The sequence below is a fragment of the Muntiacus reevesi genome, chromosome 11 (assembly GCF_963930625.1).
Source record: "Muntiacus reevesi chromosome 11, mMunRee1.1, whole genome shotgun sequence".
Lineage (NCBI taxonomy): Eukaryota > Metazoa > Chordata > Mammalia > Artiodactyla > Cervidae > Muntiacus > Muntiacus reevesi.
In genome coordinates this window covers 28,250,042-28,316,172 of record NC_089259.1, presented here as the reverse complement: position 1 = coordinate 28,316,172, position 66,131 = coordinate 28,250,042, and the positions used below count along the sequence as shown (strand labels likewise).

General features: G+C 47.3%; 1 protein-coding gene across 1 annotated transcript; it reads left to right on the top strand.

Moving 5' to 3' along the window:
* The first annotated feature begins 24,099 nt into the window (after window positions 1-24,099).
* On the top strand, window positions 24,100-45,922 carry ALOX5AP (arachidonate 5-lipoxygenase activating protein). Its single transcript, XM_065902220.1, has 5 exons — window positions 24,100-24,223; window positions 30,631-30,730; window positions 37,253-37,323; window positions 40,293-40,374; window positions 45,476-45,922. Exons 1-5 carry the CDS (start codon window positions 24,154-24,156, stop codon window positions 45,636-45,638), a joined length of 486 nt encoding a protein of 161 aa, XP_065758292.1. The 5' UTR covers window positions 24,100-24,153; the 3' UTR covers window positions 45,639-45,922.
* Window positions 45,923-66,131: the final 20,209 nt, after the last annotated feature.

The window sequence follows — 66,131 nt, the reverse complement described above, 5'->3', positions numbered from 1 at the left end:
TGTTTTCAATAGTGTTAAGCATATTTGCCTTATTGTGTGCACAGCTCCAAAACTTGTTCATCTTGAAAAACAAACTCTAAACCCATTAAACAATACCTCTTCATTCCCCAGTCCTCCCAATCCCTGGCAACTACCATATTACTTTCTGTTTATATGAATTTTCTTCTGACTCTTCATATGAGTGGAATCATAACAATATTTGTCCTTCTGTGACTGGCTTATTTCACTTAGCATAATGTGCTCAAGATTCATCCATGTTGTAGCATATGTCAGAGTTTCCTTCTTTTTTTAAGGCCGCATTATATGTGTATATGTATGTATATCTATATAGACCACATTTTCTCTATCCATTCATCTGTCAGTAGATATTTAGTTTGCTTCCACTTCTTGGCTATTGTGAATAGTGCTGCAATGAATAATGTGCAATGGATGTGCAGATATCTCTTTGAGATCCTGCTTTGAATTCTGTTGGATAGATACCCAGGAGTGGGGTTGCTGGGTCATGTGGTAGTTTTATTTTTAATTTTTTGTGGAAGTTCCCTACTGTTTTCCATAATGGCTGCACCATTTTATGTACCTGTCAACAGTGCACGAAGGTTCCAATTTCTCTCCATCCTTTCAGACACTTGGTATCTTTTGTTCTTTTTATAGTGACCATCCTGAGTGTGAGCTAATACCTCATTGTGATTTTGATTTGCATTTCTCTGATAATTAATGATGTTGAGTATCTTTTCGCATGCTTCTTTGGGCAATTTGTATATCTCATTGGGAGAACTGTCTACTGAAATCTTTTGCTCCCCCCCTTTGAAATTTTCATTTAGTTATTTTGGGTTTTTTGGTTGCACTGGGGTGTTCGTTGCCGCATGCAGGTTTTCTCTAGTTATGGCGAGTGGGGGCTCCTCTCTAGATGTGGTGCACGGGCTTCTCATTGTGGTTGCTTCTCTTGTTGCAGAGCACAGGCTCTAGGTGTTCAGGCTTCAGTAGTTGCAGCTCACGGGCTTTAGAACTTGGGCTCAGTAGTAGTGGCCCATGGGCTTAGTTGCTCCACTGCATGTGGAATCTTCCCGGACTAGGGATCAAGCCCATGACCCCTGCACTGGCCAGGTGGATTCTTACCCACTTCACAATCAGGGAAGTCCCTGCCCCCTTTTTAATTGCATTCAGTTCAGTTCAGTTCAGTTCAGTTGCTCAGTCGTGTCCGACTCTTTGCGACCCCATGAAACACCAGGCCTCCCTGTCCATCACCAACTCCCAGAGTTCACCCAAACTCATGTCCATTGAGTTGGTTTTGTCATCTAACCATCTCATCCTCTGTTGTTGTCCCCTTCTCCTCCTGCTTTCAATCTTTCCCAACATCAGGGTCTTTTCAAGTGAGTCAGCTCTTTGCATCAGATGGCCAAAATATTGGAGTTTCAGCTTCAACATCAGTCCTTCCAATGAACACCCAGGACTAATTTCCTTTAGGATGGACTGGTTGGGTCTCCTTGCAGTCCAAGTGACTCTCAAGAGTCTTCTCCAACACCATAGTTCAAAAGGATCAATTCTGCTGCACTCAGCTTTCTTTATAGTCCAACTCTCACATCCATACATGACCACTGGAAAAACCATAGCCTTGACTAGACGGACCTTTGTTGACAAAGTAATGTCAGTGCTTTATTGTTTTTGTAGAGTTGTATGAGTTCCCTTTAAAAATTCTGGATATTAGCCCTTTATCAGATATATGATTTCCTAATATCTTCTCCCATTCTGTAGGTTATTATTATTTTAACTGATCTTTGTGTTTAAAATATTTCATAACAATATTTAATATTTATATGTATTTATTTATTTGACTGCACTGAGTCTTAATTGTGGAACACAGGATCCTCAGGATCTTTAGTTGTAGCATGCAAACTCTTAGTTGTGGCATGTGGGAGCTAGTTACCTGACCAGGGATCGAACTTGCACCCCCTGCATTGGGAGCATAGAGTCTTAACCACTGAACCACCAGGGAGGTCCCCCATCTTAACCAGTTTTAAATGTACAGGTTAGTAAAGTTGTATGAGACACACACATCTAACACCTATATATACAGAAGAAATCCTGAAACTCCATACTGAGATGATAACAGAGGTAATAACAGAGGTAATCAAGGGGTGTGATAGGTGTTTGTTGGTTTGTTTATTTATTGATTGTATCTACTTTCCAATTTTACTGTAATGAACATGCACAATTTCATTATCAGAAAAGTAAATTGCAAACATCAGTTTTAATTTAACAAACTGAGTCCAAGTCTCTCCTCCCAAGGCCACACCCTTCCTGCCGTCCAGGGGTGCCCTCCCTGGCACCACATCACTATGTAGGAATGTGTAGTCTACACTGCAGCTGCCAGCCCCTCGGCCTGTGAGGACTCTCTGGGCAGCCTGCGACCCTCTACTCTGGGGTTTTGCTGCACATGCTCACTCCCAAGAGGACCAGACAGCCACCTTGCCTTGGACACGGGTGGTGATTCCTGGAGTGTGGCTGGTTTCACAAGGCATGTAGGATCTTAGTTCTCCAACTAGGGATCAAACCCATGCCCCCTGCATTCAGAGCATGGAGTCTTAACCACTAGAGCTGGCCTTGTGGTAAAGAATCCCCCTGACATTGTAGGAGATGCGGGTTCGATCCCTGGGTCAGGAAGATCCTCTGGAGAAGGAAATGGCAACCCACCCCAGTATTCTTGCCTGGAGAATTCCATGGACAAAGGAACCTGGCAGGCTACAGTCTGTGGGGTCGCAAGGATTCAGACGTGACTTAGCAACTAAACAACAGCCATGCAATACACATATAAGAATATCTTCTCTTTGCGTTTCTTGAATTGCTGTGGAGCCTGCGAATTGTGTACTGTGGTGATTTACTCTGCCAATAAATATGCAACCCTACCGTGAGCATGTTTTATTTGTGTAATAGATCAAAATAAAAAATAAACACAGAATCCGCTGACTATGAATTAGACATACTGATAGGTACCAGGGTGAGAGAAGTGGATGAGATGCAGTCCCAGGCTTGAGCAGCTTGCAGTTTGGCTAGGAGACTGGACGTGCACTTTAGAAGGATTAAAGTAATAAACGTGTTTATGAAATACTAAGTAAGTGCCCCAAAGCACAAAGGCTGAAGGTGCTTCCTGCAGGGAGAACTCAAGACTATCATAGGTGAGAGGAATGTCATTATTGTTCAGTCCCTCAGTCGTGTCTGACTCTTTGTGACCCTGTGACTATAGTCCCCCAGGCTTCCCTGTTCTTCATTATCTCCCGGAGTTTACTCAAACTCACGTCCATTGAGTTGATGATGCCATCCACGCATCTCATCCTCTGTCGTCCCCTTCTCCTCCTGCCCTCAATCTTTCCCAGCATCAGGGTCTTTTCCAATGAGTCAGCTCTTCTCATCAAGTGTTGGAAGTATTGGAGCTTCAGCTTCAGCATTAGTCCTTCTAGTGATTATTCAGGGTTGATTTCCTTTAGGATTGACTGGTTTGATCTCCTTGCTATCCAATGGACTCTCAAGAGTCTTCTCCACTACCACAATTCAAAATCATCAATTCTTTGGTACTCAGCCTTCTTTAGGATCCAATTCTCATGTCTGTACATGACTACTGGAAAAACCATAGCTTGTATGGATCTTGGGTGGCAAAGTTATGTCTCCGCTTTTTAATACTCTGCCTAGGTTTGTCAAGGTTGTGGTTTAGTAGCTAAGTTGTGTCCAACTCTTGCAATCCCATGAATTCCTTTTGCCAGGCTCCTTTGTCCATAGGATTTCCCAGGCAAGAATATTGGAGCCGGTAGCCGTTTCTTTCTCCAGGGGATCTTCCCAACCCAGGGATCAAACCCTCATCTCCTGCATTGCAGGCGGTTTCTTTACCACTGAGCTAGGTGGCACTAGTGGTAAAGAATCTGCCTGCTAAAGCGGGTTTGTCATAGCTATCATCTATTCAGTGATATGAATAGATAAATTTATTGCATGCATTTAACATCCACTCCTGTGTGGTGGGGTATATCTCTGGGGATGGGAGATGGGGGCTCTGAGGGGCAGCGGCTCCTCAAACTGGTTTCCAGGGAGGCTGAAGAAGAGGGGGTGGTCACGGGGAGGAGGGCAGTGGGAGTGAAGGGGAATGTGGTCACCTCGGGCCACCTCCTGTCTCGTGTGAGCCCTTCCAACGTGAGGCTTCATTCTGCTTTCTTGCAGGATCCACTCCAGGACAAAGACGGCAGGAAGAAAGCTCCGATCACAAAGATCCAAAGGGAGATGTACTTTACATGCATAGCATTGTTTCCGCTGTCTACCCAGATGGAGTGTCTCCTAAAAAAGCCCATTTCTCTGACAACGGTTCTAAAAGGGAGCAAGCGGGCTCTGCAGCAGACGGCTGCAACTCTCACTCTGCATCCGCTGATCAGACCCTATTCCAGGTGCCTCCTGGCTTCCGTCTCACAACAAGCATGGCTCATGTCTCTGCCAGGAGTGGTTTTTGTTTTTTTAAAGAAAGGAGGCTCTTTCCTCCACCCAGGTCTGCCGGCCTTTCAGGGATTCTAAATTCACTTTTGCAAGTCAGGCTGAGGTTAATGGCTCTTGCTTGCCGCCACTGAGAAATCCGAAGGCTGTCTGGCAAGTGCTGAGCAGACAGTTTGAAAGGCCCACTTCCTGTCTCGTGTGTGTGTGTGTGTGTGTGTCTGTGTGTGTGTGTGTCTGTGTGCATGTGCATGTGTGTGTGTGTGTGTGTCTGTGTGCGTGTGTGTGTGTGCGTGTCTGTGTGCGTGTGTGTGTGTGTGCGTGCGCGAGTCTGCCAGAGAGGAAGGAGGGAAACCTCAGAAAAGCCGGCCCCAAAGTAGCAACTGTGTGCACCGTCGTGGCTACTTCCCCAGTGAAGCCAAAACAGGGGAAGAAAAGCCAGTGTTTCAAGACAGACTGAGCAAAGGAGGGGGCATTTAAAAGATCAGAGACCCCAGGAAGGGAGCGAAAGGGAAGGGAAGGTGGGAGAGGAGGGGGCATGGGAGGAGGAGTGGAGAGGAGGACAGCAGATGGAGAGAAGGGCTCCAGAGACTGGGAGACAGCCCGTCTTATCGGAAGAGAAGGACACCCTGGAGGAGAGAGGGCAGGAAACAGAACTCAGCCTGTCACATGGGAGCCGGCAAGGGCCACCTTTCTCATTTTACCGATGAGGAAACTGAGGCCCGGGGAGGGGAAGTGGTTTGTGCTAGGGCAGGTCCTGGAAAGACTCATCTCCCTTCTCTCTCTCTCTCTCTGCACTTCCTCACCTCCCCTTCTGTCCTGAGTCAGTTCTGATGGACAGGCTGGTTGGAAGCCCTACACCAATGGGCCTGGGGTGGCCGTATAGCCCAGGAGGGTTCCCAGGTGAGGTTTGAGTCTCGATTCCAGGTCAGGGAAGGGAGATCTTTAAGATCTCCCTCTGAGCTGTAGGGGGATGTCTGGGCTGGCTGCTGTACCTCCAGACGAAGATCCTGGAGAACGTGAAGCTGAGCGTGAGCTGGGGTGTGTGCAGAGCTTGGGGCCCCCGCAATTGTGCAAGTGGGTGCTGAAACCCTCCATCAACCCTCTGTGAAGATCCGCACATCTGCTCTCTAACTTTTCTGTTTAGCATCCTCACAGGGAACCTCAGAGGTAGGAAACGCAAGCCCCTGCCATTTTGCTCGGTTTCTGTCTTCCCCAGGAGTTTCAGTTTAGTTGCTCAGTCATGTCCAACTCTCTGTGACCCCATGGACTGCAGCATGCCAGGCCTGCTCCAGGACCACCCTGTCTATTTGCAGAGATCATCTCGGCGCCTCACTGCACCTGCACACCAGTATTTTTATCTCTACCTTTCTAGTACCTTAGAGGGCTCAGCCTGGATTTCTGTTATGCGGACCTCTGTCTACTTCCTCCTCTGGCTTGGCCATTCTCCATGGCTGGGAGGTCCCCATCTCCTTCACACCCATATGTCGCCCTCCTATGTCAGGGCACAGATATTGGATGCTTGGGAATTTGAAAACAGCTGTCAACACAGAAGCGTTTGCCATGAACTCTTCAAGAGTCCCGAAGGGTGGAAAGAAGAGGGACTTGGGTGTTGGCAATGGAAGGTTATTCTAAGAATGGGTGTGGCAGGAATGACAAATATAGCCGGTGGACAGTGAGTGGGAGGAGAGAAAGGGGAAGGAAACCGAGACACAAGACCACAGGGCAGCGGCCTCCACACTCACTCCTCCCCCCTGCCCCCCCACCCCACCCCGAGCTCGCCTACTGCGGACGTGAAACCTTAGCCTCTGACCATCCTGCCTTTGGTCTGTCATTCTAACACTGGGTCCTTGAAGAAGATCTTTTGCTTGAGTTACACTGATACTCTGACTTCTGTTATTTGGTAGTAAGAGGTCATGGCCCTTGCATGGCCCTAAGATGACAATAACTGCATCAATGGGAACAATTTTTCTTTCTTGAAAGTTCTTTCGTAGAATTAAAATTTCCATGATTGTTCTGACCTTAACATCATCTTTGACTCTTAGGGATAAGGTTTGCCATTTGATGCAAAATAACCATGACATAGGGCTTCCCGGGTAGCACAGTGGTAAGGAATTGGCCTGCCAATGCAGGAGACCCAGGAGACATGGGTTTGATCCCTGGGTTGGGAAGATCCCTTGGAGAAGGACATGGAACCCACCCCAGTGGACCGAGGAGACTGGCAGGCTTCAGTCCATGGGGCCTCAAAGAGTCAGACATGCCTGAGCGACTGAGCATGCCACTGTGATGCACATGAGTTGTGTACCTGTCTCGTTACCCAGCCACGCACGTGGGTATTGAATTTTGACATCTTCTCCTGCCCCGTTGTTTCTGCTTTCACATCCTTTACATTTGCTGGTGTTTGGCAACCACAGCCCGGATCTGGTTTCCCAGGAGTTTTCTGGGAGAAGTGAACTGGCTCTTGGCTCTGGGATGGGGCCCTGGGCCAGCTCAGGGGAAAGCTGCTGTTGTAACCTCTGGACCAGCCCTGCCTGGGGCAGGAATCGCCTCCACCTGCTCTTCCCTTGGTTTGAGCCCCCTCTAGAAACATGAGGATTTTCTGGGATGTTTCCTAAATACCGATCCTCATTTGTCGAAATGTGCCCCCAAGGAAACTTTTCTGAAAGTGGAAACAGTCCAAAAGCTCTTCTGTCACCCTCTCCTCCACCATCAGATGTGCAGGTGTTTCGAGTTCTCCTAAAGATGGCCCAGGACCCTAGACACACAGTTCTCTGCGACCCCCTGGATCTTGGACGGAAGGCTCTCAGCCACCCCATCCCCATCTATTTCTCATCGTCCCTTCCTCTTTTCCTGACTGGCCAGCCATTCCTCTTCTCCAGCGCCCTGCTGCAGAGGAGGGCTTCCCTCTTGTGCTGGGCTCATCGTCCCTGCAGACAGACAGCGGCTTCTGCGTATCCAGAGAGTCCTGCAACAGAAGAATGCAGCTCCACTGACACTCAGTCTGGTCCCACCTCCTGGTGACAGGGAGGGCACCGCTTTCCTGTACAAGGCTTCCCGCTGGGCCCTGGGTTCTCAAGACATTGCACCTTTCCCTTCAAATCCTTGTCGTGAAGACTGGACAGGGCTCAATGGTGAGATCCCTTCCCAGTTCCCTGCCTCAGGCCGCCCCAGTGACCCTGGTGGGGTATGAGACCCAAGTCACGAATCTCTGCTCTCACAACCCATCACCACGCCGTAGAGTGGGTGGACATTAATTCCAAGGATGCTGTTAACCATTCCAGGGACTCAAACTTGACTTTTTCCATGAAGATGATTTCTGCAAGGGGGAACAGAGAGGACCAAGTTCCCCCAAATTAACCTTTATGCTCAATTATTGGAAATCCATCCATCCTGCGTCACTTCAGTCATGACTCTTGGTAACCCTATGGACCCATAGTCCTCCAGTCTCCTTTGTCCATGGGATTTTCCAGGCAGGAATGCTGGAGTGTTTTGCCATTTCCTTCTCCAGGGGATCTTCTCAATGCAGGGGTCGGACCTGCATCTCTTAGGTCTCCTGCACTGGCAGGCAGGTTCTTTACCACTACCCTCACAGGATGCCACCCAATTACTGGAAGGGAATGTGGTAAAGAAAAGACATTGGCATGGATGTTTTACTGAACTATTGTATGTTGGCGCCAATATACAGAGGTGAATGGGCCACGTTGCCAAAAATTCATTTCCCTTCAACTCACCCTATGACTCTTGGAAAGCCCCTTGTTCACACGTCTTGGGGAAGGACAGCGTGATGCTCTTGTCTGTGCAAAGAGGAGGGTGTTGGGGGCATTTCTTGGGGCAGAAGTCAGAAAGGTCTGGGGATGATTTTGATGGTTTTTCATGCTAGTAGATACTGATCTTACCTTTTCATGGGAATCAGGACATGGTCTAAATAATTCTGGCATCTATGATGGGACCATGAAAAGAAAGAGAGAAGGAGATTCAACCTGTGTTTAACCACTGGCGTGCCCATTCGTCTCCAGATCCCTCTCTCTGTCGGCTGCAGAGCCTGAAATGAGGATTTCCTCCTGCCCCTCCTCCACACTGCTCTCCACCTGACTGATGAGGCCGTTGTCAGGACCCATCTGATAATATATGTTAAGTGCTTAGAGCAGCGCCTGGCACATGATAAGGGCTCAGAAATATTAACTCTTCTTATTACTAATAATCTGACATATATTTCTTCAGCAGGGTAGTGGGTCCATGGTGTTCATTTTATTAAGCTTCAAACTGTGCATATATCTTACAGATCCTTTTTATGTGTATCATATATTTTGCATACATTAAAACACACGCATTAAAAATAAATGAGCATTTATGAGGTTTGCTTTAGCAATCATGCATCCCAGGGTTCCAGGGCAGCTATGAAGGAAAATATTCCACCTGATTATTAACCCATGTGCCAAACAGCAGGACTGCCCAGGTGTTCTTATTCAGGGATCAAAAGAAATATGATAACAATAAGATTAGTCCTGATTCCCTGGGAATAAATTTGAGCACGTTTTTGTTTTTTCCTTTTTTTTTTTGCTCAGAAGATCGGTAGGTTCTAGATTCCTTAGAGCCCCTAGCATTGAATCACTGGTGTGCCCGTCCTCTCCAGGCCAGCCATCATGGTCCAGAGCGGGGACAGCCAGCCGTGGGCCGTCCAAGGGGAGGACTGGCCTGCTTGCTTTCCCAGAGAGAGCACATTGATTGACTTTTTACCCAGAGAGCTTCAGTGCATCTTTGATCCTATTTCATTTCTTGGCTCTCAATTCCCTGCATAGAAAGAGGCAGAGATTGGCACGGATATTTAGTTCTGTGGATCACGGAATGATCCAGATCTTGCTGGATGAAAAAGACACAGCCTTTCTCTCTGATGGAGTTTGTGGAGGTTACTGTGCTCTCAGCAGCTCCTATAGCCGAAGCCAGAGCCCTGCCTTGCACACGCTGGCAGAAGACCGTCTCTTGACTCATTGTTGAAATTTGCTCTTGTGGTGCTCCTGGCTGTGTCGTGGTTATCTCTGCACACTCTTGTCTCCTCCACTGGATTACAACGGTCTTAACAGGAGAAACTCCCTTGTTTATCTTTGAATCCCCAAAGTTTATCTTTGAAAGTGACTTTCTCAGCGCTTTTTGAGTGCATAAATGGGTGAGTAGGTGAAGGGATGAGTGAATGAATAAATAGGAAGCATCACCCCAAAAAAGAAAAAGCCTGAGAATAAAGTGGAAGGACTGGGGCATAAAATCTTTATAAAATCTTATTCTAAAATACTTTCAGTGATATTCTAAGGCACTGAATGGACAGAATAGAGATTTTCCAATGTGGGGCCACCTGTCTGGTCATTTGTGAGAATTTATCAATGTTCCACTCGACTGGAAACTCCGAGGAAACAAGAACCATGTCTGTCCCCAAGAGCTGGTACCTCGTAGGCACATAGTACAGAGTCAAATGAAATAGTCTCTTCCTACTGTAACCCTGGCAGGAAGAAAGAGACATTCAGTTCAGTGCCATGCAGTTTTGTATGGTGCATCTTCTTCAGATGTTTTGCCAAGGATAGGTGAAAATGTGAATGTCATGGATTCTCTCTGCAGGAGTTTTCAATCTTTTGGTGGTAGATACTCTTGTACCCAACTATAATACAAGGTGAAGCTTCCTGGGCAGCACTAGTGGTAAAGAAAATCTGCCTGCCGATGCAGGAGTTGTAAGAGATGTGGGTTTGATCCCCGGGTTGGGGAGATCCTCTGGAGGAGGGCATGGCAACCCACTCCAGTGTTCTTGCCTGGAGAATCCCATGGACAGAGGAGCCTGGAGGGCTACAGTCCATGGGATCGCAAAGAGTTGGACACGACTGAAGCAACTGAACATCCAAGCACATGTGATACAAGGCAGAGAATGATAAGCCCTGTAACAGAAGGAACAGTGCCACGTGAACCAGGAGTTTATCAAAGCTGGTGAGCTCTGGGTGCCTTTATGGAACAGTGAGTTCTGGCAGGACCGGAATGATTTTGGCGGCCAGGAGTGGAGGAGGGTTATTTGGAGTGGCTATCATGCAGGGTGCATAGGACGGAGGCTGAGGGTCAAGATGGGAGATCATGGTAGTCGGCCTCCGACGGTTCCCAGTGATCCTTGCTTACAGTCATTCATGCTCTTAAATAGTCCCCCCAATACTGTGTGAAGGTTGGTCTGTGTGACCAGTTAAATATAACGGAAGCGATAGTATGTGGCCTCTCGAACTAGGTAGGTCATAGAAGATGTTGCCACTTCCCATACCGGAAGATCCCCTGGAGAAGGGACAGGCAACCCACTCCTATATTCTTGCCTGGAGAATCCCGTGGACAGAGGAGCCTGGGGAGCTACAGGCAGTGCGATGGCAAAAGAGTTGGACATGACCGAGCGAGTAACACACTCTAGCCAAGTGACCGGGTTCTCTGAGCTTAATTTCCTCCTCTGTAAAAAGGGCGATAACAATAGGGTTTTGTCCGTGTTAAATGAGGCATTGGATGCAAAGCACTTGGTGAGGCATCTGGTGCATTTGCGTATGTTAGCTGTTATTATGAGGAATGTTCTATGACCACATAGCTGCCCACGTGGCACTGGCCAGAGTGAAGGTGGTAAAGGCCCCCTTGTGCACTAGGGGCAGGGAACATCTCCTGAGCCTAAGGCCTCCCTATCAGCACACACAGAGGAAAAGGCAGCAGAACCCCCAGGGCCTGTCAGCAGAACAGGGAGACAGGGTCATGCTGATGGGGTGAGAAGTGGTCCAGGTGCCCCGCCCTGGGGTCCCCTTCTGGTGTGAGCCCCCGTGGAAGCTACCCTCATGAGGAGAAGGGCCAATCCATCAGGATGTGTTTAGAACCCAGAACATTTGAAAAGCTCCCCATCGAGCTTCCTTGATTCAATCCCACTGATGTGGGGAACTCCTCAAAAGAAGACAGAGGCTACACTAAAACAGGCCTTAACTCAGGCACCTGCCTTGAGGTTGCCAGACCCAGAAAAGGCATTCCAACTTTATGTCCATGAAAGAGAGGGAATAGCCTTGGGAGTATTAACTCAAAGGTTGGGATCTGAGCCCCAGCCTGTAGCTTACTTATCCAAGAGGCTCGATCCAACCGCCCAAGGCTAGCCCCACTGTCTTTGAAATCTTGTAGCTATTGCAATCATGATAGAAGCTGCTTTAAAACTCTCCTTTGGGGGCAAACTAACTATTTTTACCAGCCACCAAGTAAAACAACTCCTAAATGGGAGAGGCCATTTATGGATGTCTGATCAAAGAATCCTCAGATATCAAGTAATGCTGATGGAAAATCCAGGCCTCACTATATCCCCTTGTGAGGTTCTTAACCCAGCCACCCTCCTGCTTACCCTCGAGGGCTCTCTCCCCTTTCAATCTTGTCTAGAAACTTTGGACCACTGGACAAAAACCCGAGTGGGATTGTCAGAAGATCCTCTGACAAATCCTGAGGAAATCTGGTACACTGATGGAAGCAGCTTTGTCTTGGATGGAAAAAGAAGAACCGGATATGCAGTAGTCTCCAATTTTGAGATCATAGAGGCTAAACCTCTGCCACCAGGTACTTCAGCCCAATTAGCTGAGCTCATAGTCCTGACTCGAGCTTTAGAACTGGAAAAGGGAAAAAGAATAGCCATTTATGCTGACTCCAAGTATGCCTTTTTGGTGCTACATGCACATGCTGCTGTTTGGAAAGAAAGGGGCCACTTGACCACCCGAGGGTCCCCAATCAAATATGGTGATCAAATCCTTAGACTTTTGGAGGCAGTCCATCTGCCCACTGAGGTTTCAGTCTCCCACTGTAAAGGACACCAAAAAGGGATCACAGAAGTGGCACGAGGGCAGCAAGCAGCTGATTAGGCAGCAAAGAGCAGCGTTACAAAACCATGACATAATAGCGGTTGCCACCCTAGTTCCACAGACTAATTTGCCAGAAACACCTTCATATACTGAAAGTGAGACTCTTAAAGCTAGAGTGAGGACTTTCAAGAAGATCATATGGGGTGGTTCCAAAAGGAGGGACTCTTTTTTCTGCCTGGGAACCTCCAATGGAAGTTGGCTAACTCCTGACATGCCACCACTCATTTAGGGGAGAAGGCCCTCCAAAGATTACTAGAAAGGTCCTTCAGAGAAACAGGCTTCCAAACAACTATAAGACAAGTGGTCTCCTCTTGTCCCACTTGCCAATTAAACAACCCCCAAGGAGCTCGAAGACCCCAGCTGGCTCAGATCATCCAAAGACGTGGTGCCTATCCAGGAGAGGACTGGCAGATGGACTTCACCCAGATGCCAGTTTCTCAAGGGTATAAATACCTATTAGTCATGATAGATACATTCACAGGATGGATTGAAGGCTTTCCCACCCAGACTGAGAAGGCTGAGGAGGTGGTAAAAAAAAAAAAATCTGCTTCATGAAATCATTCCAAGATTTGGTCTGTCCAGGTCATTACAAAGTGACAATGGGACATCATTTACTTCTAAGGCCACCCAAGGGGTCTCTAAAGCATTGGGCATTACTTATTATCTCCATTGTGCCTGGAGGCCTCAGTCTTCAGAAAAAGTAGAAAGAGCAAACCAATTCTTAAAATCACTGTTAAAAAAGATAACCCAGGAGACTGCCCTGGGATGGAAGGAGGCTTTACCAATAGCTCTCCTCCACACCCGTATTGCCCCTAAGGAACAAGCTGGTCTTAGTCCTTATGAGGTGCTATATGGGAGACCTTTTGTTTATGTCAATGACGTCTTTCTAGATCCAGAGGTTCAGACCCTCCAGTCTTATACCATGGCCATTGGGCAATTCCAATAGGATATACGCTTGTGGGGTATGAACCAGGACCCAAAAGATTCTAAGGAGTCACCACTATATGCTCCAGGGACTCAAGTCCTAATTAAAGTCTGGAAAGATGAATCCACAAAGACTCAATTCCAGCCCACATGAAAGGACCCCTATCCTGTAATACTTTCTACCCCCACAACAGTCAAGGTACCAGGACATGACTCCTGAATTCACTACTCATGAGTCAAGCCATGGAAGAAAACAAAAGAGGACTCACACTCAATACACCTGTGAGCCCCTGGGAGACCTCAGATACCTATTCAGAACTACAAATGAGTGCCATTCTAATGAACAACCCCAAAATCTGGTTTCTGGGGATAAGTTTTCTCAGGATAGCTCTAAAGAGCCAACACAGCTTGGCAGGGATAGTACTCCAAGACAGACAGGAGATAGATCTTCTGATCCCTAAACAAGGAGGGACTTGAGCCATCCTGGCGATGTAAATTTGAAATTGACTAATGCCCCTACTAGTCTTTGTTATGCCATATTGATGCTGCTTATGATTGTTCTACGTATTGTCATTGTCTAACCTGTTTTGTCTCTGCCCAGGTCAACAAGCTACAACATGCAGTGCCAGTTCAACAAAGATATAAAACTCCAGCCGACCACAAAAAATATCACTCATCCTTAGATGACACCGCTATAAGGACTCTGAGGTTTGAGATTAGCAAGAGGGGAACGCCCAATGCCCCTCACCGTCCCAGCTCAGCAGAAAGTAGCCAGAAAGACCTCGACGCCCCCATTCCCAAAGAATTGGGCCTCCTATCTCTTGAGGGGGAATGTTAGGTAGTTAGAATAGGGAAAAGGAGTCCAGAATGGTGGTGGCTGAAAGATAAGGAAGAGAAAATAGAACAAAGGAAGGTCTGAGGGCCAGAGTGAGGACCTCAGGTAAAACAAACAGCTCTCCAGGCTGGGCCAATTTACATAGGGCAGGCCCGGGGAGAGGGGAGGGGGGAACATATAAAAAGAGGAGCCAAAGCACACACACACTGTCTCTCTCTCTCTCTCTCTCTCTCTCCAGCATGCTGGGGCACTCTTCTCTTCACATCTTTGGGTCGACATACCCTCACGCTTCAAGAATGGATTTACTTGTTATTATCTAAATAAAATAGAGCTGTAACCCAGAACTGTAATATTCATTTGTCTAAGAGCTATAACATGGTCCGTTCGAGACCTGAGAGCAATAACATGGTCTATCCAAGGCCCGAGAGCTGTGACCCGCCAAGGGGGCTTTAATGTCCGTCACTCCAAATCTTTGTTGTGATGAGACAGAAACCAAGGAGCATACACTTACCTGACAATGGGAAGGGCCCATCTATCAGGATGTGTTTAGAGCCCAGAACATTTGAAAAGCTCCCCATCGAGCTTCCTTTTGTCAGATGTTAGCATTCCTTTCTGTTCTTGGGCTTCTTTTCAGGCAAGTGGCCCTTTGATTTCTAGGGTGATCCCCTCCTGACCATCAAATCCAGCGTTCTTATCCAGTGATAAGAAAAAAAAACAAAACAACTTTGGTCACAGTCAAACAGGAATGTCTGCATCGAAGGGCCTGAGCATCACTGTGAGGCTGAGTTGGGAGCAACTTCTACCAACTCACGACATCGAGCCCTCTCCCCCCAAACACCCTGCCCCATCAGAGCTGAGGTGCTTCCAGGGGTCGGAGTCACTGGGTGTGTGGCATTGGGGTGATGGGAGCTACCAGCCTGGGGCAAGCAATTGGCAGGGGTCAGGGGAGCCCCAGATGGAGACACACTCCTTGGTCAGTTTCACAAGACCTGGCCTCATTTTCATGTTTCCCAATCATATGTAGACCTGTGGGGCTACAGTGGCGACTGAAGGTCATACCAGGAGGTGGGGGAGTCAGGGTGACCCTGGCTTCCCAGTGCAGCTTCCAGACCTCCTGTGAAATCCCTGCGTTTTGAGGTCATGACAGTCCCCTCCTCCGATGTTCCTGGCTGCCCCCGACCTCCCAACTCTTCCTCACCCAAGTTCACTGCTCATGCGGCCACGGGCTTCACAGCCTTGTCTTCCCCCAAGCTCCTGTCCTCTTCCTGAGTGGACAGCAGCATTTTTTGGAAGCCCTCAGCCTGGGTAGCTTTATTTCTGTGTTCTGGTTGCTTCTTGATTTTTTTTTTTCTTTATTCTCCCTTGCCATCAGGTTGCCCCTCCTTACTGTTGCCATGGTAACTGCTTCCAGTCCCTCCTCCAGGTCAGTGCAGGAACCCAATGGGCTTGGAGTCACGTTGTCCTGGATCTGAGGCCCATCTCTGCTCTTGACTGTTTGCGTGATGGCAGGAAAGTGATTGAAACTTTGCAAGCCTCCGTTCCCTCCTCTGCGACACGGTTACAGTAAAGAAGGGTCCCTTAAAGTTCTCTTGTAAGAATTAAGGGTTATAATGGATATAAAGTGCTTGGGACTGTATCTGGCACCCATAGAAAACATCCAATAAATGTTAGCAATGACAGTTATTACTGTCATGATTCTCTAGGCTCTAGGAAACCTAAGGCTAGGATTTCAGCTTTAGTATGTGCTTGTGTGACCTCTCTCACCCTTAGTGTTCTCAGCTCTAAAATGGGACAATAATGCCTCTTCACAGGGTTCTTGTCAAGATTAAACAATGTGCTGCCATCGTTTCACTTAGCCGCTTTTGTTCCCAAAGCCTCACACTCCTTCCTGGCTATTCACTCCCTGTAGGTGTGGATTTGAGAGAAAGAAGTGTGTTACCATCCTGCATTACAATGACCAGGCTCTTTAGGGCATTTCAAAGAGTCAAATGGCATTTAGTGAGTATTCTCTGTTAAACCTGCTCAAATGGCTCAGGGTTGTTCATTGTGGGGTTAAAGGGCAAGTTCCAGGCTAGTGAGGAGTGACTGGGATGTTTTGTTTATGAACACCTGTCAGTTCTAACTTGAGAATGTGATTCAAGCAGTCAGAGAACAATAGCGCTGTGGTTCAGATGCTTTGGTTTTTCTCAAGGATGCTTTTTAAAATTTGTGCTTGCACTTGCAAAATGTGATTGGCATTTTTTTCTAACTTTATATTACAGATTTTTTTTCTAACTTTATAATACGACAGAAAATCAGATGCTAAGGATTATTGAAGCCTTGGCCACCTAAGAAGATTTCTAAGTGGTTCTCAATCTACCCCTCATCTACAATGTAAATTGTAATATCTCTCAGGATATGTGAGAACATCTGTTTTTCTTCTAATGCAGTAAACATATAAGGGTCCCTTGGGATATCTTTTAAATAGACTTAATGCAACATTCAGGAATGATAAGCAAAATATAATCACAGTCGTAGGGGAATGTGAACATTTTATATCAATAATGTTGGAACCTTATGTTTAATGCAGTGTTAAAAGTTGACAATTAAACATGTAGGAGTCAGGAAATTCAATTAAAATGATCACAGTAATATGAATTTAGCCACATCCTGTATTAGTTATGAAATCCATTTAACACCACAAACAGTAATGTTTTCAGCTTGTTTATGCGAAAGAAAAACAGGAACAAAAACACTTTAATGCTATATCTACTCTGTTAATGTGGTCAGGCTAATTTTGCCAGAAGAAGAATCTTAACTTTTGAATCTTTGAATACCCAGTCATTTATTTTGAGTTCTATACACTTGTGTGTTGCATAATTCTGTCAATAAAGAGAGAATGACAAACAAAGGAGGTTTTCTCTCTTCTGTCTGCTGCTCCCTAATAGAAAGGGGTGTCTGCATCCTGAGGGCCCCCTCCGGAGAGCAGAAACGTCTTCTGATTTCTCTCCCCACTTCTCTGCTGGCACAGATGCTGTTTGGTTATGGGGGGTGTATTTTGGTGTGGATGCTGTACCTCTAATCTAGAACTAGGAATGCCCTGTGGCTGTGTATCTGGGGGGAAATGAAGCTTGTAATTCAGTTCTCCAGCCATCACACTAGGCTCCTGGACTCTGTTGAGTCTACTCCATACGCCTTCCTTCTGCTAGCTGGGCACAGCTCCCCCCACTCCTCCTTTTATCAGGACACCATAGGAGATGAGCATCCATTTTTAGTACATGTACATCTGCATCAAGTCTAATTTTTGCTATATCTCAATAATACTGTCAGGTGGATCATTTGGGAGCTGTGATGCTTATCAAAATTCACTCAAAAATAGCCAAAGTTAGCCAAGCACTGGGGCCTTCAGCTATGCACCCAAATGACCCCTGACGAGGTACCGTAAGAATGATGATAGTGAAAATGACTCGAGAGGAACTTCTCAAGGAGTCGAGTCAACCACTCGTCCAGATCCAGAGTGTTGTCAGAAATCTGAGAATCACACTTGTCCTCTCTTCCCTCCCCCCACATCCCTCACTAAACCTAATAGATACTGTTTAATAGCAGTTAGCAGTGTTAGTTGCTCAGTCATGTCTGACTCTTTGCGACCCCATGAATTATAGCCCATCAGACTCCTCTATCCATGGGATTCTCCGGGCAAGAATACTGGAGTGGATTGTCATTCCTTTCTCCAGAGGATCTTCCTGACTCAGAGATTGAACCCAGGCCTCCTGCAATGCGGGCAAATCCTTTACCATCTGATAATTAGCCCTCAAATCCAGCAACTTATGTCCGATTCCATTGCCACCACAGGAGTCTGGTCGTCATCTCTTCTCCATAGATGTCTGGAATGGACCCCAGCTGCTTTCCCGTGTCAATGTTGGTTCCTCCAACTTGTTCTCTACATTGTGGCCAGTGTGATCATTCGAACTGCAAATCCAGCCCTGATATAGTCTTTTTAACATCCCCCAGTGGCTTCTCTTTGCCTCCAGGATCATTTCAAACCTTGTTGAGGGCACCGACATGGTCCTTTTCCTTGTGGTCCCCCAGGCACCGTCCACCCCACCTCTCCTGCTGGCTATGGTGTTGAGCACCTCTTTGGCACTTACTATTTGTCTGTCTTCCTCTGTGGAATATCTGTTCAAGTCATTTACTCTTTTTAAAAACCAGTTGTTTATATTCTTATCTCTGACTGAAATAAGTTCCTTATATATTCTGAATACTCTGAATATATATTCTGATCCTTCATCAGATTTATATATTACACACATTTTCTCCCTGTCTCTGTGTGGCTTGCCTTTTTATTTTCTTCAATGGTCTTTTAAAGTGCTGAAGTTTTCAATCTTGATGACATCTAATTTACTGATTATTTCCCCCCTTATCTAGTTCACCATTTTTCTGTTTTATCTAAAAATTCTTTGCCTTCCTCAGTCACAAAGACTTTCTCCTATGTTTTCTTTTAGAAGTTTTATAATTTTAGTTTTTACATTTAGGTTAAAGACTCATTTCTAGTTATATTTTGTGTGATTTGGGGATGGGATCAGGGTTCATTTTTCCCCACATATGAATATCCAGTTGTTCTAGTACCCTTTGTTGAAAAGACTTTTCTTTCCTCATTGAATTACTGTGTCAAAAATCAGCTGAGCATATGTGAGCATCACAATTTTCAGTGCTGTTAGAACTGAATATTTCCAAGTCGGATCATACTGTTTCTGGTCTCCTTTACCTGGAGAGTTTATAAGGCAGATTAAGCTGATGCTTGGGTGACAGAACCTATGTCTAACATCTGTTTTTGTGCACAGAACACAGCATATCTTCTGCTCTCATGGGTAGTTGTTGTTCAGTAGCTCAGTCGTGTCCGACTCTTTGCGACCCCATGGACTGCAGCATGCCAGGCTTCCCTGTCTTTCACCATCTCCTGGAACTTGCTCAAACTCATGTCCATTGAGTCAGTGATGCCATCCATCCATCTCAGCCTCTATTGCCCCTTCTCCTCCTGCTTTCAATCTTTCCCAGCATTAGGGTCTTTTTCAATGAGTCACCTTTTTGCATTAGGTGGCTGAAGTATCAGAGCCTCAGCTTCAATATCAGTCCTTCCAATGAATATTCAGGGTTGATTTCCTTTAGGATTGACTGGTTTGATCTCCTTGCTGCCCAAGGGACTGTCAAGAGTCTTCTCCAGCACCACAGCTTGAAAGCATCAATTATTTGGTGCTCAGCCTTCTTTATGGTCCAATTTTCACATCTGTACATGACTACTGGGAAAACCATAGCTTTGACTATACAGACCTTTGTTGGAAAAGTGATATCTCTGCTTTTTAATATGCTGTCTAGGTTTGTCATAGCTTTTCTTCCAAGGAGCAAGCGTCTTTAATTTCATGGCTGCAGTCATGAGTTACTTGCTTAATTTTAACTTTTAGCTTCTGCTTCTACTTGTTTCCTTGCACTGATATTATCATCCTGTACCTTGAGCTTCTAGAGAACTGAGATCATATCTGTCCATGTGATTTTGATTTGTGAGCCATGTCGCCCAGTTGCCCTGAGAATGTGTGGACTTTCATCAGGAGCACTGGGATTGCAGCATATGCACCATCCCTCAGTTTCCTCACCTTTCAGTGGCATGAGGGTTCATCTCCACCCATCTCAGTTCAGTGTGGAACCACAGGCTGTTCGTGTAAAGAAAGGCCGTCAGGTTGTGGCCAGAGAAGAAGACACGACACTTTGACCAGGCTGACTGTTTCTCTTGGCAACTATCGCCATATGATATCTGTAACAGGCTGTGGTCTGGTCTTTGCTCCTATCACTTATTGTTCAGATCAATATTGGTCTGAATATCCTTTAGATTAACTGAAATTAAAAGAAAGTGCTTGACTTAGAGAATAGGCTTATGGTTGCTTGGGGGAAGGATGGGACAAAGAGGTAGCCAGGGAGTTTGGGATGAACATGAACACATTGCTATATTTTAAATAGATGACCAAGAAGGACCTGCTGTCGAGCACTGGGAGCTCTGCTCAATGTTGTGTGGCAGCCTGGGTGGGGGTTGGGTACATGTATACAGAGGGCTGAGTCCCTTTGATGTTCATCTGAAACTATCACTTGTTTAGTAATCAACCCAATACAAAAGTGTTTTCTTTCTTTCTTTCTTTTTTTTAAGAAGCGCTCTGTAACCACTTCTAGTGTGTGCCTACAGACAGACCTGAGCTATATCTCCATGCTGGTCTAGAGGTGACCCGCACCCCGGGAGCATTCCGCACTCTCTCCCTCACACCCAACATCTATATGCAGGGAAATCCTCCTCCTAAGGGACGCTGAGGCAACCTTGGCTGGAGAGCAAAAGGAAGAGACGTCATGAACCGGCAACAGGCCGCTCGAGGTGAGATGAAGGATGTGAGAGTGCGCTTGCCTGTAGTGGACCCGTGTTGCCATGGTGACGGAAGCGCTGACGCTAAGTGGATGAGCAGCAGCTCCCGTGGATTTTAACAGCAGCTGGTCAGTGCCAGCACCTTCGCTGAATTGCTGCCCTCCTGAGTCACTGCCTGGCCCTGGCTGTCCTGATCTCTGTTGACAAATGGTTGTCCTTCACAGTCAAACTACTAACAGTGCTCTAATTAATGAACGTGCTAATTATTCTTCCCTACTCCCGGCACATTTGTCTAACTAACCTGTCACACGAGGATAAGTGCAGCGTCTGCATGAGTGCTGAGGGCACTGCGAACGGGGGTCCAGGGAGCAGAGGGGGTGGGCTTACAGCTGGGGAGTGGAGGGCTGTTTCCTGTTAAATTACCTTTACTGAACGGTCAGGTGTCCAAGGAATACACTATTTCCTGCAAAATGTATACGATTTCCTTTCTTTTCTTTAAAAACACCATCTCTTTAGGGGTTGAGCAGCTGTTGGTCACTTTACTAACCCCTGAAGGGGTTGCCAAATAGGGATGCAGAAGGGCCAGGAGCCCTGAGCTTTGAAGACTATTCCAGAAGCAGCATTTCAGGGTGGTTAGAACCTCAGATGTTGGAGCTAGACAGGCCTGGATTTGAATCCCAGGTCTATTCCTTACTTCCTGTGGTTTAACCCCCCTGCACCTCTGTCTCGTCTTTTGGGCAATGGGAGGGATAGTTTGTCCCCAGAGGGGTGTTTTGAGGAGAAAATGCACAGGCTAGGTCCCCAGGATATGGCTACACAGTGCCTTGGGTCCTGAACTGGGTCTGGTCTGGTTTTGGCTGGGCCAGGGCGGGTTGTTGTCCCTCCCTGGAGGCCTGGAGACTGTCCTGTTAGGAATCTGGAATCCGGCTCCAGCTCCCTCCCCCCCCCCCCATGCCCCTGGCACCCCTCCCTTTTTGTTCTGTCTCAGCAGCTCTCTATTGAGATGAATGGCATTTCCAGAGGCTTCACCTCTGATAAGTAAGTGGTCCTCTGCAGCTGCAGCCAGAATCCTAATGTGCAGCTGTAATTTAATGGCCATCTCGGCTGACTGTTCAAACGCTCTCTTCCCGGGTGAAGTGGACTCACCCTAGTGGCACGTGTGCCCCATCCAGGCAGGGTAACTCCAGGAGCTCAGATGTGGGGCATGGGGGATCCCATCACGGGAACCTCCTTGCTGGTGCCTTCTCAGCTTTCTAAAGTGGGGCTGGCTGGGCATCCCCTGCCCTGACCCTGTTTGTGGGGCTCCTGAGGCTTAGGAAACCAGTGGCAGAGGCAGCTCCTTCCTGCATTCCTGGGGTCTGATGAGGTTTGCACAAGCGCCCGGGGCAGACCATGTAGGACTATGTTGATAGCGTGCCTGTGTGCCTGCAGGTCTTGGCGCAAACTTACCCACCACAAACAGGAAGGAGGTTAGAATAAGTCTTAAATACAGGAGACCATAGGATACAGAAACTTCTTTAAAGCTGACCATTTTAATGTAGGATTATGAGTTCTGAACAGTCTCAACAGGACAGTAGACATACCCAGCACTCCTCAACCCTCACCGACGCCTGTCTGTCTTTAGGGAACAGCTTCCCTCAACCACAGGAGACTGTGGGAACCCCCAGGTTCTCTCATTTATCTGCCAGCTGGTTGTCCCAGCAACCCATGGACTATAGCCTTCCAAGCTCCTCTGTCCATGGGATTTTCCAAGCAAGAATACTGGAGTGGGTTCACTGAGAAAAGTCAGTCCTTTACAGATGACAGAACTGTAAGATATAAAACTCCAGAGGTGGAGGTGGAGATATTTTCCACTGTGTGGAGAAAACTGATCTTGCAGAGCGAAGAAGGCTGGTAAGGTATAAGAAAGTGGAGAGAGAGAGAGAGAGAGAGAGAGAGACTGAGACAGGAAACTTCATCTGAGAGGCCCAATCTCATCTCTGCTCATTTCAATGTTGGGCTGTTCAGTTCCTCGGGGTCTTTGAAGTCAATAAAGACTTCCCTTTTGGCTCAAGCTAGCTAAAGCTGAGTTTCTATTGTTTGCAACTAGAGAAGTTTTCAAGGCTCTGACCTTCACTTCTGATGCACTGTTACTAAAATAGGAGGAGTCTTAGAAGGGCCAACTTTATGGGGGCCAGACCCCGTGTTGGCTGGGACCCACGTGTTCCCTGAAATTTACACATCAGATCCCATTGAGGTAAACACATGCCTCTTGCTAGTGCTGAGCCCCTAGACAATCATGTAGTGACTCCACATGGTGCAAAGTGTTCCAGGCGCTTGGTTTTTCGGAGCATTGTGAACTGGCTCAGGGCTGCCCTTGTTATTGGCCTCTGTGCATCCAAGCTCCAGACACCACCTCCAAGGACATCTTTCCTCCAGCCAGCTGCAGCCACTCAAATACAAGGCCTGTGTGATCTGTTCCCTGCACTGGCCTCTCCCTCACCAGGATGAAAAACCCCACCACCACCAAGTAGACTGGTTAGCATTCTCTGTCAAAGTGAGGTTTTGATGAACACTTCTCTTCAGCGCTGCCAAATAGATGTTGAATCTGGGATGAAGATCACAGAATCTTGCATGTTCTGTATCACTTCTGAGTGGTTGCTGTTTACAGGGAGAAACCTCCTGTAAAATACCAGGCACCGCCTACTTCACTCAGCAGGTTCCCTCTTTTGCCTTTTCTCTACTCCTCATTATGTGAGGAAGATTCCAGGAAAGCATCTCAGTAATGACCTCAGAGAAGCCAGCTGAGGTGTTGAGCAATCCTTCCTGTGTGGAGGTTTTCCTTGGGAGTCACCTGTGACCCTCTTTCTGCTCCTTATTTTTATTTTTTTAAAAATAATTTTATTTGTTTACTTATTTTATTTTTAGCTGTGCTGGGTCTTCATTGCTGCTCAGGCTTTTCTCTAGTTGCAGCGAGCAGGGGCTACTCTCTAGTTGTGGTATGCAGACATCTCATTGCCGTGGATTCTCTTGTGGAACGCAGATCTAGGGAGTGTGGGCTCAGTAGTTGTGGCTAGTGGTCCCTAGACCACAAGTTCAGTAGCTGTGGTGCACGGGCTCTGTTGCTCCATGGCATGTGGGATCTTCCCAGACCAGGGATCGAACCCTTGTCTCCTGCATTGGTAGGCAGACTGTTTATCACTGAGCCACCAGAGAAGTCCCCTTGGTTTAGTTTTCATTCTCTTGTTGCTTGTTTCCTGTAGAAACATCATGATTCCTTCACTCGTTCATTCATTCATCCAGGGCTTATGCGGCTGCTACTCTGAACCCTGCCATGTGTCAAGTACTTATTTATTTTCCTAGGAATTCAAAGAAAGAAAGAAACATGGTACTCCTGGACACAGACCTTTTAGGTACTCCATGAATAAAAAACAAGTTTCACTTTTTATTCCCTTCCTTCTCTACTCCTGAGCCCTGCTTCTTCTGGCAGGAGAGACTGAGCCCAGGGCTCTTTGGTGGCTAGTTTAAAAAAAAAGAAAAAGGAAGAAGAAGGCCTGTAATTGTGCTGGGACCTTCGGAAATGCTAATGATGAAAGGCAGAGTCCGGCTCCCACTTCCCCTTCCTGTACAGTGCGGGTGTGGGGTGCCAGGGAGCTGAGCAGTCCTGCTAGGAACCCGAAACAGCCATGGACCAAGAAGCCGTGGGCAATATCGTCCTGCTGGCCATTGTCACCCTCATCAGCGTGGTCCAAAACGGTAAGGGAAGCCCCTTCCTCGGGGTCGGCTTGATGTCTCGGTGTTTGAGAGTCAGGCTTACACAATTGTGTGTTTGTGTGTGTATATGTGTGTACACTTTTTTCTTATCTGTATTTGTGTCTTTATTTGACTGTAGAGGGATGCATACACTTCTGTGTGAATTGGGAGTTTTCCTTCTCCCCATCTTTCTTTGGCTTTAATGGGGATGATTAATCATGTCTGTAGAGCTGGAGCAGCAAGTTGGTTGTATAGAAACCATCACTGAACTGTTTGCAATCAGCACTTTAACTATTAATTACTGTGGCCAGCTGGAGGGCAGGAAGCCTGAAAGTGACAATCAGATATATGTTCACCCAGACACTGGGTTATACCCAGTGCAGCAGGCTGACTTCAGTGCAGTAGGAGTTACCTATTACCTGTAGGCTAAAAAAATAAATAAATTTGGCCAGTGTGAGGGGGGACTTTACTTTTTCATTATTTTACCTCTGTATTGCTTTTTTATTTCTTTTGATGAAATATGTTCTTTGCAATACTTCCTTTTTCTCTAGCAATGTGTAATTTTTGAAGCATTCTTTGGTAGACATCATGTACTTACATAAAGGGAGAGAGGGTCAGAAGGATTTCCTTGTTTGCGGGTTGCATTTCCATTAACCCTGTGCTGCGCTGTGGTTAGTCGCTCAGTCGTGTCTGACTCTTTGCGACCCCATGGACTGGAGCCCACCAGGCTCCTCTGTCCATGAGATTCTCCAGGCAAGAATACTGGAGTGGGTTGCCATGCCCTCCTCCAGGGGGTCTTCCTGACCCAGGGATCAAACCCAGTTCTCCTGTGTTACAGGCGGATTCTTTACCATATGAGGCACCAGGGAAGCCTAAGAATACTGGAGTGGGTAGCCTATCCTTTCTCCAGGGGATTTCCATTAACTCTGCTGTCACTTAACCCAGGCAAAGGACCTAGAACTGAGAAAGGCAGGACAGGGCGGAATTTCTCTTTAAATTCCTAAGTCAGGACTGTCTCAGACTCTTTTTATCAGCATGGCCACTGTCTTTGGGTTTTGCAGTTTATGAAGGCAGAGAGAAAAATGGGAAGACTTACTCTGTGACTTAACGGTAATTTCTGAATGTTCAAATATTGTTACACTTTGGAAATGTGGGTATTCACTCAATTTGAGATATCCTGATATTTTCCCCCAACTTGAGTGTGGCCTTAGGTTGGTGATGAGCCTCCTGGGCACAAAGAGCCTTCTGGGCTCCCCATGGCCTCCCGGCACCAGAGAGACCAACTTTGCATACTCCAAGTCTGTTTCCTCTGTGGAACAACACTTGGCAGCTTTCTGACCCGAACATTTTCATAGTTAAGTGTCAATCAACAGAGCTACAGCTCTGAGAGGGTTTGAATGGCTCCGGGCGAGGCTGACGTGGCCCCAGGCCACTGCTGTTTCATGCAGGTGCCATGTTGGGGCTCTCTTAGCCTCCGTGAATCTCCAAAGGATCATTCATTCAGCCTGCATACTCCCACGGGGACTCTGCCTGGTCCAGGAAGGGTCTTGCATCGGTGGGGATGTAGCAGCAAACAGGGAAACCAGGTTCCTGCCTCCAGGAAACGGGAGGGTAGCAGGAGATGATGGGCGGGCAGGAAGCAGAAAGCCTGCTGTGAAGCCTCGAGTCCCCGTGAAGGCAGTTGCATGGGTGCTGGTTGTTCAGGCGCCCCCTCTGGCCCTCCCTGACACCCGTCAAGATTGGTGACAGGGGACGGAAGCCGGGGTCCCCCCAGCTGCCCATGCAGAGATTCGCGTCCACCCTGAGCTGCTGGCCCCGGGTCCAGAGCTGAGTGGGGGGACGCTGCGTGGCCCTGGAGTGTCCGGTGAGTCCTGGGCTTTTCTGTAGAAGCACAGGGAACCCTGAGCAGACTTGAGGCGGACAATGAGATTTCTAATCATTTTTGGCAGATGAGATTAGGTCGTGGGGAGGAGAGAGGATCGATGGCCACATGTCTGAGCTCTAACCGCAATCTTTCGGCCAGCCATCTTGGATAGGTGACAATGGGACACGGTGGCCTTGCTGACACAGTCCCATGAGCTGATGACGCTTCCTGGCGGGGAGGGAGATGGGAGTGGACCAGCTTCTGCTTTGGGCTGGAGACTTTTCATCCTGGACACATTGTCGATTGGGCTGCATTTGTGGCGGTGTGGACAGCACGGCACCCACGTCACGGCCTCTGTTCCTCCCCTTCCCCGGTCCTCTGAGCAGCAAGGGCACCGTGTGGACAGAGTGATTTTGCAATGGTTGGGGCAGTTTTGAAGCCACAGAAGGAGTCCTTGGCTCCCTTCAAAGGCTTAGGATCAGCCCTGCTCATCTCTGAGGCACAGAGCAAGGCTTGCTGGTCATGCTGAGACCACCTTTTAGCTCTGTTCAATGTGCTGGTGCAGGGGAATGAGAGAAATTCAAGTGACTCGGGAGATAACACCTCTACCTGTTTTAACCTTGAGCTTTTAGGCAAACGCAAAGGCCCAACAGAGGTCCAGAACCTCCCTTTGCAATTCTAATTAACCTCGGGGTTGCAGCCAAAGGTCTACCTACTGTACTGAATGCAGAACATACGCAAAAACTCTGCCCCCACCCCAGTTACATTCGAAACCCTTCCTGTTAGCTCTGGGAATGATTTACATGCTGTTGCCAGGCACTGGGTACTTCGTGTTTGTCCCAAGACGAGGAGTTTCGGCCCCTTTTTCTGTGACAGTTTGGGGGTGAGGGGGGCACGCTCTGGCTCCCAATTCCCCAGAGGAGAGGCAGAGCCCACCGACCCAGTGAACTTCCTCCTCTGCCTCCCAAACGCTCTGGAGTCATCAAGATCATTGAACCTGAGGCCCCCTCCCAGCTTGATCCAGCATAATGCATGTTTGGGAACGCAGACCACGTTTAAAGTTTGAGCGACCTGGACCAGAACTACCAAAGCCTAGTTTCCCAGGCCGTGTAGACGGATGCACTTCCTCTGCGTAGCATCGAGAGGCCTCCCACTTCTCGGCCAGGGTGCCAGCAGCTTTGACATGGAGCAAACCTGGGAAACGTGGCTTTGGAGAAAATGATTCCCACAGGAAGCCAAATTAATTAGGTTGGAGAGGGGGAGAGTGAGCTGAGGGGAGGGACCCAGGTCCTTGTGCGTGGAGACCTTGTGAATGGCGACAGTAGAAGTCTAGACCGCATCCTCAACAGCCCCTCCTGAACACTCCCAGGACAGAGCACTCACAACGCACTGGGCTCACTCTTTCCATTGTCAAGTGTACTGAGAATTTGCTTTGTGTCATGTATGGTGCTTTGCGCTGGTCATAACATGATCTCATTTAATCCTTGCCCCCTATGAAATATTCTACCATTATTACTCTTATTTCACAGAATAACTAAGTGGAGTTTAGAGAGTTAGTTGGAGATTCCAGAGTCAGTAGTGGTGAGTGAAATTGGGATTCAAAGCTACTCCAAAACGTGGAAGTTTACATGACGTATGTTGTCTTGGATTCATTCATTCAAACACTCACTGCTGGGGAAGTTCTCTGTTACATTGAACTGAAACTGCTGCCCTCTAATTTCTATCCACTGGTGTGTCTGTTCTTTGGAAAAACTTAGACTGTGCCGCAGCTTCTGTGTTTCCAAAGTCACCTGAAACATCCCTGGTTCAGCATATCATTTCTCAGCCAACTTGGTTTCCAGAGTCCCTAGTCATCGGATTACTCCTTCCCATCCCACCCACCGCCAACTTGCCATCTTCTTTCTAAGATGCAGGTGGGTGTTTTTCATGCAAGAAATCTGTTCCCGAAATCCAGACACCAGTTCTGTTAAAATGATGGAGGTGTGAGCTATTCTTGTGTATCACAGGGCTGACTCATACTAAAAGAAAATCTCAGAATCTTTTTATGTGATCCTGAGAAAGTTATTCACCTTCTCTGACCCACACTTTCCTCAACAGAGAGGTGGAGTTACTAATAACCTTCCATGTGTGGTGGCTGAAGGTGTTGCCTGAGATAACACCCGAGTCACTGGCAGAGGCCAGCATGTGGTAGGTTCTTGGTGACCGTTTGCAGCCTTCTCCTCTGGTCTCTCTCTGTCCCTCTGGTTTGGCCGGATGTTAGCAGCGGTGTGTGAATGCTCTCTGCATGCACAGTTTCTGTAACATGGTCAAGAATATGGAGCATAGAGTGTCAGTGTTTGGAGGAGTGGACAAACGTGGCCCAACTCTTTCAAATTTAGCTTGGAAGGAAAGAGAGGTAGACCCTAGTCGGGGTTCAGGACAGAGGCAGGCTTGTTTTTGTTCTGTTTTGAGGTTAGGAGAGATTTGAGCATGTTTCAAGGGTAAAGATTAGGATAAAAACAGAGACCAAAGATTTACAAAGTAGGGCAAACATCAATGAACAAAAACCCAAAGAGGCTGGCCAAAGCAGGGTCAAGGTCGCAGGTGGAGGGCTAAGACTTAAAAAAGAGGAAGGCGCTGTTCTTGGGCAAGGAGAGGAAGAAGAGAGGCAGGCTGAGAGAATAAGGGCCCCACCACGCAGCTGGTTGCAGAAGTAACCTTGGACTTTCTTAATACTGTCCCTGCTTATGTGTTCAGAGGCACGGGTGTCACCTTGGGTTCTGGAAAGACAGTGATCAGAATTTCCACTGTATTCTGTGGGGAGAAGAGATGTCCAGAGCAGACAGTTGGGTACTCAGACCCCAAATTGCTGATGGAGTCCCTGCAGTGAGCTTCTATGTGATAATAAGAGGATGAACATACTCTTGCATGCCCAGCTGGACTCAAATCCCAGCACCCCTCCCTGCTCCCCAGTGGAGGGACTGAGAAGGTTATTCAACCTCTCTGAGTCACAGTGCCCTTGTCGACAGCGTGGAGATGTACCGCCCACTTCATAGAGCACGTGTCCGGCGTCCACCAGAGTGCCATCATGAAGCCAGCCCTGAGGCTCTGCCCGGTGTGGGCACAGTCCTAGGGGAAGAGTGTGCTTTCACCAAAAAGCAAATCATAAAAGCTTTTATCCACGGACACAATGGATGAGGCAGGCATCCTTTTCAGCTCTTTTCGAGGAGGCTAATGTGAAGTTGATAAAAAGAAATCCTGTGAGTGGGATCCCTGACTGTCACCCTTCTTTTCTTTTTTCACTCTTGAAATAGGAGGAAAGGAATAAAATAGGAGGGGTGGGAGAGTGAGAAAGAGAAAGGAGGAAAGAGAGAGAGGGAAGGAGAGACCGCATTCCCCCCTCCCCACCATCCAGCCTGTAGACAAGACAGACTCTGTCTCCCCAGCATCTCTTCATCCCACAGCCATCACCCTAACCAGCTCCCTGCTGTCTATCCCCCTGTCCTGGGTCTCACCCCTCTAAGCCCTCACCACGCTAAGACAGAGTGGCTTTCTGGCGATGCCATTCATCAGCTTGCACCTGTCAGTCTCTCCACGTTTCCTCAAGAAGGCAATAAATGCAGAATTCTTAACGTGGCTCTCGTCAAGGTCATGGTCACGCTGCTGGTTAGAGAGCTACGTCCCTGCCACCATCTGCTCGGCCTTGGCTCACTCACCACTTTTCCTTGAGGCTCCCTCTGGCCACGCTGACCAGCACCCCTGGAGGCCCCTGCCCTCCTCTGCCTTCGCGTTTGTCCACAGCTCGGCACACCGTGTGATTTTAATTCTTACATATTGTTTGCTGTGTGTGGTCTGTCTCCTCTCCTCGTATCCTCGCTGGAACATAAACTCCTGAGGCCAAGGCTGTGTGTATGTGTGTTGTTCTCTGATACAAGCTGAGTGTCTGGAACGTGGCGAGTGATAACAGAGAAATGGCAGCGATTCACCGCCTGCCTCTCTTCAGCCTCATTTGTAATTCTGCCAGGTTAATGCTCCCCATTACAGCTCCCCCCACCCCCCATCTCCCAGTAAACTGGATGTGCTGACCCCAGAGGGTCTTGCCGCTGGACCTCTGCATATTCCATTCCGATAGAGTGAAGTGGTCTCCTCAGCTGTCCCCGGCCCCCTCCATCTGCTTGTTCTTCAGGTTTTATCGTACACGTCACTCCCTCTAGGAATCCTTCTGTGACCCAAACACTGAATTGTTACCCCTCTTTGACCCTCGATGGCTCCAGGTTCCCACTCAGTCTCAGCACGAGTCTTTCTTTACTCGGGTGTCTATTGCTTCTGGTGGTAGCATCCTTGAAAGTGGGGGTGTGTCTTGCTCACTACTGCCTTACCAACACCAAATGTAGCAATTAGTCGAGAGTAGTTGCTGAGTACCTTTGTGCTCAGTGACATTTAATGGAGGACAGTTAGGGCTGTTTAGAGGTCGAGAGAAGGAAACATTTAACATTCCAGGAAAAATATTAGGATGCCAGGCTCGGGATAGGTGCTCATTATGAATCCAAACCTTTCCTTCTGGCAGGGTTCTTTGCCCACAAGGTGGAGCACGAAAGCAAGACCCACAACGGGCGGAGTTTCCAGAGGACGGGGACGCTGGCCTTCGAGCGGGTCTACACTGCCAAGTGAGTCCAAACTCCGACACTGCTCTTTGACCCAGAGTGGGCCTGGGACAACCTTCTGGAGGCTGGGGTGTGGCGGGGGGTGGTGGTGGGTGGGTTCCAGGGAAGCTTGAACTTGACCTGGGAGACTTTGGGGACACTTTTCATCATCTTAGCAAGGTGCTGGTGTTTGAAGAGAGGAAGCAAAGGTGTTGGGGGTGTGGGAGTAGACCTTACAGCTCCTGCTCGGTCAGGAAAGCTCTCAGCCAGTCATTCCGTCATGGAGTTGACCAATTTCCTGGGGGTTAGTCCCCGGTTCCGCCATGCAAACCAGCCATTACTCACCGGCTGGCATCAGAAGCAAGCAGCAGGACTGGCAGGCGGCTGCCTGCTGCCCCGAAGGCACCTAAGCCTGGTCTCCTGGAGCGACCAGGATAGAGAGATTGAGGGGACTGTGCACTCGCTTTTCTATCTCTCCTTCTTTACTTCTTTTAGCAGAGAAAACACCTGAACAACTCAGGGAAGGAGGAGGGGTGCTATTTGGGATGCAAATCTGAACGGTGTTATCCAAACACTCATTTTCCTCTCTGCCAAATGCATTTAGACAAAGGGCTCAGCTATCAGCCTGTGGCCTGCTTCTCCATGCCTGTGACTGGAGGCTTGTTAGGAAGGGTGGCTGTAGCCCCAAGCTGCCAGGGAGCTGGCCTTCAGTCTCGGCTTGGAGGTGACTTTGATGTTCCCCAGAGAGCCTTGTAAAACGGGGCTTAGGGCCACACAAGGAAAGCTCTAGAAGGGTAGGGAGAAGTCGAAAGACGTGGTTTTAAGCCATGTAAGATGTTCACATTTACAGGAGGGGGATACTGTGTGTGGGGCACTCCCAGCCCTTCTGTGCTGTGTGCAGGGGGCGATGGGGAGGAGTAAAGACAGGGTGCTCCATCGGGGATGATGCCAGAACCTCCCTGAGAATGGAATCCAGAAACCAGGAGTCCTGTTCTACAGACCCACTGGAATGGGAGGCTTTTTACCACCCAGACCATTGTGTTCTCACGAGCAGCACTGTGCTCTTATGAACACAGCTGGTCGGTATTGGAGAAGTGGGGGCAGGGGAATTTCTCTGTACCCAGTGGGAAGCTAAGCTTCCATCTTGCCAGCAATGAGGAAGGGCCACAGCAGGCCAGGCCGCCTGGTTTCTGCCTTTTCTTCCAGGAGAGAACCAGCTCTCCTTCTCAGAAGCTGCCATGGGACTGCCCTGGAGGTTAAGACTCGGCACTCTCAATGCAAGGGGCCCGGATCCGGTCCCTGATCAGGGAGCTAGATCCCACATGCTGCAACTAAGATCCGGAGCAACCAAATAAATAAAAATAAAATTAAAAAAAAAGAAGAAGATGGCGAAGCCACCGCACTGACCTGGTCCCCACAGCCAGCCTCCGGATTGTGGAAGTGCGCTTATGCGGCGGGCTGTGCTGTCGTTTGAAAGACAGTTTGGAAGTTCTGCAATGGCATGCGGTCCCTGAGGTCAGAAGATGCTAGAGGAGAGTGGTGGGTGATCAGTGCTGCCTGGGCGTCTTGACTTTCCTACTTACCCTTCAAGAGAGGGGAAGGAGACTGAGGGGAGGACAGTGAGTTGTGGAGAGGTCGGACCTATGGCGGGGGTAGAGGAGAATTTTCTGTAAGATAAAGGTCATCCAGACACTGTCGTGGTTCTGTTACAAAGACCACTTCCTCCCTGGCCAGATTGCAGCACCTTGTGTGTGCCTGAGGTGGGTTGTGGAAGGCTCTGCAGATAACTCAGTGGTTGTTACTGTCTACTGGCCACGCCCAGGGCCTCCAATCTGAGCGCCTCAGTCAGGAAACCCCCAGGAAGAAAGTCATCCCCAGGGAGAGCTTCCCCGGGGCCCTCCAAAAGCATTCGAGGAGTGTGAAATGAGCCATGGGGATGCAAGAAGAAGAGAACATGTATTTACTGTTGCTATCGATAGGAAATGAAGCTTCACTCAGTTTTAATATACATATTGATAGGAGTATGTGTATATAATTTGTACATAAATGTACCTGCCATAAGCTTATACCATCAAAAGTCTTGGTTGATGGAGTGTGGGATCGTAAATGTTTAAGACCATAGAAAGGGAAGGTAGCATAAAGAATAAAAAATGCTGGTGGGCTGAAAAGACTAATGCATGTTTTTTAGCATAAAATATGGCTGTGGACTGATACAGACTGTTCAAGATATGGGGGCTGTCGATAAACAAGACATCCCAGCCAGGTTATGCCGTTAGTTCAGACTGGACTTCAGTTAATCTGCTCTCCTCCTATCTCCTTTGAGGGCAGAACTGAGTCTGATTTTGAGAGAGAAAAGGATTTTGACTGTTTTATCTTGTGTCTAACACACATAGGTTGAAGCTCTGTTCCCAGCTGACGAGTGCAGGCAGAGCAGTCAAAGTTTGATTTTTGGAGAAAAGTCTCAGTTAAGGGACCTAAGGTTCTTCCCCAAGGGTGCAGATGAACACAGACTATGGAGAGAAGATGGGTCTCTGGAGGTGTGTAATTTTGCAAAATGGGTCCCCTAGGTTTCAAGTTCATGGGCTGCTAACAGGTGTGACAGGGAAACAGATTCCCCACAGTAAGATTTTTGAGACCCTTTAAAGTGCTAAGAGACACTGTGATGCTTGGTTCTCCAAGAAGGGGAGGTCTTATTGAACTACAGAAAACCCTCCTTAAAAAAAAAAAAGCGTATCAAAGGTTTGGTGTCTCATAAAAATGCATTTTGGTAAATGACACCCTAAGGTTTCTCCTCCCCTTCACCTCTCATCCTAGGCTCACTTCTAAGTGGCATGGACTTGTCCAGTGATTTGAACGTGATCCATCTACATTGGTTCTATTGATTGGTATTGATCCTATTACTGTTATTAATGATATTTGCTTCATTAATTAATTAATTTAAAGTCTTATTGAAACAGAGTTGATTTACAATGTTGTGTTAGTTTCAAGCATATAGCAAAGTGATTCAGTTACATGCATGCATTCTAAGTTGCTAAGCTGTGTCCGATTCTTTGTGACCCTGTAGACTTCAGCACATCAGATTTTTCTTTCACTATCTCCTGGAGTTTGTTCTAACTCATGTCCATTAAGTCTGCGATGCCATCCAGCCATTTCATCCTCTGTTGCCCGTTTCTCCTCTTGCCCTCACTCTTTCCCAGCCTCGGGGTTTTTTCCAGTGAATTGGTTCTTTGCATCATGTGGCCAAAGTATTGGAGCTTCAGCTTCAACATCAGTCCTTCCAATGAATATTCAGTGTTGATTTCCTTTAGAATTTGATTTCCTTGCTGTCCAAGGGACTTTCAAGAGTTTTCTCTAGCACTGCAGTTCGTAAACATCATTTCTTCAGTGCTCAGCCTTCTTTATGATCCAACTCACATCCAACTCACATGACTATTGGAAAAGCCATAGGTTTGACTAGACAGGCCTTTGTTGGCAAAGTGATGTCTCTACTTTTTAATACACTGTCTAGGTTTGTCATAGCTATTCTTCCAAGGAGCAAGCGTCTTTTAATTTCACAGGGGCAGTCACTACCCACAGTGATTTTGGTGCCCAAGAAAATACAATCTGCCACTATTTCCACTTTTTCCCCATCTACTTGCCATGAAGCGATGGAACCAGATGCCATGATTTTTGTCTTTTGAATGTTGAACTTTAAGCCAACTCTTTCACTCTCCTCTTTCACACTAATCAAGAGGCTCTTATTCAGTAAGTGCTTCACCCCAAATGGTAGATCTTTAAGGGGCTCCTGTCCTTTGGAATTATTACTGTGTCCATAGGTCAGTGGAAGTTCTGGGTGTCCAGAATACCTAGTGAGTCAGCAGGTTTGTTGGTTCCCCCATGCTCATATCCCAGGACAGGATACATTGGTTTCTTATCTTTCCACTTGTCAACTTCTCCAGTAAAGGATTTCTGACCATCAGAAAGACATGACGGCCCCTGTGGCCAGGGACACAGCCCAGCCTCCTTGAGGGCTCTATAAGGTGCAGACCAAAAGCTGGTTATTCCAGGGTTCTCCGTGGTACCAACTGAATCATGACACCCTATCACTTTGAAGGTTGATATTTAGGAGAAAAATCATGAGAAGAACATCAAGAAGCTGCCAGAGGAAGACTCTAAGAAAGGAATTTGGATAAAAGGCCAAATATATTTTGAAGATTGCATTTTTTAAAATACCTTTTTGGCTGCACTGCACAGCATGTGGGATATTAGTTAACTGACCAGGGTTTGAATCTGCCACCTTTGTATTGGAAGCATAGAGTTTTAACTACTGAACTGCCAGGGAAGTCTGAAGAAGATTGCATCTTTGAGTTTACCTCTGTAGTTTGAATTCCCTTAGACCAGTGGTTCTCAAACTTGAGCATGCATCAGAATCACCTGGAGGGTTCTTTAAAATCTTACTGGGCAGCCCCAGAATTTTTAATTCTGTAGGTTCAAGGAAGACATTAACATTTACATTTTTAAGAAGGTCCCTGGTGATTCTGATACAGCTGATCCAGGGACCACACCTTGAGAACCGGTACATTAGACCATTGACTCTTAGAGCTTAAGTGGATCTCAGAGTTATTCATTATTCGTCTCCTGGTTTTACCAGTAAGGAAACCAAGTCCAGAGAAATTGCTTTGCCAATGACGAACAGCTGGTTAATGTCAGGTTGGGGACCAGTCCTCATCATGTGTCCCTCCCGCTGTGTTGCATCGCCTTTCCCAGTTCATCCTTCTGTGTCTTGTTATGCTGTGTTTCCATGGATGTCTGGATAGACTGTCCTGATCTCAACTGAAGCTTTTCAAGAGGACACTCACTAATTGAGTGCAGGCAGAGTTCGTTTTATAACACTTCACAGATACTGTGTTTTTCACCAGCTGAAAATTTGTGGCAGCCCTGCATCATCAGATGGTGGATAGCATTTTTTAGCAATAAAATATTTTTCATTAAGGAATGTACCTTGAGTTTTAGACATCATGCTATGGCACACTTATTGGGCTGCAGTGTAGCATAAACATAAATTTTATGTGCACTGGGAAACCAGAACATTCCTCTGAGTTGTGTTATTGCGGTGTTTGCTTCATTGTGGTGGTCTGGAGCTCAACCCACGCTATCTCCAAGGTGTGCCTGTAGGGTTGAAGAGGTAATAGTCCTGGTTTTAGAGTCGTATTAAATTCTGGCTTTGCTACTCTGTATCTGGGTGACCCTGGGTAAGTTATCTTTAGCTTCTCCTTGATTCAGTTTCTCATTTGAAACATGAGAAAATTGTGGTAGGCAGAAGAATGACCCCCAAAGATGTTCACATCCTGATCCCAGGAATACGTGAATAGGTTATGTTACGTGGCAAGGGGCAATTAAGGTTGCTAAGCAGTTGAGTTTAAATTAAGAGACTATTTGGGATTGTCTGGGTGGGACCCAATGTCATTGCAAAGGTCCATCAGATATGCAAGAAGAAGGCAGAAGAGTTGGGGTTGCAAAGACGTCATCAGCCATGGCTGGCTTTCATGTTGAATGGGGCTTCAAGCTAAGGAACACAGGTGGCCTCTAGAAGCTGGGAAAAGCAAAGAGACAGAAGCAGTGCATCTCCAGAAGGGATGTAGCAATGCTGACATCTTCATTTGGGTCCATTGAGACTGACTTCAGACTTCTGACCTGCATATAATACATTTGTCCAAACCCTCTGAGTTTGTGGCTACTTGTCCCAGAAGCCACAGGAAGCTCATGCAGTCACCACGTGTACTGGCAGGAGTGCCATGAGCTTAAAGGAGACCAAGTGTGTCAGACCCCAGCGCGGGGGCCAGGACTGCGCCCTGACAAAGCCATCAGCAGGATAACTCCCCAAGTGCCATCTTTGCCTGATCCACCCTGGCTCCTGTAACATGGGCGCTTGCCTGTCCTTCCTCAGCTTGGCCCACGTGTCTGAGCTGACTTGTATGTCTGACCTGAAGGTCTACTTAGGTCCCTCTCTTGACCCCACCCTGACTGCCACCCAGCCCTGCTGTCTGCGTTACTTACTTTTCAATTCTAAGAAGTGCTTTGGCATAGCCAGGAGCAGGACCCCGGCCAAGGAGAATCCATCAAGAAATGGCTTCACTGGGGAAGGCAGTAGATGGATTCCAAGCTTGTATCTGCTTTACCCTGCTGTCTGTTTCTGGAGGTCAGAGGAATTATGAATGGAGTCCATGCCTTGTGAGATGTGCGTGCGTGTGTGCTAAGTCGCCTCAGTCGTGTCCGACTCTGTGTGACCCTATGGATCACAGCCCGCCAGGCACCTCTGTCCATGTCCACCAGGCTCCAGGCAAGAATACCAGAGTGGGTTGCCATGCCCTCCTCCAGGGGATCTTTCTGATCCAGGGATCGAACCCACATCTCTTATGTCTCTCGCGTTGGTAGGCGGGTTCTTTACCACTAGGGCCACCTGGGAAGCCCGCCTTGCAAGACAGGGATTATTATTTAGGGTTTCAGGTAATTTTCAGACTAAACTGAGGCCTCTAATTTTTTTCCCCTTGTTTATTTATTCTGCAGCCAGAACTGTGTGGATGCCTACCCCACCTTCCTCGTCATGCTCTGGAGCGCTGGGCTTCTCTGCAGCCAAGGTAACCCGGGCTTTTCTCCTTGTGTGTTTTCTCTCCAAAACGTGTTACCGGGAGGTGTGAGTGTAGGCTTTTTTGTTGAAAAGACTCTGTCTGCTCTCCAGCTCCAATTCACAAAGCCCCGGAGAGGTGAGACCCTCCAGAGGTCGTTTGCCAGCGGGCGGGGTGCCAGCGTGGGCCCGGCGGTAATGCATCGCTAATGCTGGCTCCCTGGTGGCTGGTTGAGAGCGGCTGTGCTGACAAGGGTGGTTTCAGGCTAAATGTGACTCAGAAGCCTTAAGCAGCATGAGCTCAGACACAAGGGCATTCTGAATGAGAGCGTGAGGTGTCTGTTCTGGGTGACCGTCACCTGGCTGACTGCTTGCTCATCGCCTTCCGCATGGTGCTCCTCCTTCCGGCACGGGTCGAGGTCTCCAGCCTCCCTGGTCCTCAGCAGCCCACAGTCTTGATTTCAGCAAGTTGGATTCCCAAAACTGATTTAAAATTAAAAGGAAACCGAGTGGTATTTTTGGCCCACTTTGGAGACTGGCCTTGTGTCTGTGAAGGTTTGGTGTGACCTGGCCGGCTTCCACGCTGTGACCCAGCCATGCGAGAGAAAAGGCTGCTAGTGTCCTGTGATAGATGATTTCATTCTTATTGTGGTCACTCACGCAATAAAGTAGGTAAAGTGGACACTGTTGCCCCCTGTTGTTACTTTTGAGGATCTTTTGATTCAGGGAGATAAGTAACTTATTCAAGGTTGCTCAGCTGGTGGGTCACGGGGCCAGAACGGACTCCCAGGGGTTTCAGGATAAATTCTGGGTTTTTCACATGTGTCCTCTTACTTTATTCATTTCCATAAAAATATACACTGAACACCCACTATGTGCCAAGCCCTGTTCCCTGAATACACAGCAGTAAATAAGACAGTGATGGTGGTGAAGCACACAGCAGTTGGCAAGATGGACCACAGAAAATAAATGAATGGATTAATTCATTGCCAAGCCTGAGACACACCATGAAGGAAGAGAATCAGGTGTAATGAGAGGGGAGAGAGGTGAAGGCTGGGAGCAGAAACCACTTCAGGAGCACGAGGTGATCCATAAGGCTGTCAGGAAACATGTCTTAATCTCCCACTTTCTATCCTCAGTTAAATAAGAAACATGTCTAGCATCACCTGAAAAATGAAGTCAAACTACACTTAGAGTAGGAGTTATGATTCCTTTTATGTCTTCTTAGATGATACTTGATAGAGATGAATCTGGAGTTATTCTGGTTGGATGAAGGGAGTTGAAAAGGGTTTCAGGGCCTGGAAGTAAGCATTTTCTACTGAAACAAGTGCTGCCTTTGCCGGGAGACAAAATTGTTAGTCACTCCTGCTCGGTGTAATAGTTAGTCATTTCCTATAAATATGGTAGATTGGGTAATTTTTCAGGTGAAAGGAACACCAGCCTAAACCCATCACATTATAGAGCAGGAGCCCAAACCTCAGGGGAACCTGCTCAAACCCGAGAATTTTAGAGCCTGGTTTTGAACACACGACATCTCTCCTGGTGTTTCAAACAGCTCAGGTCCACACCAGAGGCAGGCACCGATCCCCAAATATGGACAGTGAGTTCAGTCACTGTGCCCCCTGATTTCTATCAGCTCATGTTCAGTTCAGTTCCCGGTAACAGAAAGGTGGGCCAGTAAGTTAGTTCAAAGCCATCTGAAAGGGACCAACCAGGAAAAACCTTGTCCAAGGCAGCTGTGAATTGTCACAACTTTGAAACCATCAGAGAAGAGAGGATTGGAGACCCGAGTACCCAGAGGGCCTGGAGAACCACCTGACACATAACGAGTGCTCTGTTAATGCACTTTATTTGGTATTTGAATAACGCTGGTGGCGGGGGGGGGGGGGGGGGGGCGGGTTTCGAAGAATTTTTATACCCATATTTCTGTCTCACCCTCATAGTAATTCCTGATAGGTAGAAAAAGTGTAATCAGCCTTTTGTCAAATGTATTAATAGAATAAGTTAAGCATTAGCTCCTGATCGTAACAGTCCTGATGGGGCTGGGTTTCTAACTCTTGGCTCCAAGCGTTCAGGACTCCATGGGGTTGTTTGGCTTGTGTGTTTTCCTCACAGGGTTGGAATGCAAAGGGCATTTCTTTCCCTGGAGATCTTTCCTAAACCATAGCAACTGTTCAGAAGAGGTTGAGCATCATGATTCCTGGAGATCCACAGGTGAAGGGTGTACTTTGTAAGGATCAGTTTCAGAGTAGGGCTCCGGGAGCAAGTCTAGCTTTCCTCCTAGATACACACACACTCAAACACAGACACATGTACATGCACCTACCAGCTGACAATCTTACACAAGTCCCCTTGACTGCTGGAATCCATGTTTCCACATCTGGAAATAGAAAAGACCATACCAAGACTTCCCTGGTGGTTCAGTGGCTAAGGATCCACCTGCCAGTGCAGGGGGCACAGGTTTGATCCCTGTTCCAGGAAGATCCAGCATGCTGCAGGACAAGTAAGACTGTGTGCCTCAATTACTGAACCCGTGCTCCTGAAACATGAGAAGTCACCACAATGAGAAGCCCACTCACTGCAACCAGAGAATAGCCCCCACTTGCCACAACTAGAGAAAGTCCAGGTACAGCAAGGAAGACACAGCACAGCCAAAGATACAATAAATACATAAAACAGAAAAAGATAGTACCAGTCATGTGAAAAGGATTCCCATTAGATGACGGGTATGAAAAGACTTTGTATGAAATGACACTGTGATGCCAATACAAGGCAGCATGACTATTCTTAAGGATCTCAGGAGGCTTCCTGTCCCCAGCTCTTTGCTGAGCTCGCGTCAGCCCCGACTGGCAGAAGCTGAGGCCTCTGCTTGATTTTGGGACCAACACTGATTACCTAATGGCTGTGTTAGTACTGGGTTCACTTAGTACTTAGTTTTGGCGTCTAGGACACTAACACAGGCATTGTCCTTTCTCCTCTTAGTTCCTGCTGCCTTTGCTGGACTGATGTACCTGTTCGTGAGGCAGAAGTACTTCGTTGGCTACCTGGGGGAGAGAACTCAGAGGTAGGCCGCTGGGACGGTGTAAGAACCATGGAAGGACTGGCACTTTTCCAGCAGGAAGAGTGGTCAGTCATTCAACAATATTCCCCTGACCAGGCAAGGCCACGAGGTGTCGGATGGGGGAGGGCGACTCAATCTCTCATCCTTTTTCCTCCTTGAACTTTGCTGGTTCTGGAAATACAGCCAGGGCCCTTGACTAGTTTTCCCATTAAAAAAAAAAAACAACATTCCTCCACATGGTGCTGGGCTCCCAAAGGATGCTTTAAAAGCATGCCTTGCAAAATCACAGCCTCTACTCCCACCCTGCCGCATCTGGGCCTCAAATTACATCCCCCTGTCTGGCTTCCCAAAGCCTGCAGAGAGTGAAGCATGCTGTTGTCTGCCTAGGGGAAGGAGAACTATAGCATGCACCTTGTGAAAGTTCTCTTGAGTAACAGACATCGGGGACCCGCGGAAAGAGTGTTGAGAAAGTCAAACACAATCACCGGTGGCAGATAGAGACAGTGTAGGCGACAAGTGTCCTTTCCTTAGACCTGGGTTGGGAAAGCTGGGTTTTAGTAAAGTAAATGATGATACTTAGAGAAGAAAGGTTCGAGTTACAGTTTGCCGCCAGTTCCGGAGCGATCAGAGTCGCTGATGGGTTCCAAGGGTGGGGAAGATGCTGTGGGGGCTGCTGCCCACGTGCTGCCCCCAGCTCACCCCCCCATTCCGCTTCTTGTTCCTCTCCATGTCTCACAATAGCGCCCCCTACCCCCCGTTTGATTCCTGGATTGGAAAGATCTGCTGGAGAAAGGATAGGCTACCCACTCCCGGAGTCTTGGGCTTCCCTTATGGCTCAGCTGGTAAAGAATATGCCTGCAATGTGGGAGACCTGGGTTCGATCCCTGGGTTGGGAAGATCCCCTGGAGAAAGGAAAGGCTACCCACTCCAGTATTCTTGCCTAGAAAATCCCATGGACAGAGGAGCCGTGTGGGCTGCATTCCACGGGGTTGAGAAGAGTCGGACACAACTGAGCGACTTCACTTTCACTTTCTGGTGGATAAGGCTGCCCAGAAAGCTGAGAAGTGATCAGAGAACCCTCTTCAGTGGCGACAAAGGCAGTGACATCCCTGGAGAAGTTGTCTGGGAAGGGTTAAAGCCCCAGAGAACTGCCTAGAGAACCACCTCCTTGAGGGGCGCTACACCTCCAGTCCTTAGAAACATGCTGCCCAGACCAAGAACACCACTATTTCATTGGGAGGCACTCCTTTCATCCTTCACCACAGATTTATCTTGAACAGGTTCTGAAATAGCTTCACAAATCACTTTCCCTCCTTTCTGTAATGAGCATATGGTGGCCTCATTCATGTGATAAATCTGACTCACTACAATATTTGACTTTTAACAATTTAATTTTTTTGAAGCCTCTATTCTCTGGCTGAAAAAAAAAATAGACTCCTTTACCTTCTTTCCACTTCTTTACCAACATTAGCAGGTAATTCTCTGTATTTGTCTTTGAGGCTGCCAGAACAAAGTGCTCCATGCAGACCAGGGGGTTTAAATAACAAGAATGTATTTTCTTATCGTCCTGGAGACTGGCAGTCCAAAATCAAGACAATGGCAGAGTTGTTCTTTCCTGAGGTCTCTCTTCTTGGCTTGTACTTGGCCGTCTTCTTCCTGTGACCTCAAGGGTCTTCCCACTGTGTGTGTCTATGTCGTAACCTTCTCTGTAAAATGTTTTTTAAAATGCATTATTTATTTTTGGCTGTGCTGAGTCTTTGTTGCTTCACAGGTTTTTCTCTAGTTGTAGGGAGCAGGGGTTACTCTCTAGCTGTGGTGCGTGGGCTTCTCATTGCGATGCCTTCTCTTATTGTGGAGCTCAGTTCAGCTCTGGGGTGCGTGGGCTTCAGTAGGTACAGTGCTTGGGCTCAGTTCTTGTGGCTCCTGGGCTCTAGAGCACAGGTTTCAATAGTTGTGACACATGGGGTTAATTATGCCACAGCGTGTGGGATCTTCCCAGATCAGGGATCGAACCTATGTCCCCTGCACTGGCAGATGGATTCTTTACCACTGAGCTACCAGGGAAACTCCGCTAACCTTCTCTTTAAAAAAATTTTAAAAAACTTTTTTTGGCTGCGTGAGATCCCAGCTCGCCTGAACAGGGATCAAATCTGCATTCCCTGCATTGAAAGCACAAAGTCTTTTTTTTTTTTTTAATTTATTTTAATTGGAGGTGAATTACTTTAAAATATTGTGGTGGTTTTTGCTATACATTGACATGAATCAGCCATGGGTGTACATGTGTTCCCCATCCTGACCCTCCCTCCCACCTCCCTCCCGATCCCATCACTCTGAGTCATCCCAGTGCACCAGCCCTGAGCATCCTGTCTCATGCATCGAACCTGGACTGGCGATCTGTTTCACATATGATAACATACATGTTTCAATGCTATTCTCTCAAATCATCCCACCCTCGCCTTCTCCCACAGAGTCCAAAAGTCTGTTCTTTACATCTGTGTCTCTTTTGCTGTCTCGCATATAGGGTCATCGTTACCATCTTTCTAAATTCCATATATATGCGCTAATATACTGTATTGGTGGTTTTCTTTCTGACTTACTTCACTCTGTGTAATGGACTCCAGTTTCATCCACCTCATTAGAACCAATTTAAATGCATTCTTTTTAATAGCTGAGTAATATTCCATTGTATATATGTACCACAGCTTTCTTATCCATTCGTCTGCTGATGGACATCTAGGTTGCTTCCATGTCCTGGCTATTATAAATAGTGCTGTGATGAACACTGGGGTACATATGTCTCTTTCAATTCTGGTTTCCTCAGTGTGTATGCCCAGCAGTGGGATTGCTGGGTCATATGACAGTTCTATTTCCAGTTTTTTAAGGAATCTCCACACTGTTCTCCATAGTGGCTGTACTAGTTTGCATTCCCACCAACAGTGTAAGAGGGTTCCCTTTTTTCCACACCCTCTCCAGCATTTATTGCTTGTAGACTTTTGTATAGCAGCCATTCTGATCAGCATCAGATGGTACCTCATTGTGGTTTTGATTTGCATTTCTCTGATAATGAGTGATGTTGAGCATCTTTTCACGTGTTTGCTAACCATCTGTATGTCTTCTTTGGAGAAATGTCTGTTTAGTTCTTTGGCCCATTTTTTGATTGGGTCACTTATTTTTCTGGTATTGAGCTGCAGGATTTGCTTGTATATTTTTGAGATTAATTCTTTGTCAGTTGCTTCATTTGCTATTATTTTCTCCCATTCTCAAGGCTGTCTTTTCACCTTGCTTATAGTTTTCTTCATTGTAAAGCACGAAGTCTTAACCACTAAATCACCAGGGAGTCCCTGACCTTCTCTTTTTATAAGGACTCTGGTTATAGTGAGTTAGGGTCTACCTGGTGTTCTGATTTTACCATTATCACCTCTTTAAAGACCCTCTTTCTAAATGCAGTCATTCTAAGGTACCGGAGTTTAGGACCACGCCATATGAATGTGGGGGCAGGGAGCATGCTCAGTTCAGCTCAGAACGCTCTCTTTGGGGACCATACTTTTTTTCCTAACAAAGAACTAGAATAGGTCACTTCATGAGCAGGACTGTGAGCAGCAAACTAAGGAGAGAGGAACACACTGGCCAAGGAGCAGGGAGCTGTCAATTGGGGGCGGGGGGGGGGGGTTGCCTCTCAGATCCTGCTGTGTCTGGGAGTCCCATGGGGAGCTTGTCCACAGTGTGGGTTCTGATCCAGTGAGCCTGGGTGTCTGCATTTCCAACAAGCTCCTGTGCTGTTGGTCCGTGGAGCACTGTGAGGAGTGAGGAGGTTGATACTCAGCTGCGAAACTATTTTCAAACTCCTGACACTGGAAAACTAGGAGTTGCATCATGAACCTTTGGGGTCCCTTTCAATAAGATAAAATTTCTAACATTGAACCTATGGATACCACATTGTACTCTCTAGATTATAACAAGCAAGGGCCTGGCAGCCTTAAGGTACCTGTTTAGATGAGTTAGCTGTTCTTGGGGAGCCCTCCTGAGTGCCAAGGAGTCTCCTTGCTGGGGTCTTTACTAATAGCCTTAGCAACTAACAACCTTGGCGACCCAAGGCTTCCCTGGTGGCTTAGACAGTAAAAAATCTGCCTGCAAATGCAGGAGACCCGGGTTCGATCCCTGGTCCGGGAAGAATCCTCAGGCGGAGGGCATGGCACCCACTCCAGTATTCTTGCCTGGTGAGCTACAGTCCATCGGGTTGCAAAGAATATAACATGACTGAGTGAGTAACACTTTCAGTTTTCACTTGGTGACCCACTTGGCTGAACCTTCAAAACACACCAGTGCTGCAGGAGTGGACCATCCAGAGCCATCACAGAAGGATGTTCTAGAGGAGGGGAACCAAGGCGGCTGCCAAGCACAGCTGTGTGGTCATGTGTCACTGGAGAGACGCCTCCTGACCCCAGTGGATGCTCTGTGCAAGCAGTATGGGATTTAGAGCCTGTGAGAGAAGGAGACAAAATCATCCAGTACTAAAAAGTCTCCCTTTCTTGATTTGCTTCATATGTAAAGGCCTGCCTTCCAGCCCTGGAGGCCAGCTCTCATTAGTGGGAACTTGAGCTCCAGCCTCAGGAGACTAGATTGAGCCCTTGGATGCAAGAGCATCTCTTAGAATCCACCAGGCTTCTTGGTTCATGTACACCATCCTTTCTCACACAGAGGGCCTGAAAATCCTGAATTACACACAGCTGCCAGCATGGCTCTTACAGGTGCTCCTGAGAGGGTCTTCGTGAATCCATGGGTTCCTAATCCCTGGTCAGAACCCCGGCTACCAGCAGAAGCCACCACCTTCATGCCATCTGGCAGCTGGCATTCCCATGGTGCAGAGAAGCCAGAGAGCAGAGCCCTGATGGTTATGGGTTTAAGGCTCTTTTTGCTTGGTTCTGAACTAGATTCAATGACTAACACTAGCTAAGACACATCCATCCTTCATATGAAGTAAATGGAGCATTCTTGAGTAAAAGGAAGTATCCTTTAAACCCCATGTATTTCAAAGCGATAATATTTTTTGTTAAATTGGTGTCATTTGTGCTCTTCTCCAGTTTTCTCTCTGCTTCCTTTCCAGCACGCCTGGTTACATATTTGGGAAACGCATTATCCTGTTCCTATTCGTCATGTCCCTCGCTGGGATACTCAACTATTTCCTCATCGCCCTTTTCGGAAGTGACTTTGAAAACTACATCAAGACCATCACCACCACCATCTCCCCTCTCCTTCTCATCCCTTGACTCTCTGCTGAATTCCGGGTGGGTGTGCTCAGCTAATCGATACCTAGAAGCCATCATAACTCAACCCTTTAAAAGAGGCTGTAAATCTAATGACCTGCTGGGCTTTGCAGCTTGAGTGAACCTCGCTTTTCCTGGAAGAGGAAATGTTCACATCAGCCCCGCATCAGCTGTGGCCCCACATTTGCAAATGCAGATCCCTTCTGTGTGTTTCGTGACTTATCCTGCTTTCTGGAGAAGTTTTGTGACCCAGTTTATGTTTTCCTAAAATAAAATGCAGACATATGTTTGAGGCTGGTGGTTGAGTTTTGGGTGAGTATATTGCTACAGTTGAATAACTAGGCTGTTTTCCTCAATCTTAATGATGATAATAAAAAATATGCTATCTACACACACACACACACACACACACACACGCACACACACACACATGCACACACACACATACATACATACACTCCTGGAAGGTCACCAATGGTCAACTGGGAGTATCTCTGGGTGAAGAGATTTGGGATATGTTTTTTACTCTGTTATTTATATTTTTGCATATTATTTGGAAAATTTTAAGGAGCAAATAAATACCACTAAACAAAGTAACAGGACACAACTGAAGACTGCCTTTTCCAAGATGCCTTCCCTAACTCCAGATTGGTCTAATGTTGCCCCCGACCCTCCACAGCACCCTATGCACATTTCAACTGCAGCAAATTTATACCACGATGTCAAGCTGTTTCTTAGTCTGTACCACTGGTCCCCACTAAATCATCAGCTCTTGAATACTGTGCTGTGCTCAGTACTTGTGGCCCCATGGACTGCAGCACACCAGGCTTCACTGCCCTTCACTATCTCCTGCGGTTTACTCAAACTCATGTCCATTGAGTCAGTGATGCCATCCAACCATCTCTTCCTCTGTCGTCCCCTTCTCCTCCTTCCCTCAATCTTTCCCAGCATCAGGGTCTTTTCCAACGAGTCTGCTCTTTGCATCGGGTGGCTACAGACTTGGAGCTTCAGCTTTAGCTTCAACATCAGTCCTTCCATGAGGGGCCCCTCTCTGAATAGGAGGCAGTGTGACATAGTGACCAGACCCTTCAGAGTTCCAGCCCTGGGCTGGACCCCTGCTCCCACATCCTCAGTCCTGAGCCTCAGCTTTTGCATGTGCTAAATTGTGGTAATTACAATGCCGGACTTAGGGGGTGCTGTGAGGAATAATGAGATAAAGCAATTGATTATGTTCAGCACCTAGTAAGTGCTGAGTACTATGATCTATTATTGTTATATTTATTATTGGGATCTTATTGCTTTCATTTTCTGTTGTGGCATAATGAAATCCCACACACTTCATGGCTTAAAATCACATACATTTCATTGCAGCACTATTTACAATAGTCAAGACATGGAAACACCATAGATGGCCATTGACAGTGAATGGTTAAAGACGACGTGGTACATGTGTACAATGGAATGTTCAGTTCAGTCCAGTTCAGTTGCTCAGTCGTGTCTGACTCTTTGCAGCCCCATGAATCTCAGCACCCCAGGCCTCCCTGTCCATCACCAACTTTCGGAGTTTACCCAAACTCATGTCCATCGAGTTGGTGATGCCATCCAGCCATCTCATCCTCTGTCATCCCCTTCTCCTCCTGCCCCCATTCCCTCCCAGCATCAGGGTCTTTTCCAATGAGTCAACTCTTCACATGAGGTGGCCAAAGTATTGGAGTTTCAGCTTCAACATCAGTCCTTCCAATGAACACCCAGGACTGATTTCCTTTAGGGTGGACTGGTTGGATCTCCTTGCAGTCCAAGGGACTCTCAAGAGTCTTCTCCAACACCACAGTTCAAAAGCATCAATTTTTCAGTGCTCAGCTTTCTTCATAGTCCAACTCTCACATCTATACATGACCACTGAATAAACCATAGCCTTGAGTAGATGGACCTTTGTTGGCAAAGTAATGTCTCTGCTTTTTAATATGCTATCTAGGTTGGTCATAATTTTCCTTTCAAGGAGTAAGCATCTTTTAATTTCTTGGCTGCAGTCACCATCTGCAGTGATTTTGGAGCCCCCTAAAATAAAGTCAGCCACTGCTTCCACTGTTTCCCCACCTATTTCCCATAAAGTGATGGGACCAGATGCCATGATTTTAGTTTTCTGAATGTTGAGCTTTCAGCCAACTTTTTCACTCTCCTCTTTCACTTTCATCAAGAGGCTTTTTGGAATGGAATATTACTCAGCCATAAAAGGGACGAATCTGAGTCAGTTCTAGTGAGATGGATGAACCTAGAGCCTGTCATACAGAGTGAAGTAAGTCAGAAAGAGAAGGAAATGGCAACCCACTCCAGTATTCTTCCCTGGAGAATTCCATGGACAAAGGAGCCTGGTGGGCTACAGTCTGTGGGGTCTCAGTATTGGACAGGAGTGAGCAACTAACACTTTCATTTTCACACATCAAAATAATAATCCTGTGGATGCAGCTGCTACTAAGTTGCTTCAGTCGTGTCCTACTCTTTGTGACCCCATGGACTGTAGCCCACCAGGCTCCTCTGTCCACGGGATTCTCCAGTCAAGAAAACTGGAGTGGGTTGCCATGCCATCCTCCAAGGACTCTTCCCAGCTCAGGGATCAAACCTTCATCTCCTATGCTTCCTGCATTGGCAGGCAGATTCTTTACCACTGCATCACCTGGGAAGCCCAATATTGTGGATATGTTGTGTTAAATAAAATGTATTAGTAAAATTAATTTCACCTACTTCTTTCTAATTTCCTTAATATAATGATTAGAAAATTTTTAATTACATGTGCAACTTGCACTGTATATCTATTGGACAGCACTGATCCAGAGGTTCTGTGGGTGCCAGCAAAATCCTCCAACTGAAAAAACTGCTGGACCTTACCCCAAGCACGTGTCTCTGGCTAATGATTCCTGCAGAGGATACTGAAAAACACGCTGCTAAAATTGTCACAAGAAGCAAATGGATCCTGCCTAAATCGGGGAAAGAGTTCTTTGAAGCTTGTTACCATACGATCATCAGAGTGTTTCATTAAGTATTTCTGATCACAGATGTGGCGCATGATTAAAATATCATTTTTCCGGTCACCCTAGAGGCAAGGGTTATCTGAATATGGAGAGTAAAACAGCTTGTGGAGCTGTTGTATAAATGAAATTACTAGAAAGCAGTGCACTCGATTGCATATTGGCTTGGGGGCTTATTCTTATTAAAATGTTTAGATAGCAGTTTCTGTTCATTTCTGCAGAATTGCTCTCCAAATTAAAAACTTGGCTTGGCACACCAAAAGACCAGAGTCCCAGGAGAGGTTTATCCTCCTTTTTCCTTGTTATCCTGGCCTAAGCGTTTCAATGCTGGGCTGATAGGTAGTGCAGATTGACTGTATGCAGCAAATGTGTTAAAATTTACTGCAGCCACTCAAATTGGCACATTCCCACTTGCCTAGAAGAAGTCAGCACAGGCTTCAAAGAAATCAGAAAGTTCTATCTATAGAAAAGCAACAACTCTGTCTCCCTTTGGATAATTTTTGAAAACAATTTTTAATGGAAATTGGCCTTAATGGTTGAAGAAGTTTGCTGCAAAGAATGGACTTGCTATTAATAGATTGGAAACCATGAACATAATGAAAGGAAACACAAGCCTTCTCAGAATTCCTACTAATAACTGCTTAGCCAGTCAACAAGAGGGCAAAAGAATGAAGATTTGGTGTGTATGTATATGATCGGGTTCTCATCGTCAATGCTATGGCCACCTGGATGTGGCCATAGCACCAACTAGAAAGATCGATTCTCACCTGGAGCCAGGAGACCATGCCTCCTGGGCACACAGCCTCCCTCCCCCACCCCGGTTATATACTCACTGATGCACCCAGCCAGTGAGAGGTGAAAAGAGTGCTGCTGGCACGACTGACGCCATGAGGCTGGAGATGCTTGTTATTTACAGCCTCTGAAAAGGGCTGGGGGGAGGGTTGGAGGGAAGTGTGTGTGTGTGTGTGTGTGTGCATGCATGCGTGCCCAATAAGAGGAAGAAGACCACAATAGCGTTCTGTGATTCCGCTGACACATCCTTTCCGTCATCCTTTCAATCACCTGGTTAATGGGGACCACAGGGAGCAGAGTTAATGAGTGACCCTCGTCTCATGTTAACCCTCTGTTTCAAAGCCTTTCCTTTCATGAGTTCTCTGCCTTCATTCTTCCCATGTGGTGGGGCTATTACTGAGACAAGAAGTGGGTCTCCAGGAAGCTGAGAGTTGCTTTTCTGGAATGTTCCACGTTTCCTCAGTAAGGGATTCTCAACAGGCATGTTATCATGAAACAAGTCAAATAAATCTCTGAGCACAGGGCCTGACTTTGATAAAATGCTAAAAACAAACAAACAGATACATACATAAGCCATTCTTTGTTACTCTTTTCACTCTGTTTATTGTTCTGTTGGAAGATTTGAAAGCATGGCACAGAAAAACTCCTACCATTGAGAGATGTCAGTGTTTGGTTCATTCAGACCTGAAATAGGAGAAAGGAGGAAAGAAATGCCATCAAAAGACAGGACAGAAAGGAAAGAGAAGAAAGAAAAAAATCAATATAAAACGAAAATGTTAAGAGACACTTGAAAGCATTTGAGGAATACAGAAGACGTTGCTGAGAGTCGTTTGTGCTTAGAGCTTCATGAAACACCCAGGGAATAGATACTGGTATAACAGAGACTCTGAGTCTCAAAGAGCCTACCTTTTATTTGGGGGAACAGAATTGTTTATGAAAAGGTGGTCCATAGTTTAAGCTATAGCGGGTAGGATCAAAGAGGAGGTGGTGACTGCTGTCCCAAAGAGTCGGGGTAGGGAGGAGGGAACCCAGGAGGACTGACTGTGGGTTTGTTGGGGGGAACGGTGCTCTGCTCTGAGGTGAACCAGAGGATCCAAAAGCCATCAGCTTACCTGGATACGTCTTACCAGATCCTGGAGATTGGACTCATCTAGTTTTACAGAGTAGCTATGATCTAAGATGTGTATATATTACAACAAACATGAATGGATATATTATGTGTTAGGAATGCAAACTTTCGTATGAGTTCTTAGCATAAGACGCACAATTTGAAAGCAACATCTCCTTCTTTGTACTTGAGTCACCCTCCTCTGTAGTTTAAGGAGTCTATAGTGGAGATGTTTGAGGGACACTGGTCTGTGAACACAGGGGATCAGCAGAGATAATGAGTAAACCATTGTGACCAGAGAGAAAGATTTCCTGAAAGGAAGGTTCATGGCTTAGGTCGTGGAGACTCAGTTGCCAGAAAGTCTGTGGGATTTGGATAATCTCAGAGAGCTGTTGAAAGAGGGTTTTTTTCTTTTTTGAGAGAGAGAAGGAGGGAATGATGTCTTGTGCAGAGTTTTAATAGAATAATCTGGCTGCTTTGTAGAAGACAACTTGAAAAAAGAACCAGCCAGATATGGGAGGAGAAACAAGCTGGAAATAATCAGTAGGTAAGGATGTCAGTGGACTTCCCAGGTGGTGCTAGTGGTAAAAGAACCTGCCTGCCAGGGAAGGGAGACATAAGAGACTCAGGTTCGATCCCTGGGTTGGGAAGATCCCTTGGAGGAGGGCATGGCAACCCACTCTAGTATTCTTGCCTGGAGAATCTCATGGACAGAGGAGCCTGGTGGGCTGCAGTCCATAGGGTCATGCAGAGCCAGACAAGACTGAAGCTACTTAGCACGCACACACACAATGTCTAAAGGTAAGATGGCACCTGGATTAAGATGGTAGCTGAGGGGCTGGAAGATGTAACATCATGAATAAAAAATGGGAACCATGGATGGTGGAATGAGAGCAGGGAATGGAGAGGGAGAATAAAGAGCTCCTGGTTTTGAACTTGGATAAAAGAAGACACACAGTTCAATTAGGTCCCTGTCGTTCCCCCACCACATTCGAGGTCTGAGTCTAGGTGCCGGGCATCAGCAGTGACTAAGAAATAAGACCCATGCCCTCAAGGGATGTTCATCCCAGTGGGAATCTTAAAGACTTGAAGGGGTAGGAGAAGCATCAGAGCAAAGTATAGGTGTTACTCGTTCAGTCGTGTCTGACTCTTTGTGACCCTATGAACTGTAGCCCACCAGGCTACTCTTTCCATGGGATTCTTCAGGCAAGAACACTGGAGTGGGTAGCCATTCCCTTCTCCAAGGGATCTTCCTGATCCAGGGATCAAATCCAGGTCTTCCATATTGCACGCAGATTCTTTACCATCTGAGCCACCAGGGAAGCCTGGAGTAAAATGGGTCACAAAAGCCCAAGAGGGGGCAGTTTCAGCTTACAGTTGTGTGTAAAATTGTCATGAGAAATAAACATCAAAAGACACTGGAAAGCCACTTATAATAAGGAGAAACAAGAATCCCTAAGTACCTGATCATCACCTTGATGACGTCTTTATCACTCACTGTGAGCCAGGTACTGTGCATGTGCTCTTTAGGCCTGATCTTATTTAATCCTTTAATGGCCCACAGGTGAGGACATCTGCCCAAAGATAAATGACTAGGAAGTAGCACATCTGGGAGTCAAATTTGTCTATCTTATCTTAAAGCTATTATGGGGAATTCCCTGGTGGTCCAGTGGTTAGGACTTTGCACTTTCACTACCAGGCTCCCGGGTTCAACCTTGCTGGGGAACTAAGATCCCACAGGTCTAACAGTGGGGTCAAAAAAAAAAAATTGTGAACTGAATTTATCCAATAGGGCTGAGCACCACTCCAGTAATTTGTGTTTATGACGTCACTGAGATATTTAAGGTGGGTGAGAGTTAGCTATATCCTCAGACCCCATGGTCATGTTATTAAGAAAACAATTATCAGGCCAAATCTGGACATAAGTACAGACTTTTATTAACATTCTGTTGGAAGCATTTGAAAGCACTTGAAAGCATAGTGCTTCCCTGTCCTCCACTATCTGCTGGAGTTTGCTCAAGTTCCTGTCCATTGAGTTGGCATTAGGCAAGCAGAAATTTTAATTTTAATCAATTTGTGTGTAATCAGTTGTGTGTAATTTTAATCAATGACAGCACAGGACCATCTTTGGCCTCAGGGCCATCCCTATGGACATGACCCCTGGCCGTACTAGACAGTACAGCATGGATTGGGAGCACCTATACAGGTTTTTACCCAGTCTTCCAAACTGGAATACCTTTAATTCTGCCATCGAGTCTATTTCTGATATTCATCATGTAAACTAACAAGTCTCTCATTTTCACCAATAAAAACTCATTTCTGACATTCACTATCTTAATTCACAAAGTCTCAGATGATGCTGGAGATGTGGAGAGCTGACAGCTTTCTGATATGTTTCCAGCTGACCACCCCCTGAGGCTGAATTTTCTATTAGAGCAACTTAATGCCCTGAGAGTTCAGGCTTCAACTCATTCAAACTCATGTTTCCGTTCTCAGTGTCAAGCTCTTTTCAAGTAACTTACGGATATTGTAAAACAAACTCATGCTCTTAACTGCTACTTCATAAAAACTGCCATTTAGATTTTTAAAAATTGATAAACTATAAAGTACCCGTATTATTATTATTTTTTGACCAGGAAATCTTAAACTCATGGCCCAGGCAAGAAACTAACAGATAACGATGACAGGCTTTTGTTATGGGCAAGACATTGCACCAAGAGCTTCATATTATTGTTGTTTAGGCGCTAAGTTGTGTTTGACTCTTTTGTGACCCATGGACTGTAGCCCGCCAGGCTCCTCTGTTCGTGGGCTTCTCCAGACAAGAATACTGGAGTGGGTTGCCATGTGCTCCTCCAGGGGATCTTCCTGTCCCAGGAATTGGACCCGCGTCTGTCTCCTGCATTGGCAGATGGGTTCATTACCACTGAGCCAATGAGGAAGCCCAGAGGGGTCAGATACATCTGCTCATTTAATCTTCAAAATCAATAGATGAGTGACGTGTCATTAACCCGTAACACTTTACAACCGAGATGAGTCTTAGAGAAATGTGATCCTGATCTGAGAGCTCAGAACTGATATATGTGTTTTCATGGTCTGGATCTCCAGGGTGGGAAAGCTTGAAAACCCCGAAATTATGCTCAAAATGTGCACGTATGGACATCTGTGTTGTTCATGTTGTTTCTGGGTATGGCTTCCCAGGTGGCTCAGGGGTTAAGAATCCACCTGCCAGTGTAGGAGATGCAGGAGACACAGCTTTGAGCCCTGGGACAGGAAGATCCCTTGGAGAAGGGCATGGCAACCCACTCTTGCCTGGAGAAGTATTCTTGCCTGGAGAAGCCCATGGACAGAGGAACCTGGCAGGATACAGTCCATGGGGTCGAAGAGAGTTGGACATGACTGAGCACATAGACTGATGGGGGTTGGGAGGGGCTTGGCAATGGTCTGTGACGTTGAAGGGGGTCTCCAAGGCTTTTACCACGGGGTCTGAATCGGTTCAGCCAGGATCCAGCTGCCCATTATAAGTCATCGTCCTAATGCAGGCTAGAAGCAGATGCTTCATTTCCTCTTCCTCAGACAGACATATTGAGCTGGGTCTTTTAATCTAAAAACCCAGCATCATTGTCCTAATTTATGGAAAATATGTCAGGTAAGAAAAATCACATTCATAAGAAGTCAATTGATTCTTTGTATTTTCCAGTGTAGGACCTTACTCAAAGAATGGGATGGCTCCTCACAGGTGAAAAATAAAAACTCAAGTCTTTTTCTTACTGTTTGTTAAGGAAATGGACTTGAAGGAATTTTCCTGATAATGACCTTGCAATCCTTCAAGACCTGATAGGGATTTCCAAATTTATATGGTTCCTGGCTGTTTGAAAAAATAACCTATTCCCCATATTTATTTATACCAAAGCAAAATGATCATGTTTGCCTTCCTTTGGTGAGGTATTGACAGAACAGATAATTGAGATATCTTACTGTTACTAAGGGCTTCCCTGGTGGCTCAGATGACAAAGAATTCACCTGCAATGCAAGAGACCTGGGTTTGATCTCGGAGTCAGGAAGATCCCCTGGAGAAGGAAATGGCAACCCAAACCAGTATTCTTGTCTGGAGAACCCCATGAACAGAGGAGCCTGGCAGGCTATAGCCCATGGGGTCAGAAAGTGTCAGACACGACTGAGCAACTAAGCAGACACTGTCACTAAAAATAAAAATGACTTGAAAAAGAAGACAAGTAGAAATAGAAGAAGTAAACTTTGAAAAAGTACTTTATCCTTCTATCTTCCTTCTGAGGTCCCTTGAGTCTTCCTGAAACAGTATTTCAGGAATTAGTACAAAAAGAAAATATATGGTTTCTCTGATTGCTTCTCAAGTTACACACATTTATCTTAAAAATGGCCCAAGATTTTTTAAATAGAAAAAGGTGTATAAATTTTGCAAAAACTTGAAGCATATTGCCCAGCAACCCACCACTTTACCACCTGGCTTATACTCTAGAAAAGAGGCTAAAGCAAAGTAAATGCCTGACTGTCCTTTAGGCTCATCGACCCCTTATACCAAGAATTCCTGTGAACACTGGAGGTTTGCTCCTTATAACATGAGGATTTGGTTATATTAATGCAGAAATTCATGAATTTCCTACTCTAATGCTGGGGTGTGCAGAATTGAAAACTATTTCAGGTTAGCAGATCAGACCTGAGAGAGAAATTGGTGTGGAAATCAATTTGTCCAAAGCCTCCACATTTCAAATGCAAAACGGCTTTTATCTGGTTACTTCTGGGGAAATAACAGCTGGGAGGTAATGAGTGGGAAGAGACGTGGAGATATCTAGGCTCCGTGTTGGCCCTAATTCCCCTCCCACCACCAGCCCTAGGGAATGTTCGTCGTGAGTCTAAGCTCCTGGAAAAAGTCTCCTACAGTCAGACCATGGCCAGTGGGCATCAGGGTCACTTGCTCAGAGGTTTTCATGGTTGTTACTGCTTCATGCACATCTTCTTGATCCCCAGCTTTCTTGGGACCCTCAGTCCCTACACATATGTGAACCCCAGCAAAAAGGGAGACATTTCAGGCTGGAAGACAGTAAGAGGGCCTTTCAAAACGAATGGCTTCCTCCTTCTTCCAACACTTAGATCATCTCCATTACCCAGTCTCCTCTAAGTATTTCATTTCTGTTTATACCCAAGCTCCACAACTAGCCTGTAAATTCCACGAGACAGAAGCTTTTATCTCGCCTTTCTCATGTTATTTCAGCCACAAGCTGTGAATATAGCAGACACCCACTGAGTACTGATAGATTAATTCCTTCCTTTGATGTGGCAGGAGCTTTTGTGCATGTTGTATTTTCCTTAGCAGATGGAAAGCTTCATGAGGACCGGAAGTATGTATGAATCATTTTTGCATCTTGTAGAATATCCAATTTAATTATCTATCAGACTAAGTGGAGAGACTGCAATAGATAAGGAAGTGACGAGTGGACCGAATTGAGGGAGATTGCACCAGATTAATTTCTAACTTTGGGAAATGGGGAAGGGGCGGTTTTTAGTTTTTCTTCCTGGGTGGGAGTATTTCCCTGACGAGGTCTGATCATGCTCATCTCTAGGAACACTTTCTTCATTTGACTTTCTTCTCGCTTCATCCTGTCTCTCCCCAGCCTCTGCAGGGTTGAAGGTTAGCTACTCTCAAGAAGGAGAGCTCAGCCTGGGGGGAGAATCTCCTGGATGTACTCTTACATCTACGCGGAATTCCTTGGTGTGCGTATTTACATCGGTCAATTTCTAAAAAAAAAAAAAAAAAAATCCTACCAGAAAAATCCCCTCTGTTAAAAAAAGAAAAACCTGGTTTAAATCTCCAGTTTCCCCCATCTTCACTTAACATGTTCACAACAAAACTCCTGATGTCCCCAACCCTCCACCCCACCCCACTCCCATGGTCCTCACCTCAGTAAATGGCAACTCAGTACTTACTTCTCAGGACGAAGCCTTGGGATCACCTTCCACTCCTCTTTCTCTCATTCTGCACATCTATCCTTAGAAAATCCTGTTGGTTTTTACCTTCAAAAGAGATAAAAACTTGGCCATTTTGTCCCCTCTGCCACCTCCACTCTGATCAAAGCTCCCATTGTCACTGCACTGTAAACTCCTGAAGGCACAGACCTGGTCTGTTTTGTTCGTCGTATATCTTCAGTTCCTGAAACATTGCTCGGCACATAGTAGGTGCTCAATCAGTATTTAATGAGTAAATCTCTTCCCTGGATGTTTGCAGTAATCCCTTAACTCTGGATTTCTCAACCTTGGCACAACTGACGTTTGGAGCTGGATAACTCTCTGCTGGGGGGCTTCGTGTGCAGTGCAAGAGGGTTGGCAGGGCCCCTGACCGATCCTCACCCAGCTGCCAGTCATCCACTCCCCTCCTCCCCAACCTGACGACCGAAACCTGTGTCCAGATGCTGTTGGGTGTCCGCTAGCGGGGCAGACCACCACTCTGGCTGGTCTTCCCCCTGCATGCTCATCCCCTGCAGTCCCTGAGTAGCCAGAGTGACTCTCGAAAACTGTCAGTCAAACCATGGCTTCCTGTTGACTCAGAGTGAAATCCCAACACCTCACGGCACCTGCAAGTCCTCTCTCTTCCCTGACCCAGGCCCTGCCCGCTGCTGCCCCATCTCAGACCCAGTTCTGCTGGTCTTCTGGACACACCAGGCATGTTCCTGCCTCAGACCTCACCGCCTGCCATCCCACAGCCTGAACGCTCTGCTCTTGGGCTCCCTCTGCAGCCTGTGGAGCTTCTGTTCGATCCTCAGCTCCTACCCCTCCCTTTCTCTGTGCCTCTGCTGTCCTCACCGCCTCTTCATAGACAGATGTGCCCAGAATGGGGCCTGGAGGTGGTTAGGGTTGGGTGAATGGCCAGTGGATGGGTGGGTGGACACAGGAGACAGTGGTTCTATCACGGGTCCTTCTCCACCTTCTGTCTTTGGCTCACTCCTGTCTTGCCAAGTCACTCCCTGGTTCTGTTTCCTCTTGACTCTGAAATATGACCAGAACTCAACCAATGAAATAAAAGAAAGAACACAGACAACCGAAAGCCTCACGGGGAATACCTTCCAGAAACCTGGTCCCTGTGTCCCCCCATACCACGTGCATGCTCAGTCATGTCCGACTCTTTGTGAGCCCAAGGACTGTGGCCCATCAGGCTCCTGTCTGCGGGATTCCCTAGGCAAGAATACTGGAGCAGGTTGCCATTTCCTTCTCCAGGGGATCTTCCCAACTCAGGGATCGAACCTGTGTCTCCTCCATCTCCTCCCTTGGCAGGCAGGTTCTTTCACCAGTGCCACCTGAGTTTTTGTGTCACTGGGTTTATTTGGAATCATCAGCACAGCTTAGTGAGTGTGGAGGTGGATTGCCAGGGTCCATCCGGTTATCCTCTGACCCCGTGTGTGCTCATGGGCAAGGATATCTTCTATCTGTGCCCCAGGCCCTAACCTCTGACATGGGATGATGACATGACAGAATTCCCAGGGCTGATGTGAGGATTAAGGGGCTGAGTCGCACATGTGAAGTGCTTAGCCAGGTAGTGCTGCTGCTGCTGCTGCTAAGTCGCTTCAGTCGTGTCCAACTCTCTGCGACCCCTTAGACGGCAGCCCATCAGGCTCTGCCGTCCCTGGGATTCTCCAGGCAAGAACACTGGAGTGGGCTGCCATTTCCTTCTCCAATGCATGAAAGTGAAAAGTGAAAGTGAAGTTGCTCAGTCGTGTCCAACTCTTCTCGACCCCTTGGACTGCAGCCCACCAGGCTCCTCTGCCCATGGGATTTTCCAGGCAAGAGTACTGGAGTGCGGTGCCATTGCCTTTTCCGAGCCAGGTAGTGAGCCCTGGATAAATACTTGTTCCGAGTCTGTGTATATGAGGATTTGGTGCCTGGTAATTATTCTGAAGGAGATGGGAATACCAGACCACCTAACCTGCCTCTTAAGAAACCTGTATGCAGGTAAGGAAGCAACAGTTAGAACTAGACATGGAACAACAGACTGGTTCCAAATAGGAAAAGGAGTACGTCAAGGCTGTATATTGTCACCCTGTTTATTTAACTTATATGCAGAGTACATCATGAGAAATGATGGGCTGGAGGAAGCACAAGCTGGAATCAAGATTGCCAGGAGAAATATCAATAACCTCAGATATGCAGATGACACCACCCTTATGGCAGAAAGTGAAGAAGAACTAAAGAGCCTCTTGATGAAAGTGAAAGAGGAGAGTGAAAAAGTTGGCTGAAAGCTCAACATTCAGAAAACAAAGATCATGGCATCCGGTCCCATCACTTCATGGGGAAACAGTGGAAACAGTGGCTGACTTTATTTTTGGGGGCTCCAAAATCACTGCAGATGGTGATTGCAGCCATGAAATTAAAAAACACTTACTCCTTGGAAGAAAAGTTATGACCAACCTAGACAGCATATTAAAAAGTAGAGACATTACTTTGTCAACAAAGGTCCATCTAGTCAAGGCTATGGTTTTTCCAGTGGTCAGGTATGGATGTGAGAGTTGGACTATGAAGAAAGCTGAGCGTAGAAGAATTGATGCTTTTGAACTGTGGTGTTGGAAAAGACTCTTGAGAGTCCCTTGGACTGCAAGGAGATCCAACCAGTCCCTCCTAAAGGAGATCAGTCCTTGGTGTTCATTTGGAGGGACTGATGTTGAAGCTGAAACTCCAATACTTTGGCCACCTCATGTGAAGAGCTAGACTCGTTGGAAAAGACCCTGGTGCTGGGAGGGATTGGGGGCAGGAGGAGAAGGGGATGACAGAGGGTGAGATGGTTGGATGGCATTACCGACTTAATGGACGTGGGTTTGCGTGGACTCTGGGAGTTGGTGATGGACAGGAAGGCCTGTCGTGCTGCGGTCCATGAGGTCGCAAAGAGTCACTCACAACTGAGAGACTGAACTGAACTGAATAAGATGAGCTTCCAAAAGTTTCTGCAAAACCTTCGTCCAGTCGGTCTACAGGTATTGACAGCCTGCCATGTGCCACGTTGTTCCAGGTGCTGGGGAAATGGGTCAAATAGGACAAACAGGGTCCCTGTCTTCTTGGAGTTTGCATCCTGTTTTGAGGATATAGCCAATAAGCAAATAAACAAAGATCAGATGGTAGTAAGTGCTACGATTAAAATAAAACAGGGTGATGGGGGAGAATGTCTACCTGTCTATGTATGGCTGAGTCCCGTCTCTTCTCGCCTGAAATGACCACAACATTGTTAATTGGCTATAATCCAATACAAAGTAAAAAGTTTAAAGTTTGGGGAAAAAAAACAGGGTGATAACATGGTGAGGTATGAAGGGAGAGAGTTCCTTTAGGTTTCATGATCTGGACAAGTAACTTTGAAAGGCAGTTTTTGTGCTATTTTCTGCATGACAGCAAGGTAGTAGTCAGGCAAACACCAGGGGGGTCAGGATTTTCCAAGCACAGTAGCCAGCTCATGGGGAGCCCTAAGCAGGGGTGGAGCTTCATGTATTTGAGGAGCAGAAAGAAGGCCAGGGTCAGTGGGGTGGGTGGAGTGAGGGTGATGGGGAGACTGGGAGGGAATGAGGTCAGAGAGCCAGAGTCGGGGGGCACTGGAGACCACAGTAGAGGGATTGGCTATTTTGTTCAAGGGGTTGGGACTCAGTGGAAGGTTTAAAGGGGGATGGCATTTTCCAAAGGCTCCTCTGGCTGCTGGGTGGGGAACAGACCGCAGAGGGGCACACGTGAAAATCAGGGCTCCCATGGGACACCGTGATGAGGAAAGCACGTGAGTGGTGGGCGTGATGAGGGCAGAGGTCCTGTCTGTGAGACGCTCAGAGGCTCTCAGTCCTGTCGTGGACAGGAGGCATCAGTGCCCAGCGAGGCTGTGGTCCAGGTACCTGACTTGTCCTCTCGAGCCCGAGGGAGCCGGACTTAGCCCTTCTGGACTTTTTCCTCCCCAAGAAAATTTTTAAAAATTTATTTCATTTTAATTGGAGGATAATTACTTTACAATATTGTGTTGGTTTCTGCCATACATCTGCCATGAATCAGCCTCCTTCTTGAACCTCCCTCCCACCTCCCACCCCTAAGAAGATTTCCATGTAAAATTATGTGATCAGTATCGTGGAAAAGAGTGAAGCTAGACTCCCTTAGTTTCTAGAGCTTTCTCCCATGGCTCCCAGGACTAATAAGAAAATAAACTAAAATAGTGTTGAATCTACAGGGAGAAAAAAGCGTCTTTATAATAGCTGACCAAGAATTCTATGCTGACAATGGATTTGTTTATTAAATAGCAAGTTTTTGACAGTGACAATAACTACATGTAGAAAATGTTTGTTTTAAGAATCTTGATAAAAATACACAGAGACTTCTTCCAAAAGTTATAAGCAGAAAGGCTGCTTGTTCTCCCCATTTTATAAATTTTATTCTGAATAAGAGTGTATGTTTCACATTTAATAAACAGTCACCAGGTTGGAAGGATTTCTTTTCTGGATCTAGTAGTGGTGGTGGTTTGGTTGCTAAGTCATGTCCTACTCTTGTGAGCCCATGGACGGTAGCCCGCCAGGCTCCCCTGTCCATGGGATTTCCCTCTAGTAGACCAAAGGCCAAAGGGATTTTTTTAGTTTTGTTTTGGTTTGATTTGTACGGGCTTCTCTGATGGCTCAGATGGTAAAGAATTCGCCTGAAATGCAGGAGACCTGAGTTTGAACCTTGGGAAGATCCCTTGGAGAAGGGAATAGCTACCCACTCCAGTATTCTTGCCTGGAAAATTCCATGGACAGAGGAGCCTGGCAGGCTACTGGGGTCACAAAGAGTCAGACATGACTGAGTGACTTTCACTTTCATGTGAGGGTTTTGGTTTTTTTTTTTTTTTCTGTTCTAATTTACACCACTATTTATAGATCAGCCATTTTCTGTACTTAGAATACTTTCCAAAATTCAGGGAAGAGGTCCAGTGGAGTTGCTAGAGGTCTTCTGCTTCCTGGCTCTTGAGACAAAGTGAACCGCTGCTGATCTCTGAAGCAGTGGTCTTTGATCAGCTCACATCAGAGGTCTCCCCCATTTGTCCCTATAACATCATTTACTGGGCAGCAAGGATGAGGGTTGTCAGGTCAAATACAAAAGTTCAATTTGAATTTAAGATTTTAAAAAGTGAATAGTATTTTAGTATAAGTGTGTCCCCAACATCACAAGGGCAGATAATAGTCATTTATTTGAAATTAAAATGGAACTGGGCACCCAGTCTGTGCTCTTATTTAATTAAGTGGCATCTTGAGCTGTGGTTGGGGCTGAGTGGGAAGCATTCCCAGCAGTGGAAGACACTCACACCACACATCTGCTGCCTCCTTGAGCCTGTCCATCTCTGCTCACCTGCTCTTCCCTACCCAGCTGGTCTTGTCAACATACAGCAAGAGGCTGTTATCACTGGAGTGAGCAACTCTCTCTCTTTACCATCTTTCTCATGTCTCAGACTCTCATGTCTATATTTGGGACATTCCCCCCTTCTCTGCCCTGTAGTAGAAGCCATTATCCATCCATCCATCCACCCATCTATCTATCCATTCATCTGTTTATCCATCTATCCACCCATCCATTTATCCATCCATCCATCCATCCATTCATCAATCCATCCATTTATCCATCCATCCATACATCTATCCAACCATTCAATAAGTATTTACACATCTTTTAAGTACCGGGAGTCATGCAGCAAAGCTGTAATCTCTCTGGGGACACATTAAGTGAGCAATTAATGGTCTGTCTTGGCGCTAACTTCTTGGATGCAGCTGTTGTGAAGAACAGAAAGCTCTGATCCCAGCATCTCTGGACCTTTCCAAGTGAGTCTGCATACCTCAGATGCTACCTCAGGGCCAGTTGCCCTGGCACTAGTCCTGTGAAATGGAGTACAGAGAACCTGAAAATGCCCTATCCCATTATATCAGTCAGGGAAGGCTACTTGTATCAAACAGATCTCAACATGTGTAGTCACATGAGACGTTTGCTTCTTGTTCAGATAATACTCTTGGGCAGGGGCAGAGGTTTGTGGGCAACCCAATTCAGCACAGTTATTCAGGGCCTTGGCTTGGCAGAGTTCTTACCTCTTTACCAGTAGTCAGTTCTAAGCTTGCCCAGAGTCATCATCATTTCAGCCAGCTAGGAGAGCATGGTGGCATGCATGGGAGACTTGAAGACCCACTTTGGAAGAGGCTCACATCACTTCTACTCAGATCCCTTAGCTACTAGCCACATGGCCACGCCTAGTTGCAGGGGACGCCAGGCAGTGTGTCCAGGAAGATGATTAGAACATGGATTTGGTTAACTTCTCTGAACTTCAGCTTCCTCATCTATGAAATACTCCACTGATGTTCCTCAAAGTCGGTTGGTAAAATCTCTGCTGGGACCCACTGTAGGCAGGTCTGACAACAGTCCATGGCATCCCTTCCCCGATGTCAGACCTCCTTACACCCTGCCAAAGCCACTCTGTGGGTGAAGGAGAACTGAGCCCTGTTCTGTTTCCCCATCCTGCCTGCTTCTTGGTTCTGCCTTTTCAACCTGCTGCCGAGACTGAAGACCCTTCATCTGACAGGGTGTGCTCCAACAGTGCATTGACTGGCTGGCGTCTTTGGAATGTTGAGTGCCTTCCTCTATAGAAGCAGCTGTAGGTGGGGTGGTTAGATGCCCACCAAAGCCCAGCCCCCATCTTCTGGCCTAAGGGGTGGGCTGCAGGGAGGCCCTGGCACCTGGGCAGTTCCCATGGCAGCATCTCAGGAGGCTCAGCAGCAGGGAGTGGAGGTGGAGTACAGAGTACCCCCCTCACTGCCAAAGCTTTGTGAGTGGCTGGTTCCCATGGCAACTGTGGGGTGGCCTTCACAACAGCCAGGAACTGTGGCCCTGGCTAGAAGCTGACAGTGAGTAAGCCCGGAGCCGCCTGTGGCCGCAACGTGGAGCAGGGCGCCTTTCAAGCCAGGCTGTTTCCATTACCAGCAGGCCCTGAATAGCTCTGTTTCTATCTCATTGAAAGAAACATTTACTGAGCATCTGTACGCCAGACACTGTTATGGGTGCTCAGAACTGAGAAGAAGACGGTCACTGACCCTGGCTTGGCAGGGCTCCTGGCCTGGAGGGGTTGGACAAACCTCCATGCAGAGGAGCAGTGCCCATGTGACCCAGGCAGGAAGGAGGGGGTGGGAAGACGAGAGGCAAGAGGATGAGTAGGTTTCAGGAGGAAGGGAGAAGGTTTGGTCTAAACAGCACCTTCAGGGCTTCCCTGGTAGCTCAGTGGTAAAGAATCCGCTTGCCAATGCAGGGAACACAGGTTCAGTCCCTGGGTTGGGAAGATCCCACATGCTGTGGAGCAACTAAGCCCGTGTACCACAGTTATGGAGCCTGTGTTCCAGAGCCCAGGAACCGCAACTACTGAAGCCCATGCGGCAACTACTGACACCCACGTGCTGGAACTACTGAAGCAGGAGCACCCTGGGGAGCCCGAGTGTCCTAGAGCCTGTGCTTTGCAATAAGAGAAGCCGTTGCAAGGAGGCTGTGTGAGGAGACAGCTTACTAACAAGGCCAGGTCTGGATCTTCTGTCCTCTGGAGACTGGAATAATGTTCTGCTCCGCTTGTCCACTGGATCATCTTTCCATCCCTCACCTGTGTGCCCCTGATGGCTAAATGTCATCCTTAGGGCCACTTGCATCCCCTTCACCTGCTGGGCCTCCGCCTGGAGTGGCCACTGATTGGACAGTGACCTCAAGCATTTCAAACTTGAGCTCTTTGTCCTTGATGGTAGCATCTCACCGGAGTGTCCCAGGTAGCAGGTGAAGGTGGATTTTCGTGCTTTGCATTTTTCTCTGCACACTTTGGGTTCTTAATAAATGCAGTAAATTCCCAAGCAGGGCCCCCCAAACTCAGTCTCATAAAATGCGGGCTTGTGTTATAATGGGGTAGGTGGAATGCTCAGGGGAACTTGGTGCCAAGGGCAAGAAATCAATCACCCCTCTATAGCCATCTGATCCTCCATTATGGTGGGTGCATTATCTTAGGACTTCATTATGTACAGAATAAAGACTTCGTCTCTGCCAAGTGCAGAGGGAGCAAACTCTACCTGCAGATATTGCAGACACAGTTAGTGTGGCGATGAGAGGTTCAGATGATCGGGTCGTGGTTCGAGCTGGGGAGGTGGTCCTGGGGAAAGTCCCGACCTCAGTACTACACTGGTCCTGTGCCCTGAGCCAGGTGTCCATGGATGGACGAGGCTGCCTCTGGTGCCCAGCGGCAGAGCCCTGGGGTCAAGCAGTGGGGGTGTTGAGCCCCCAGGCCAGCAGGGAGCCCCTCAGGACAGTGCCTGGATGCCCCCCTCCCCCAAGTGCCCTCCTCAATCCGGGCAGGCCTCCTGGATCTCATCAGGCCACAGCTGCCTGGCAGTCTGGACGCAAGAGCAGAGTGTGGCCTGGTTCCCATCGCTGGAGTGCTGAGTCGGCCCGTAATCATTGTCAGAAGGCACATTCCAGGTCTGTGGTTTAAGAGGAGAGTACGCTTTTGTCTACAATCGAGGAGCCGTCCCCCTCTGGGTGTTTAATGGTTCTCTGAGGCTCAGCACCACTCTCCTCCGGTCTAGACCTGACCATCCGGCTTTGATTTCAGACACAGGCTGGCAGGATGCTGGGAGGGGCATGGGGCCCCCATCTCCCCCCACCGCCTCACCAGTCTGGTTCTGCCTCCGATCTTAAACGTGCAGATGTGGCCAGATGAATGTGCACCGTGTGGATTCCCCAAGGAGCGCAGGACTCTGTGTCTTTACTGAAAACACCCAATAAACCGCGAGTCTCAAGGCTCTGTTTCAGGGCAGGGCTTGAATGCAGCCCTCTTCAGCCTGCCAGGGTGCCTCTGACCACATCACTACTTGCGGTCCACACAGACACGACTCCCTGAAGCCCCAGAAGGGAGCAGAGGCGGGTCCAGTATGCTCTCCGTGTGCCGGCTGGGTTCTCTGTAGTAAGCACTCTGCTCTGCACCAGGTGACATAGCGGAGACCACCTGTCACCAGGGATGGGGAGGCAGATGAGCTGTGGATCCCAGCCAGGCATCCACTCACCCACGGGAGGCTCTGAAAGCTCGCTGGCTGAGGTTCAGGGTGCACCCTGGCGTGAAAGGAAGAGTCTCTCTGAGTGCGGTGAACACTTTGCTAGGTTACAGCCAGCCCAGTGGTAACAGCCAGCTATCCTATAATGAAGTGCCGAGAGAATTTCTATCGGCGAGAGAGCCAAAAAATGAAGGCCTGCGTGTTAAATGGCTTCACCAAAGAGGAGATGCGTGTTGGAGCTATAGGGAGGTTGTGTGGTCCCTGAGGCCGGGAGAAGGCAGGCCCAGGATTGGGTTGACTCACGCTCGGAGGGCAGCCTTCGAGCTGATGGACACATGCACAGCCAACTAGCCAGCCACAAGTCAGGGCCGCTCCCGGCGCTCAGGAATCTGGGGTCAATTAGGGATCCATAGTGCCAGGGCATCTAAAACTACTGCAGACAGCAGGGCGGGCTGTGCTGTAACAGCAGAGGAATGCAGATTGCATGGGTACAATTGTG

Excerpts from the sequence above, each read along its gene's own strand:
- ALOX5AP (XM_065902220.1), top strand. The coding sequence starts at position 24,154 with ATGGACCAAGAAGCCGTGGGCAATATCGTCCTGCTGGCCATTGTCACC. Across the intron at positions 30,731-37,252 it reads GAGCGGGTCTACACTGCCAA|CCAGAACTGTGTGGATGCCT; the intron begins GTGAGTCCAAAC and ends TTTATTCTGCAG. Across the intron at positions 37,324-40,292 it reads TGGGCTTCTCTGCAGCCAAG|TTCCTGCTGCCTTTGCTGGA; the intron begins GTAACCCGGGCT and ends TTCTCCTCTTAG.